The sequence below is a fragment of the Delphinapterus leucas genome, chromosome X (genome assembly GCF_059928025.1).
Source record: "Delphinapterus leucas isolate spDelLeu-1000000601 "Yukka" chromosome X, BTC_Dleu_Yukka2, whole genome shotgun sequence".
Taxonomy (NCBI): domain Eukaryota; kingdom Metazoa; phylum Chordata; class Mammalia; order Artiodactyla; family Monodontidae; genus Delphinapterus; species Delphinapterus leucas.
This window is the reverse complement of record NC_143150.1, coordinates 122,695,046-122,767,134: the sequence shown is the minus strand read 5'-3', so window position 1 is coordinate 122,767,134 and position 72,089 is coordinate 122,695,046.

The following is a 72,089-nucleotide window of genomic DNA, read 5'->3' as shown; positions in this document are numbered from 1 at the left end:
ACATGCAAATCCAACCACCAAGAGCTATCAACTCACACCAGTCAGAATAACCATCAGCAAAGAAACTACAAAGGATCAACGCTGAAGAGGTTGTGGAGAAATGCATACCCTCCGTTTCAAGTGGGACGTAACCTGGTAAGAGCCACTCATGGGAACAGAATGGAGGTGCCTTTAAAAGGTAAACATTCAGCTACTCTATGATCCAGCAGGCCCACTCCGCGGCCTATAGCCTAAGAAGACAGAACTGGAAAGACACAGGCAGCAACTCTGCACTGCAGCAGCATTACAATAGCCAAGGCGTGGAAGCAACCCAAAGTCCATCAACAGAGCAGTGGACAAAGAAGAACTGCTACGTGTAGAGGTGGAATATTAGCTTGGGAAAAAAATAAAATCAATGCCACTTGGAGCACCACAGATGAGTCTAGAGGTGATCACGCAACTTGCAGTAAGCGAGAAAGCAAAAGACACCTAACGTATGATATCACTTATAGGGGTTACTTAACAATTGATACCAGTGAAGATATTTCCACAGAGACATCCAACCACAGATTCATTAAGCAAACTTACGGTTCACCAAATGGAAAGGTGTGAGGACTGGATTCATTAGGACACTGGGGTTAACAGAGATATACAAACACATGTGAAATATAAAATCGCCACAGACCTACGGCATACCAAGAGGAGACTACTCAACATTGTGTCATAAGCTACATTGGAGAAGGACCCGAAGAAGAACAGATATATGTATGTGTGTAAAACAACCACATCTTGCACACCTAGAACAAGCAAAACATTGTAATCAAATTTGCTCTGATACAAAACAAAAGTTAAATTTAAAAAACGAACAGCAAGTAATGAGACATAAACTCAAGGGGCTTATCCCTGGAGCACTACATTCTAATTTACAATTTACAACACAACTTCCATTATGGCTCTGTTGCCCTAGTAAACAGATTTGGTAAGGAGAAGTGCTGCCGCCTTCTGGCCGTTTCACACAACAGCGCTAATGGTCACTTAATATTCAAAATAATTGCAGGCCTGTAAATGACACCTGCGATCAAAAAAAAAAAAAAAATAATCCTGGGGTCGAAAATCGACCAGAAGATTCAAAAGACGTCAACATTTCAAGAAGACAATCTCAAGAGGCATGTTTTACGCCCATTTTGTCTTCCTTTTTTCCTTTAAAATAAAAGGGAATTTAAAAACGCTCAACATCAGCAATTAATAAAGCCATGCAAATCCAATCCAGAGAAATGTTCACCTCACAGCCGTCAGAATGATCTTCAGCAAAAAGTCTACAATGGATAAATGCTGAAGGGGTTTCAGAAATCTGTGTACCCACTAGCTGCTGGGGGGAGGTAAACTGGTAACAGCCAGCAGGGAGAACATAATGGAGGTGCGTTTAAGGGTGAAAATTGAGCTACCATGGGATCTGGTCGGTCCGTTGATGCGCCTATCACCTGAGCAGAGCAGAATGGAAAAGACACAGGCTGGCAATCCTGCACGGCAGAAACATTTAATATAGCCAAGACTTGGAAGAAACCAAAATGTCCAGCAACAGAAAAATGCACAAAGAGGAAGTGGGCCATGTCAACAATGGAATATTAGCCGTGGAAAACAATGAAACAGCGCCGTTTGCACCACCATACAAGGACCTAGAGATAACCACGCAACTTGAAGTAAGAAAGAAACTGAAAGACAGACAGCCTATGACATCCCTTATAGGCGTTACCTAAAAATTGATACTCATGAACTTATTTCCAAGAGAAGGAAAAGCATGGATTAAGAAAACAAAATTACGTTTCACCACATGGAAAGGTGAAAGGAATGTATGAATTATGATATGGGGCTTAACAGACATGTACTAATACGTATGAAATATAGAATCACAAAATACCTGTGGAATGCCAAGAGGTCTACTCAAGACTCTATAATAACCTACACGGGAAAGGATTCAAAGAGGCATAGACAGATACGTTGATATGATGAACCGGATTCTGTACACTTAGGAGAAACTGCATTTTCTTTTATCAAATTTGCTCTGATACCTAAACAAAATTTAATTTAAAACACAAGAAGTAGGAGATATAAGCTCTTGGGGGTTTGCCCTGGCACATTCCCCTCTAATCTGCAGGCTACTAACACCATTTCCAGGAAAGCTCTGTCGCCCAAGAACCCAGAGCTGCAAACGTAGAAATGCTGCCGCCTTGTGGCCGTTTCCCGCAAGAGCGGCTTTAAGCCCGCAGCCAATGGTCACTTAATAGTCACAAGGACTCAGGGCCAAAAAGGACACCTGCCCTGACATATTGTGCTGAGGTAGGGAATGGACAAAAAAATTCAAAACAGGGGCTCCCCTGGTGGCGCAGCGGTTGAGAGTCCGCCTGCCGACGCAGGGGACACGGGTTCGTGCCCCGGTCCGGGAAGATCCCACATGCCGTGGAGTGGCTGGGCCCGTGAGCCATGGCCGCTGAGCCTGCGCGTCCAGAGCCTGTGCTCCGCAACGGGAGAGGCCACAACAGTGAGAGGCCCGCGTACCGCAAAAATAAATAAATACATACATAAATAAATACATACATAAATAAATTAAATGGAAAGTGGATAAAAGCTCAACCTCAGGAATTATTAGACTCATGCAAATCTAATCTACAAAAAGTGGGCAACTCACACCTGTCGACTGACGATCAGCAAAAATTCTACAAACAATCGATACTGAAGGGGTTTTAGAGAAGTGTGTACCCTCTAGCTGCTGGTGAGATGTAAAGTGGTAACAGCCAATAAGAACAGAAAGGAGCTGCCTTTAGAAGTAAAAATTGAGGTACCATTCAATCCAGCAGTCACGCCGCCGGGCCTCTCACCTGAGAAGACCAGAAGCGAGAAGACCCGGGCTGCAACAGCTGCACTGCGGCCTTATTCACAATAGCCGAGACGGTGAAGCTACCAAAATGTCCATCGACAGACGAATGGATTAAGAAGAGGTGGTCCGTGTACACAATGGAATATTAACCACGGAAAACAACGAAACACTGCTCTTTGAGGCACCATAGACGAGCTGGGAGATGATCACAGAACATGGGGTAAGTCGGAAAGCAAAAGACCTATATCCTATGATATCACTTAGAGGCGTTATCTAATAACTGACACAAATGAATGAACATATTTCCACAGAGAAAGACACTCACGGACTTAGAAAACAACTATGCTTATCTAAAAGGAAAGGTGGGCGGAATGGATAAATTAAGATTAGCGTAACCATACGTATACAAATACATATTATATACACATATCAAAAAGACCGACCACGGAGCAAGGGAGGTGTACGGAACACTCTGTAATATTTTACATGGGAAGAGGATCTGGACGTGAATACACGTATATAATGTACAAATGAACCAGATTGTGTACACCCAGGACAAACAATATTCTAATCATTACCCCGATTAAAATAATTTAAAAAACCAACCGGAAGTAATGCGACATAAACTTACGGGCGTTTCTCCTGGCACATTCCATTCTAATTTACAACCTAGGAACAGGACTCCCAGAAATGCTCTGCTGCCCTAGTCCCCAGATTTGGGAATGGGGAAATGCTGCCTCCTTGTGGCCGTCTCCCAAAACAGCAGCTTTAAACCCAGTGCTAATGGTCATGAAGTAGTCACCAAACTTGCAGGCCTGTAAATAACACCTGCCCTCCAAAAAATCCTGGGGTCAAACATCGACCAAAAATTCAAAAGAGGGCAGCATTCCAAGAAAACGATTTCAAGAGGTATACTGTACCCCCACGTTTTTCTTTTCTTTTCTTTTTTGTAAAAGAAAAGAAACAGGCGTGGAGCAATGATGAATTTTAGGAACTTTTAAAGACATGCAAACCCAAATTACACAAACCTATCAGCTCACAGCACTCGGAATGGCCATTAGCAAAAATGCTGCAAACAATAAATGCTGAAGGGATTGTGGAGAAATGCGTACCCTCGGTTCTAAGGGGGACGTGGTAAGAGCCGCTAATGAAAACACAGTGGCGGTGCTTTCAAAAGGGAAACACTGAGCTACTAGTCAATCAGTCACACCCACTGCTGGGCCCATCACCTGAGAAAATGAGAATCAAAAGGCACAGGCTGGCAATCCTGCACTCCAGCAATACTTACCATAGCCAACACCTGGAAGCGACGAAAATGTCCATCAACAGAGGAGTGCACCAAGAAGAAGTGGTCCATGTACACAATGGAATATTACTCCACTAGAAAATATGAATTAAAAAAACAAACATGAGTAAGGAGACATAAGCTTTTGGGGGTTTATCAGGGCACATGGCAGTCTAATTGATAGCTGAGGAACACCACTGGCAGGAAGGTCTGTTTCCCTGGGTACCAGAGTGGGCAACGTAGAAACGCTGCCGGCCTCTGGCCGATACCTGCAACAGCAGCTTGGAAATCTGTGCGAATGGTCACTTCATATGCACAAGTACTGCAGGGCTGCAAAGGAAACCTGCCCTCAAAACGTCCCGACGCAGGTAAAGGCCAAAATAGTTCAAAATGTGGCACATATTTCAAGAAAACCATTTGAAAACGTAAGCTGTCACAACAGCTTGAAAAATAAAAGGACATGCCTCAAAGCTCAATTTCAAGGGATTATGAGACACATGCAAATCCAACCACCAAGAGCTATCAACTCACACCAGTCAGAATAACCATCAGCAAAGAAACTACAAACGATCAACGCTGAAGAGGTTGTGGAGAAATGCATACCCTCCGTTTCAAGTGGGACGTAACCTGGTAAGAGCCACTCATGGGAACAGAATGGAGGTGCCTTTAAAAGGTAAACATTCAGCTACTCTATGATCCAGCAGGCCCACTCCGCGGCCTATAGCCTAAGAAGACAGAACTGGAAAGACACAGGCAGCAACTCTGCACTGCAGCAGCATTACAATAGCCAAGGCGTGGAAGCAACCCAAAGTCCATCAACAGAGCAGTGGACAAAGAAGAACTGCTACGTGTAGAGGTGGAATATTAGCTTGGGAAAAAAATAAAATCAATGCCACTTGGAGCACCACAGATGAGTCTAGAGGTGATCACGCAACTTGCAGTAAGCGAGAAAGCAAAAGACACCTAACGTATGATATCACTTATAGGGGTTACTTAACAATTGATACCAGTGAAGATATTTCCACAGAGACATCCAACCACAGATTCATTAAGCAAACTTACGGTTCACCAAATGGAAAGGTGTGAGGACTGGATTCATTAGGACACTGGGGTTAACAGAGATATACAAACACATGTGAAATATAAAATCGCCACAGACCTACGGCATAACAAGAGGAGACTACTCAACATTGTGTCATAAGCTACATTGGAGAAGGACCCGAAGAAGAACAGATATATGTATGTGTGTAAAACAACCACATCTTGCACACCTAGAACAAGCAAAACATTGTAATCAAATTTGCTCTGATACAAAACAAAAGTTAAATTTAAAAAACGAACAGCAAGTAATGAGACATAAACTCAAGGGGCTTATCCCTGGAGCACTACATTCTAATTTACAATTTACAACACAACTTCCATTATGGCTCTGTTGCCCTAGTAAACAGATTTGGTAAGGAGAAGTGCTGCCGCCTTCTGGCCGTTTCACAAAACAGCGCTAATGGTCACTTAATATTCAAAATAATTGCAGGCCTGTAAATGACACCTGCGATCAAAAAAAAAAAAAAAATAATCCTGGGGTCGAAAATCGACCAGAAGATTCAAAAGACGTCAACATTTCAAGAAGACAATCTCAAGAGGCATGTTTTACGCCCATTTTGTCTTCCTTTTTTCCTTTAAAATAAAAGGGAATTTAAAAACGCTCAACATCAGCAATTAATAAAGCCATGCAAATCCAATCCACAGAAATGTTCACCTCACAGCCGTCAGAATGATCTTCAGCAAAAAGTCTACAATGGATAAATGCTGAAGGGGTTTCAGAAATCTGTGTACCCACTAGCTGCTGGGGGGAGGTAAACTGGTAACAGCCAGCAGGGAGAACATAATGGAGGTGCGTTTAAGGGTGAAAATTGAGCTACCATGGGATCTGGTCGGTCCGTTGATGCGCCTATCACCTGAGCAGAGCAGAATGGAAAAGACACAGGCTGGCAATCCTGCACGGCAGAAACATTTAATATAGCCAAGACTTGGAAGAAACCAAAATGTCCAGCAACAGAAAAATGCACAAAGAGGAAGTGGGCCATGTCAACAATGGAATATTAGCCGTGGAAAACAATGAAACAGCGCCGTTTGCACCACCATACAAGGACCTAGAGATAACCACGCAACTTGAAGTAAGAAAGAAACTGAAAGACAGACAGCCTATGACATCCCTTATAGGCGTTACCTAAAAATTGATACTCATGAACTTATTTCCAAGAGAAGGAAAAGCATGGATTAAGAAAACAAAATTACGTTTCACCACATGGAAAGGTGAAAGGAATGTATGAATTATGATATGGGGCTTAACAGACATGTACTAATACGTATGAAATATAGAATCACAAAATACCTGTGGAATGCCAAGAGGTCTACTCAAGACTCTATAATAACCTACACGGGAAAGGATTCAAAGAGGCATAGACAGATACGTTGATATGATGAACCGGATTCTGTACACTTAGGAGAAACTGCATTTTCTTTTATCACATTTGCTCTGATACCTAAACAAAATTTAATTTAAAACACAAGAAGTAGGAGATATAAGCTCTTGGGGGTTTGCCCTGGCACATTCCCCTCTAATCTGCAGGCTACTAACACCATTTCCAGGAAAGCTCTGTCGCCCAAGAACCCAGAGCTGCAAACGTAGAAATGCTGCCGCCTTGTGGCCGTTTCCCGCAAGAGCGGCTTTAAGCCCGCAGCCAATGGTCACTTAATAGTCACAAGGACTCAGGGCCAAAAAGGACACCTGCCCTGACATATTGTGCTGAGGTAGGGAATGGACAAAAAAATTCAAAACAGGGGCTCCCCTGGTGGCGCAGCGGTTGAGAGTCCGCCTGCCGACGCAGGGGACACGGGTTCGTGCCCCGGTCCGGGAAGATCCCACATGCCGTGGAGTGGCTGGGCCCGTGAGCCATGGCCGCTGAGCCTGCGCGTCCAGAGCCTGTGCTCCGCAACGGGAGAGGCCACAACAGTGAGAGGCCCGCGTACCGCAAAAATAAATAAATACATACATAAATAAATACATACATAAATAATTTAAATGGAAAGTGGATAAAAGCTCAACCTCAGGAATTATTAGACTCATGCAAATCTAATCTACAAAAAGTGGGCAACTCACACCTGTCGACTGACGATCAGCAAAAATTCTACAAACAATCGATACTGAAGGGGTTTTAGAGAAGTGTGTACCCTCTAGCTGCTGGTGAGATGTAAAGTGGTAACAGCCAATAAGAACAGAAAGGAGCTGCCTTTAGAAGTAAAAATTGAGGTACCATTCAATCCAGCAGTCACGCCGCCGGGCCTCTCACCTGAGAAGACCAGAAGCGAGAAGACCCGGGCTGCAACAGCTGCACTGCGGCCTTATTCACAATAGCCGAGACGGTGAAGCTACCAAAATGTCCATCGACAGACGAATGGATTAAGAAGAGGTGGTCCGTGTACACAATGGAATATTAACCACGGAAAACAACGAAACACTGCTCTTTGAGGCACCATAGACGAGCTGGGAGATGATCACAGAACATGGGGTAAGTCGGAAAGCAAAAGACCTATATCCTATGATATCACTTAGAGGCGTTATCTAATAACTGACACAAATGAATGAACATATTTCCACAGAGAAAGACACTCACGGACTTAGAAAACAACTATGCTTATCTAAAAGGAAAGGTGGGCGGAATGGATAAATTAAGATTAGCGTAACCATACGTATACAAATACATATTATATACACATATCAAAAAGACCGACCACGGAGCAAGGGAGGTGTACGGAACACTCTGTAATATTTTACATGGGAAGAGGATCTGGACGTGAATACACGTATATAATGTACAAATGAACCAGATTGTGTACACCCAGGACAAACAATATTCTAATCATTACCCCGATTAAAATAATTTAAAAAACCAACCGGAAGTAATGCGACATAAACTTACGGGCGTTTCTCCTGGCACATTCCATTCTAATTTACAACCTAGGAACAGGACTCCCAGAAATGCTCTGCTGCCCTAGTCCCCAGATTTGGGAATGGGGAAATGCTGCCTCCTTGTGGCCGTCTCCCAAAACAGCAGCTTTAAACCCAGTGCTAATGGTCATGAAGTAGTCACCAAACTTGCAGGCCTGTAAATAACACCTGCCCTCCAAAAAATCCTGGGGTCAAACATCGACCAAAAATTCAAAAGAGGGCAGCATTCCAAGAAAACGATTTCAAGAGGTATACTGTACCCCCACGTTTTTCTTTTCTTTTCTTTTTTGTAAAAGAAAAGAAACAGGCGTGGAGCAATGATGAATTTTAGGAACTTTTAAAGACATGCAAACCCAAATTACACAAACCTATCAGCTCACAGCACTCGGAATGGCCATTAGCAAAAATGCTGCAAACAATAAATGCTGAAGGGATTGTGGAGAAATGCGTACCCTCGGTTCTAAGGGGGACGTGGTAAGAGCCGCTAATGAAAACACAGTGGCGGTGCTTTCAAAAGGGAAACACTGAGCTACTAGTCAATCAGTCACACCCACTGCTGGGCCCATCACCTGAGAAAATGAGAATCAAAAGGCACAGGCTGGCAATCCTGCACTCCAGCAATACTTACCATAGCCAACACCTGGAAGCGACGAAAATGTCCATCAACAGAGGAGTGCACCAAGAAGAAGTGGTCCATGTACACAATGGAATATTACTCCACTAGAAAATATGAATTAAAAAAACAAACATGAGTAAGGAGACATAAGCTTTTGGGGGTTTATCAGGGCACATGGCAGTCTAATTGATAGCTGAGGAACACCACTGGCAGGAAGGTCTGTTTCCCTGGGTACCAGAGTGGGCAACGTAGAAACGCTGCCGGCCTCTGGCCGATACCTGCAACAGCAGCTTGGAAATCTGTGCGAATGGTCACTTCATATGCACAAGTACTGCAGGGCTGCAAAGGAAACCTGCCCTCAAAACGTCCCGACGCAGGTAAAGGCCAAAATAGTTCAAAATGTGGCACATATTTCAAGAAAACCATTTGAAAACGTAAGCTGTCACAACAGCTTGAAAAATAAAAGGACATGCCTCAAAGCTCAATTTCAAGGGATTATGAGACACATGCAAATCCAACCACCAAGAGCTATCAACTCACACCAGTCAGAATAACCATCAGCAAAGAAACTACAAACGATCAACGCTGAAGAGGTTGTGGAGAAATGCATACCCTCCGTTTCAAGTGGGACGTAACCTGGTAAGAGCCACTCATGGGAACAGAATGGAGGTGCCTTTAAAAGGTAAACATTCAGCTACTCTATGATCCAGCAGGCCCACTCCGCGGCCTATAGCCTAAGAAGACAGAACTGGAAAGACACAGGCAGCAACTCTGCACTGCAGCAGCATTACAATAGCCAAGGCGTGGAAGCAACCCAAAGTCCATCAACAGAGCAGTGGACAAAGAAGAACTGCTACGTGTAGAGGTGGAATATTAGCTTGGGAAAAAAATAAAATCAATGCCACTTGGAGCACCACAGATGAGTCTAGAGGTGATCACGCAACTTGCAGTAAGCGAGAAAGCAAAAGACACCTAACGTATGATATCACTTATAGGGGTTACTTAACAATTGATACCAGTGAAGATATTTCCACAGAGACATCCAACCACAGATTCATTAAGCAAACTTACGGTTCACCAAATGGAAAGGTGTGAGGACTGGATACATTAGGACACTGGGGTTAACAGAGATATACAAACACATGTGAAATATAAAATCGCCACAGACCTACGGCATACCAAGAGGAGACTACTCAACATTGTGTCATAAGCTACATTGGAGAAGGACCCGAAGAAGAACAGATATATGTATGTGTGTAAAACAACCACATCTTGCACACCTAGAACAAGCAAAACATTGTAATCAAATTTGCTCTGATACAAAACAAAAGTTAAATTTAAAAAACGAACAGCAAGTAATGAGACATAAACTCAAGGGGCTTATCCCTGGAGCACTACATTCTAATTTACAATTTACAACACAACTTCCATTATGGCTCTGTTGCCCTAGTAAACAGATTTGGTAAGGAGAAGTGCTGCCGCCTTCTGGCCGTTTCACACAACAGCGCTAATGGTCACTTAATATTCAAAATAATTGCAGGCCTGTAAATGACACCTGCGATCAAAAAAAAAAAAAAAATAATCCTGGGGTCGAAAATCGACCAGAAGATTCAAAAGACGTCAACATTTCAAGAAGACAATCTCAAGAGGCATGTTTTACGCCCATTTTGTCTTCCTTTTTTCCCTTAAAATAAAAGGGAATTTAAAAACGCTCAACATCAGCAATTAATAAAGCCATGCAAATCCAATCCAGAGAAATGTTCACCTCACAGCCGTCAGAATGATCTTCAGCAAAAAGTCTACAATGGATAAATGCTGAAGGGGTTTCAGAAATCTGTGTACCCACTAGCTGCTGGGGGGAGGTAAACTGGTAACAGCCAGCAGGGAGAACATAATGGAGGTGCGTTTAAGGGTGAAAATTGAGCTACCATGGGATCTGGTCGGTCCGTTGATGCGCCTATCACCTGAGCAGAGCAGAATGGAAAAGACACAGGCTGGCAATCCTGCACGGCAGAAACATTTAATATAGCCAAGACTTGGAAGAAACCAAAATGTCCAGCAACAGAAAAATGCACAAAGAGGAAGTGGGCCATGTCAACAATGGAATATTAGCCGTGGAAAACAATGAAACAGCGCCGTTTGCACCACCATACAAGGACCTAGAGATAACCACGCAACTTGAAGTAAGAAAGAAACTGAAAGACAGACAGCCTATGACATCCCTTATAGGCGTTACCTAAAAATTGATACTCATGAACTTATTTCCAAGAGAAGGAAAAGCATGGATTAAGAAAACAAAATTACGTTTCACCACATGGAAAGGTGAAAGGAATGTATGAATTATGATATGGGGCTTAACAGACATGTACTAATACGTATGAAATATAGAATCACAAAATACCTGTGGAATGCCAAGAGGTCTACTCAAGACTCTATAATAACCTACACGGGAAAGGATTCAAAGAGGCATAGACAGATACGTTGATATGATGAACCGGATTCTGTACACTTAGGAGAAACTGCATTTTCTTTTATCAAATTTGCTCTGATACCTAAACAAAATTTAATTTAAAACACAAGAAGTAGGAGATATAAGCTCTTGGGGGTTTGCCCTGGCACATTCCCCTCTAATCTGCAGGCTACTAACACCATTTCCAGGAAAGCTCTGTCGCCCAAGAACCCAGAGCTGCAAACGTAGAAATGCTGCCGCCTTGTGGCCGTTTCCCGCAAGAGCGGCTTTAAGCCCGCAGCCAATGGTCACTTAATAGTCACAAGGACTCAGGGCCAAAAAGGACACCTGCCCTGACATATTGTGCTGAGGTAGGGAATGGACAAAAAAATTCAAAACAGGGGCTCCCCTGGTGGCGCAGCGGTTGAGAGTCCGCCTGCCGACGCAGGGGACACGGGTTCGTGCCCCGGTCCGGGAAGATCCCACATGCCGTGGAGTGGCTGGGCCCGTGAGCCATGGCCGCTGAGCCTGCGCGTCCAGAGCCTGTGCTCCGCAACGGGAGAGGCCACAACAGTGAGAGGCCCGCGTACCGCAAAAATAAATAAATACATACATAAATAAATACATACATAAATAAATTAAATGGAAAGTGGATAAAAGCTCAACCTCAGGAATTATTAGACTCATGCAAATCTAATCTACAAAAAGTGGGCAACTCACACCTGTCGACTGACGATCAGCAAAAATTCTACAAACAATCGATACTGAAGGGGTTTTAGAGAAGTGTGTACCCTCTAGCTGCTGGTGAGATGTAAAGTGGTAACAGCCAATAAGAACAGAAAGGAGCTGCCTTTAGAAGTAAAAATTGAGGTACCATTCAATCCAGCAGTCACGCCGCCGGGCCTCTCACCTGAGAAGACCAGAAGCGAGAAGACCCGGGCTGCAACAGCTGCACTGCGGCCTTATTCACAATAGCCGAGACGGTGAAGCTACCAAAATGTCCATCGACAGACGAATGGATTAAGAAGAGGTGGTCCGTGTACACAATGGAATATTAACCACGGAAAACAACGAAACACTGCTCTTTGAGGCACCATAGACGAGCTGGGAGATGATCACAGAACATGGGGTAAGTCGGAAAGCAAAAGACCTATATCCTATGATATCACTTAGAGGCGTTATCTAATAACTGACACAAATGAATGAACATATTTCCACAGAGAAAGACACTCACGGACTTAGAAAACAACTATGCTTATCTAAAAGGAAAGGTGGGCGGAATGGATAAATTAAGATTAGCGTAACCATACGTATACAAATACATATTATATACACATATCAAAAAGACCGACCACGGAGCAAGGGAGGTGTACGGAACACTCTGTAATATTTTACATGGGAAGAGGATCTGGACGTGAATACACGTATATAATGTACAAATGAACCAGACTGTGTACACCCAGGACAAACAATATTCTAATCATTACCCCGATTAAAATAATTTAAAAAACCAACCAGAAGTAATGCGACATAAACTTACGGGCGTTTCTCCTGGCACATTCCATTCTAATTTACAACCTAGGAACAGGACTCCCAGAAATGCTCTGCTGCCCTAGTCCCCAGATTTGGGAATGGGGAAATGCTGCCTCCTTGTGGCCGTCTCCCAAAACAGCAGCTTTAAACCCAGTGCTAATGGTCATGAAGTAGTCGCCAAACTTGCAGGCCTGTAAATAACACCTGCCCTCCAAAAAATCCTGGGGTCAAACATCGACCAAAAATTCAAAAGAGGGCAGCATTCCAAGAAAACGATTTCAAGAGGTATACTGTACCCCCACGTTTTTCTTTTCTTTTCTTTTTTGTAAAAGAAAAGAAACAGGCGTGGAGCAATGATGAATTTTAGGAACTTTTAAAGACATGCAAACCCAAATTACACAAACCTATCAGCTCACAGCACTCGGAATGGCCATTAGCAAAAATGCTGCAAACAATAAATGCTGAAGGGATTGTGGAGAAATGCGTACCCTCGGTTCTAAGGGGGACGTGGTAAGAGCCGCTAATGAAAACACAGTGGCGGTGCTTTCAAAAGGGAAACACTGAGCTACTAGTCAATCAGTCACACCCACTGCTGGGCCCATCACCTGAGAAAATGAGAATCAAAAGGCACAGGCTGGCAATCCTGCACTCCAGCAATACTTACCATAGCCAACACCTGGAAGCGACGAAAATGTCCATCAACAGAGGAGTGCACCAAGAAGAAGTGGTCCATGTACACAATGGAATATTACTCCACTAGAAAATATGAATTAAAAAAACAAACATGAGTAAGGAGACATAAGCTTTTGGGGGTTTATCAGGGCACATGGCAGTCTAATTGATAGCTGAGGAACACCACTGGCAGGAAGGTCTGTTTCCCTGGGTACCAGAGTGGGCAACGTAGAAACGCTGCCGGCCTCTGGCCGATACCTGCAACAGCAGCTTGGAAATCTGTGCGAATGGTCACTTCATATGCACAAGTACTGCAGGGCTGCAAAGGAAACCTGCCCTCAAAACGTCCCGACGCAGGTAAAGGCCAAAATAGTTCAAAATGTGGCACATATTTCAAGAAAACCATTTGAAAACGTAAGCTGTCACAACAGCTTGAAAAATAAAAGGACATGCCTCAAAGCTCAATTTCAAGGGATTATGAGACACATGCAAATCCAACCACCAAGAGCTATCAACTCACACCAGTCAGAATAACCATCAGCAAAGAAACTACAAACGATCAACGCTGAAGAGGTTGTGGAGAAATGCATACCCTCCGTTTCAAGTGGGACGTAACCTGGTAAGAGCCACTCATGGGAACAGAATGGAGGTGCCTTTAAAAGGTAAACATTCAGCTACTCTATGATCCAGCAGGCCCACTCCGCGGCCTATAGCCTAAGAAGACAGAACTGGAAAGACACAGGCAGCAACTCTGCACTGCAGCAGCATTACAATAGCCAAGGCGTGGAAGCAACCCAAAGTCCATCAACAGAGCAGTGGACAAAGAAGAACTGCTACGTGTAGAGGTGGAATATTAGCTTGGGAAAAAAATAAAATCAATGCCACTTGGAGCACCACAGATGAGTCTAGAGGTGATCACGCAACTTGCAGTAAGCGAGAAAGCAAAAGACACCTAACGTATGATATCACTTATAGGGGTTACTTAACAATTGATACCAGTGAAGATATTTCCACAGAGACATCCAACCACAGATTCATTAAGCAAACTTACGGTTCACCAAATGGAAAGGTGTGAGGACTGGATTCATTAGGACACTGGGGTTAACAGAGATATACAAACACATGTGAAATATAAAATCGCCACAGACCTACGGCATAACAAGAGGAGACTACTCAACATTGTGTCATAAGCTACATTGGAGAAGGACCCGAAGAAGAACAGATATATGTATGTGTGTAAAACAACCACATCTTGCACACCTAGAACAAGCAAAACATTGTAATCAAATTTGCTCTGATACAAAACAAAAGTTAAATTTAAAAAACGAACAGCAAGTAATGAGACATAAACTCAAGGGGCTTATCCCTGGAGCACTACATTCTAATTTACAATTTACAACACAACTTCCATTATGGCTCTGTTGCCCTAGTAAACAGATTTGGTAAGGAGAAGTGCTGCCGCCTTCTGGCCGTTTCACAAAACAGCGCTAATGGTCACTTAATATTCAAAATAATTGCAGGCCTGTAAATGACACCTGCGATCAAAAAAAAAAAAAAATAATCCTGGGGTCGAAAATCGACCAGAAGATTCAAAAGACGTCAACATTTCAAGAAGACAATCTCAAGAGGCATGTTTTACGCCCATTTTGTCTTCCTTTTTTCCTTTAAAATAAAAGGGAATTTAAAAACGCTCAACATCAGCAATTAATAAAGCCATGCAAATCCAATCCACAGAAATGTTCACCTCACAGCCGTCAGAATGATCTTCAGCAAAAAGTCTACAATGGATAAATGCTGAAGGGGTTTCAGAAATCTGTGTACCCACTAGCTGCTGGGGGGAGGTAAACTGGTAACAGCCAGCAGGGAGAACATAATGGAGGTGCGTTTAAGGGTGAAAATTGAGCTACCATGGGATCTGGTCGGTCCGTTGATGCGCCTATCACCTGAGCAGAGCAGAATGGAAAAGACACAGGCTGGCAATCCTGCACGGCAGAAACATTTAATATAGCCAAGACTTGGAAGAAACCAAAATGTCCAGCAACAGAAAAATGCACAAAGAGGAAGTGGGCCATGTCAACAATGGAATATTAGCCGTGGAAAACAATGAAACAGCGCCGTTTGCACCACCATACAAGGACCTAGAGATAACCACGCAACTTGAAGTAAGAAAGAAACTGAAAGACAGACAGCCTATGACATCCCTTATAGGCGTTACCTAAAAATTGATACTCATGAACTTATTTCCAAGAGAAGGAAAAGCATGGATTAAGAAAACAAAATTACGTTTCACCACATGGAAAGGTGAAAGGAATGTATGAATTATGATATGGGGCTTAACAGACATGTACTAATACGTATGAAATATAGAATCACAAAATACCTGTGGAATGCCAAGAGGTCTACTCAAGACTCTATAATAACCTACACGGGAAAGGATTCAAAGAGGCATAGACAGATACGTTGATATGATGAACCGGATTCTGTACACTTAGGAGAAACTGCATTTTCTTTTATCACATTTGCTCTGATACCTAAACAAAATTTAATTTAAAACACAAGAAGTAGGAGATATAAGCTCTTGGGGGTTTGCCCTGGCACATTCCCCTCTAATCTGCAGGCTACTAACACCATTTCCAGGAAAGCTCTGTCGCCCAAGAACCCAGAGCTGCAAACGTAGAAATGCTGCCGCCTTGTGGCCGTTTCCCGCAAGAGCGGCTTTAAGCCCGCAGCCAATGGTCACTTAATAGTCACAAGGACTCAGGGCCAAAAAGGACACCTGCCCTGACATATTGTGCTGAGGTAGGGAATGGACAAAAAAATTCAAAACAGGGGCTCCCCTGGTGGCGCAGCGGTTGAGAGTCCGCCTGCCGACGCAGGGGACACGGGTTCGTGCCCCGGTCCGGGAAGATCCCACATGCCGTGGAGTGGCTGGGCCCGTGAGCCATGGCCGCTGAGCCTGCGCGTCCAGAGCCTGTGCTCCGCAACGGGAGAGGCCACAACAGTGAGAGGCCCGCGTACCGCAAAAATAAATAAATACATACATAAATAAATACATACATAAATAAATTAAATGGAAAGTGGATAAAAGCTCAACCTCAGGAATTATTAGACTCATGCAAATCTAATCTACAAAAAGTGGGCAACTCACACCTGTCGACTGACGATCAGCAAAAATTCTACAAACAATCGATACTGAAGGGGTTTTAGAGAAGTGTGTACCCTCTAGCTGCTGGTGAGATGTAAAGTGGTAACAGCCAATAAGAACAGAAAGGAGCTGCCTTTAGAAGTAAAAATTGAGGTACCATTCAATCCAGCAGTCACGCCGCCGGGCCTCTCACCTGAGAAGACCAGAAGCGAGAAGACCCGGGCTGCAACAGCTGCACTGCGGCCTTATTCACAATAGCCGAGACGGTGAAGCTACCAAAATGTCCATCGACAGACGAATGGATTAAGAAGAGGTGGTCCGTGTACACAATGGAATATTAACCACGGAAAACAACGAAACACTGCTCTTTGAGGCACCATAGACGAGCTGGGAGATGATCACAGAACATGGGGTAAGTCGGAAAGCAAAAGACCTATATCCTATGATATCACTTAGAGGCGTTATCTAATAACTGACACAAATGAATGAACATATTTCCACAGAGAAAGACACTCACGGACTTAGAAAACAACTATGCTTATCTAAAAGGAAAGGTGGGCGGAATGGATAAATTAAGATTAGCGTAACCATACGTATACAAATACATATTATATACACATATCAAAAAGACCGACCACGGAGCAAGGGAGGTGTACGGAACACTCTGTAATATTTTACATGGGAAGAGGATCTGGACGTGAATACACGTATATAATGTACAAATGAACCAGATTGTGTACACCCAGGACAAACAATATTCTAATCATTACCCCGATTAAAATAATTTAAAAAACCAACCGGAAGTAATGCGACATAAACTTACGGGCGTTTCTCCTGGCACATTCCATTCTAATTTACAACCTAGGAACAGGACTCCCAGAAATGCTCTGCTGCCCTAGTCCCCAGATTTGGGAATGGGGAAATGCTGCCTCCTTGTGGCCGTCTCCCAAAACAGCAGCTTTAAACCCAGTGCTAATGGTCATGAAGTAGTCACCAAACTTGCAGGCCTGTAAATAACACCTGCCCTCCAAAAAATCCTGGGGTCAAACATCGACCAAAAATTCAAAAGAGGGCAGCATTCCAAGAAAACGATTTCAAGAGGTATACTGTACCCCCACGTTTTTCTTTTCTTTTCTTTTTTGTAAAAGAAAAGAAACAGGCGTGGAGCAATGATGAATTTTAGGAACTTTTAAAGACATGCAAACCCAAATTACACAAACCTATCAGCTCACAGCACTCGGAATGGCCATTAGCAAAAATGCTGCAAACAATAAATGCTGAAGGGATTGTGGAGAAATGCGTACCCTCGGTTCTAAGGGGGACGTGGTAAGAGCCGCTAATGAAAACACAGTGGCGGTGCTTTCAAAAGGGAAACACTGAGCTACTAGTCAATCAGTCACACCCACTGCTGGGCCCATCACCTGAGAAAATGAGAATCAAAAGGCACAGGCTGGCAATCCTGCACTCCAGCAATACTTACCATAGCCAACACCTGGAAGCGACGAAAATGTCCATCAACAGAGGAGTGCACCAAGAAGAAGTGGTCCATGTACACAATGGAATATTACTCCACTAGAAAATATGAATTAAAAAAACAAACATGAGTAAGGAGACATAAGCTTTTGGGGGTTTATCAGGGCACATGGCAGTCTAATTGATAGCTGAGGAACACCACTGGCAGGAAGGTCTGTTTCCCTGGGTACCAGAGTGGGCAACGTAGAAACGCTGCCGGCCTCTGGCCGATACCTGCAACAGCAGCTTGGAAATCTGTGCGAATGGTCACTTCATATGCACAAGTACTGCAGGGCTGCAAAGGAAACCTGCCCTCAAAACGTCCCGACGCAGGTAAAGGCCAAAATAGTTCAAAATGTGGCACATATTTCAAGAAAACCATTTGAAAACGTAAGCTGTCACAACAGCTTGAAAAATAAAAGGACATGCCTCAAAGCTCAATTTCAAGGGATTATGAGACACATGCAAATCCAACCACCAAGAGCTATCAACTCACACCAGTCAGAATAACCATCAGCAAAGAAACTACAAACGATCAACGCTGAAGAGGTTGTGGAGAAATGCATACCCTCCGTTTCAAGTGGGACGTAACCTGGTAAGAGCCACTCATGGGAACAGAATGGAGGTGCCTTTAAAAGGTAAACATTCAGCTACTCTATGATCCAGCAGGCCCACTCCGCGGCCTATAGCCTAAGAAGACAGAACTGGAAAGACACAGGCAGCAACTCTGCACTGCAGCAGCATTACAATAGCCAAGGCGTGGAAGCAACCCAAAGTCCATCAACAGAGCAGTGGACAAAGAAGAACTGCTACGTGTAGAGGTGGAATATTAGCTTGGGAAAAAAATAAAATCAATGCCACTTGGAGCACCACAGATGAGTCTAGAGGTGATCACGCAACTTGCAGTAAGCGAGAAAGCAAAAGACACCTAACGTATGATATCACTTATAGGGGTTACTTAACAATTGATACCAGTGAAGATATTTCCACAGAGACATCCAACCACAGATTCATTAAGCAAACTTACGGTTCACCAAATGGAAAGGTGTGAGGACTGGATACATTAGGACACTGGGGTTAACAGAGATATACAAACACATGTGAAATATAAAATCGCCACAGACCTACGGCATACCAAGAGGAGACTACTCAACATTGTGTCATAAGCTACATTGGAGAAGGACCCGAAGAAGAACAGATATATGTATGTGTGTAAAACAACCACATCTTGCACACCTAGAACAAGCAAAACATTGTAATCAAATTTGCTCTGATACAAAACAAAAGTTAAATTTAAAAAACGAACAGCAAGTAATGAGACATAAACTCAAGGGGCTTATCCCTGGAGCACTACATTCTAATTTACAATTTACAACACAACTTCCATTATGGCTCTGTTGCCCTAGTAAACAGATTTGGTAAGGAGAAGTGCTGCCGCCTTCTGGCCGTTTCACACAACAGCGCTAATGGTCACTTAATATTCAAAATAATTGCAGGCCTGTAAATGACACCTGCGATCAAAAAAAAAAAAAAAATAATCCTGGGGTCGAAAATCGACCAGAAGATTCAAAAGACGTCAACATTTCAAGAAGACAATCTCAAGAGGCATGTTTTACGCCCATTTTGTCTTCCTTTTTTCCCTTAAAATAAAAGGGAATTTAAAAACGCTCAACATCAGCAATTAATAAAGCCATGCAAATCCAATCCAGAGAAATGTTCACCTCACAGCCGTCAGAATGATCTTCAGCAAAAAGTCTACAATGGATAAATGCTGAAGGGGTTTCAGAAATCTGTGTACCCACTAGCTGCTGGGGGGAGGTAAACTGGTAACAGCCAGCAGGGAGAACATAATGGAGGTGCGTTTAAGGGTGAAAATTGAGCTACCATGGGATCTGGTCGGTCCGTTGATGCGCCTATCACCTGAGCAGAGCAGAATGGAAAAGACACAGGCTGGCAATCCTGCACGGCAGAAACATTTAATATAGCCAAGACTTGGAAGAAACCAAAATGTCCAGCAACAGAAAAATGCACAAAGAGGAAGTGGGCCATGTCAACAATGGAATATTAGCCGTGGAAAACAATGAAACAGCGCCGTTTGCACCACCATACAAGGACCTAGAGATAACCACGCAACTTGAAGTAAGAAAGAAACTGAAAGACAGACAGCCTATGACATCCCTTATAGGCGTTACCTAAAAATTGATACTCATGAACTTATTTCCAAGAGAAGGAAAAGCATGGATTAAGAAAACAAAATTACGTTTCACCACATGGAAAGGTGAAAGGAATGTATGAATTATGATATGGGGCTTAACAGACATGTACTAATACGTATGAAATATAGAATCACAAAATACCTGTGGAATGCCAAGAGGTCTACTCAAGACTCTATAATAACCTACACGGGAAAGGATTCAAAGAGGCATAGACAGATACGTTGATATGATGAACCGGATTCTGTACACTTAGGAGAAACTGCATTTTCTTTTATCACATTTGCTCTGATACCTAAACAAAATTTAATTTAAAACACAAGAAGTAGGAGATATAAGCTCTTGGGGGTTTGCCCTGGCACATTCCCCTCTAATCTGCAGGCTACTAACACCATTTCCAGGAAAGCTCTGTCGCCCAACAACCCAGAGCTGCAAACGTAGAAATGCTGCCGCCTTGTGGCCGTTTCCCGCAAGAGCGGCTTTAAGCCCGCAGCCAATGGTCACTTAATAGTCACAAGGACTCAGGGCCAAAAAGGACACCTGCCCTGACATATTGTGCTGAGGTAGGGAATGGACAAAAAAATTCAAAACAGGGGCTCCCCTGGTGGCGCAGCGGTTGAGAGTCCGCCTGCCGACGCAGGGGACACGGGTTCGTGCCCCGGTCCGGGAAGATCCCACATGCCGTGGAGTGGCTGGGCCCGTGAGCCATGGCCGCTGAGCCTGCGCGTCCAGAGCCTGTGCTCCGCAACGGGAGAGGCCACAACAGTGAGAGGCCCGCGTACCGCAAAAATAAATAAATACATACATAAATAAATACATACATAAATAAATTAAATGGAAAGTGGATAAAAGCTCAACCTCAGGAATTATTAGACTCATGCAAATCTAATCTACAAAAAGTGGGCAACTCACACCTGTCGACTGACGATCAGCAAAAATTCTACAAACAATCGATACTGAAGGGGTTTTAGAGAAGTGTGTACCCTCTAGCTGCTGGTGAGATGTAAAGTGGTAACAGCCAATAAGAACAGAAAGGAGCTGCCTTTAGAAGTAAAAATTGAGGTACCATTCAATCCAGCAGTCACGCCGCCGGGCCTCTCACCTGAGAAGACCAGAAGCGAGAAGACCCGGGCTGCAACAGCTGCACTGCGGCCTTATTCACAATAGCCGAGACGGTGAAGCTACCAAAATGTCCATCGACAGACGAATGGATTAAGAAGAGGTGGTCCGTGTACACAATGGAATATTAACCACGGAAAACAACGAAACACTGCTCTTTGAGGCACCATAGACGAGCTGGGAGATGATCACAGAACATGGGGTAAGTCGGAAAGCAAAAGACCTATATCCTATGATATCACTTAGAGGCGTTATCTAATAACTGACACAAATGAATGAACATATTTCCACAGAGAAAGACACTCACGGACTTAGAAAACAACTATGCTTATCTAAAAGGAAAGGTGGGCGGAATGGATAAATTAAGATTAGCGTAACCATACGTATACAAATACATATTATATACACATATCAAAAAGACCGACCACGGAGCAAGGGAGGTGTACGGAACACTCTGTAATATTTTACATGGGAAGAGGATCTGGACGTGAATACACGTATATAATGTACAAATGAACCAGACTGTGTACACCCAGGACAAACAATATTCTAATCATTACCCCGATTAAAATAATTTAAAAAACCAACCAGAAGTAATGCGACATAAACTTACGGGCGTTTCTCCTGGCACATTCCATTCTAATTTACAACCTAGGAACAGGACTCCCAGAAATGCTCTGCTGCCCTAGTCCCCAGATTTGGGAATGGGGAAATGCTGCCTCCTTGTGGCCGTCTCCCAAAACAGCAGCTTTAAACCCAGTGCTAATGGTCATGAAGTAGTCACCAAACTTGCAGGCCTGTAAATAACACCTGCCCTCCAAAAAATCCTGGGGTCAAACATCGACCAAAAATTCAAAAGAGGGCAGCATTCCAAGAAAACGATTTCAAGAGGTATACTGTACCCCCACGTTTTTCTTTTCTTTTCTTTTTTGTAAAAGAAAAGAAACAGGCGTGGAGCAATGATGAATTTTAGGAACTTTTAAAGACATGCAAACCCAAATTACACAAACCTATCAGCTCACAGCACTCGGAATGGCCATTAGCAAAAATGCTGCAAACAATAAATGCTGAAGGGATTGTGGAGAAATGCGTACCCTCGGTTCTAAGGGGGACGTGGTAAGAGCCGCTAATGAAAACACAGTGGCGGTGCTTTCAAAAGGGAAACACTGAGCTACTAGTCAATCAGTCACACCCACTGCTGGGCCCATCACCTGAGAAAATGAGAATCAAAAGGCACAGGCTGGCAATCCTGCACTCCAGCAATACTTACCATAGCCAACACCTGGAAGCGACGAAAATGTCCATCAACAGAGGAGTGCACCAAGAAGAAGTGGTCCATGTACACAATGGAATATTACTCCACTAGAAAATATGAATTAAAAAAACAAACATGAGTAAGGAGACATAAGCTTTTGGGGGTTTATCAGGGCACATGGCAGTCTAATTGATAGCTGAGGAACACCACTGGCAGGAAGGTCTGTTTCCCTGGGTACCAGAGTGGGCAACGTAGAAACGCTGCCGGCCTCTGGCCGATACCTGCAACAGCAGCTTGGAAATCTGTGCGAATGGTCACTTCATATGCACAAGTACTGCAGGGCTGCAAAGGAAACCTGCCCTCAAAACGTCCCGACGCAGGTAAAGGCCAAAATAGTTCAAAATGTGGCACATATTTCAAGAAAACCATTTGAAAACGTAAGCTGTCACAACAGCTTGAAAAATAAAAGGACATGCCTCAAAGCTCAATTTCAAGGGATTATGAGACACATGCAAATCCAACCACCAAGAGCTATCAACTCACACCAGTCAGAATAACCATCAGCAAAGAAACTACAAACGATCAACGCTGAAGAGGTTGTGGAGAAATGCATACCCTCCGTTTCAAGTGGGACGTAACCTGGTAAGAGCCACTCATGGGAACAGAATGGAGGTGCCTTTAAAAGGTAAACATTCAGCTACTCTATGATCCAGCAGGCCCACTCCGCGGCCTATAGCCTAAGAAGACAGAACTGGAAAGACACAGGCAGCAACTCTGCACTGCAGCAGCATTACAATAGCCAAGGCGTGGAAGCAACCCAAAGTCCATCAACAGAGCAGTGGACAAAGAAGAACTGCTACGTGTAGAGGTGGAATATTAGCTTGGGAAAAAAATAAAATCAATGCCACTTGGAGCACCACAGATGAGTCTAGAGGTGATCACGCAACTTGCAGTAAGCGAGAAAGCAAAAGACACCTAACGTATGATATCACTTATAGGGGTTACTTAACAATTGATACCAGTGAAGATATTTCCACAGAGACATCCAACCACAGATTCATTAAGCAAACTTACGGTTCACCAAATGGAAAGGTGTGAGGACTGGATACATTAGGACACTGGGGTTAACAGAGATATACAAACACATGTGAAATATAAAATCGCCACAGACCTACGGCATACCAAGAGGAGACTACTCAACATTGTGTCATAAGCTACATTGGAGAAGGACCCGAAGAAGAACAGATATATGTATGTGTGTAAAACAACCACATCTTGCACACCTAGAACAAGCAAAACATTGTAATCAAATTTGCTCTGATACAAAACAAAAGTTAAATTTAAAAAACGAACAGCAAGTAATGAGACATAAACTCAAGGGGCTTATCCCTGGAGCACTACATTCTAATTTACAATTTACAACACAACTTCCATTATGGCTCTGTTGCCCTAGTAAACAGATTTGGTAAGGAGAAGTGCTGCCGCCTTCTGGCCGTTTCACACAACAGCGCTAATGGTCACTTAATATTCAAAATAATTGCAGGCCTGTAAATGACACCTGCGATCAAAAAAAAAAAAAAAATCCTGGGGTCGAAAATCGACCAGAAGATTCAAAAGACGTCAACATTTCAAGAAGACAATCTCAAGAGGCATGTTTTACGCCCATTTTGTCTTCCTTTTTTCCTTTAAAATAAAAGGGAATTTAAAAACGCTCAACATCAGCAATTAATAAAGCCATGCAAATCCAATCCAGAGAAATGTTCACCTCACAGCCGTCAGAATGATCTTCAGCAAAAAGTCTACAATGGATAAATGCTGAAGGGGTTTCAGAAATCTGTGTACCCACTAGCTGCTGGGGGGAGGTAAACTGGTAACAGCCAGCAGGGAGAACATAATGGAGGTGCGTTTAAGGGTGAAAATTGAGCTACCATGGGATCTCGTCGGTCCGTTGATGCGCCTATCACCTGAGCAGAGCAGAATGGAAAAGACACAGGCTGGCAATCCTGCACGGCAGAAACATTTAATATAGCCAAGACTTGGAAGAAACCAAAATGTCCAGCAACAGAAAAATGCACAAAGAGGAAGTGGGCCATGTCAACAATGGAATATTAGCCGTGGAAAACAATGAAATAGCGCCGTTTGCACCACCATACAAGGACCTAGAGATAACCACGCAACTTGAAGTAAGAAAGAAACTGAAAGACAGACAGCCTATGACATCCCTTATAGGCGTTACCTAAAAATTGATACTCATGAACTTATTTCCAAGAGAAGGAAAAGCATGGATTAAGAAAACAAAATTACGTTTCACCACATGGAAAGGTGAAAGGAATGTATGAATTATGATATGGGGCTTAACAGACATGTACTAATACGTATGAAATATAGAATCACAAAATACCTGTGGAATGCCAAGAGGTCTACTCAAGACTCTATAATAACCTACACGGGAAAGGATTCAAAGAGGCATAGACAGATACGTTGATATGATGAACCGGATTCTGTACACTTAGGAGAAACTGCATTTTCTTTTATCAAATTTGCTCTGATACCTAAACAAAATTTAATTTAAAACACAAGAAGTAGGAGATATAAGCTCTTGGGGGTTTGCCCTGGCACATTCCCCTCTAATCTGCAGGCTACTAACACCATTTCCAGGAAAGCTCTGTCGCCCAAGAACCCAGAGCTGCAAACGTAGAAATGCTGCCGCCTTGTGGCCGTTTCCCGCAAGAGCGGCTTTAAGCCCGCAGCCAATGGTCACTTAATAGTCACAAGGACTCAGGGCCAAAAAGGACACCTGCCCTGACATATTGTGCTGAGGTAGGGAATGGACAAAAAAATTCAAAACAGGGGCTCCCCTGGTGGCGCAGCGGTTGAGAGTCCGCCTGCCGACGCAGGGGACACGGGTTCGTGCCCCGGTCCGGGAAGGTCCCACATGCCGTGGAGTGGCTGGGCCCGTGAGCCATGGCCGCTGAGCCTGCGCGTCCAGAGCCTGTGCTCCGCAACGGGAGAGGCCACAACAGTGAGAGGCCCGCGTACCGCAAAAATAAATAAATACATACATAAATAAATACATACATAAATAATTTAAATGGAAAGTGGATAAAAGCTCAACCTCAGGAATTATTAGACTCATGCAAATCTAATCTACAAAAAGTGGGCAACTCACACCTGTCGACTGACGATCAGCAAAAATTCTACAAACAATCGATACTGAAGGGGTTTTAGAGAAGTGTGTACCCTCTAGCTGCTGGTGAGATGTAAAGTGGTAACAGCCAATAAGAACAGAAAGGAGCTGCCTTTAGATGTAAAAATTGAGGTGCCATTCAATCCAGCAGTCACGCCGCCGGGCCTCTCACCTGAGAAGACCAGAAGCGAGAAGACCCGGGCTGCAACAGCTGCACTGCGGCCTTATTCACAATAGCCGAGACGGTGAAGCTACCAAAATGTCCATCGACAGACGAATGGATTAAGAAGAGGTGGTCCGTGTACACAATGGAATATTAACCACGGAAAACAACGAAACACTGCTCTTTGAGGCACCATAGACGAGCTGGGAGTTGATCACAGAACATGGGGTAAGTCGGAAAGCAAAAGACCTATATCCTATGATATCACTTAGAGGCGTTATCTAATAACTGACACAAATGAATGAACATATTTCCACAGAGAAAGACACTCACGGACTTAGAAAACAACTATGCTTATCTAAAAGGAAAGGTGGGCGGAATGGATAAATTAAGATTAGCGTAACCATACGTATACAAATACATATTATATACACATATCAAAAAGACCGACCACGGAGCAAGGGAGGTGTACGGAACACTCTGTAATATTTTACATGGGAAGAGGATCTGGACGTGAATACACGTATATAATGTACAAATGAACCAGACTGTGTACACCCAGGACAAACAATATTCTAATCATTACCCCGATTAAAATAATTTAAAAAACCAACCGGAAGTAATGCGACATAAACTTACGGGCGTTTCTCCTGGCACATTCCATTCTAATTTACAACCTAGGAACAGGACTCCCAGAAATGCTCTGCTGCCCTAGTCCCCAGATTTGGGAATGGGGAAATGCTGCCTCCTTGTGGCCGTCTCCCAAAACAGCAGCTTTAAACCCAGTGCTAATGGTCATGAAGTAGTCACCAAACTTGCAGGCCTGTAAATAACACCTGCCCTCCAAAAAATCCTGGGGTCAAACATCGACCAAAAATTCAAAAGAGGGCAGCATTCCAAGAAAACGATTTCAAGAGGTATACTGTACCCCCACGTTTTTCTTTTCTTTTCTTTTTTGTAAAAGAAAAGAAACAGGCGTGGAGCAATGATGAATTTTAGGAACTTTTAAAGACATGCAAACCCAAATTACACAAACCTATCAGCTCACAGCACTCGGAATGGCCATTAGCAAAAATGCTGCAAACAATAAATGCTGAAGGGATTGTGGAGAAATGCGTACCCTCGGTTCTAAGGGGGACGTGGTAAGAGCCGCTAATGAAAACACAGTGGCGGTGCTTTCAAAAGGGAAACACTGAGCTACTAGTCAATCAGTCACACCCACTGCTGGGCCCATCACCTGAGAAAATGAGAATCAAAAGGCACAGGCTGGCAATCCTGCACTCCAGCAATACTTACCATAGCCAACACCTGGAAGCGACGAAAATGTCCATCAACAGAGGAGTGCACCAAGAAGAAGTGGTCCATGTACACAATGGAATATTACTCCACTAGAAAATATGAATTAAAAAAACAAACATGAGTAAGGAGACATAAGCTTTTGGGGGTTTATCAGGGCACATGGCAGTCTAATTGATAGCTGAGGAACACCACTGGCAGGAAGGTCTGTTTCCCTGGGTACCAGAGTGGGCAACGTAGAAACGCTGCCGGCCTCTGGCCGATACCTGCAACAGCAGCTTGGAAATCTGTGCGAATGGTCACTTCATATGCACAAGTACTGCAGGGCTGCAAAGGAAACCTGCCCTCAAAACGTCCCGACGCAGGTAAAGGCCAAAATAGTTCAAAATGTGGCACATATTTCAAGAAAACCATTTGAAAACGTAAGCTGTCACAACAGCTTGAAAAATAAAAGGACATGCCTCAAAGCTCAATTTCAAGGGATTATGAGACACATGCAAATCCAACCACCAAGAGCTATCAACTCACACCAGTCAGAATAACCATCAGCAAAGAAACTACAAACGATCAACGCTGAAGAGGTTGTGGAGAAATGCATACCCTCCGTTTCAAGTGGGACGTAACCTGGTAAGAGCCACTCATGGGAACAGAATGGAGGTGCCTTTAAAAGGTAAACATTCAGCTACTCTATGATCCAGCAGGCCCACTCCGCGGCCTATAGCCTAAGAAGACAGAACTGGAAAGACACAGGCAGCAACTCTGCACTGCAGCAGCATTACAATAGCCAAGGCGTGGAAGCAACCCAAAGTCCATCAACAGAGCAGTGGACAAAGAAGAACTGCTACGTGTAGGGGTGGAATATTAGCTTGGGAAAAAAATAAAATCAATGCCACTTGGAGCACCACAGATGAGTCTAGAGGTGATCACGCAACTTGCAGTAAGCGAGAAAGCAAAAGACACCTAACGTATGATATCACTTATAGGGGTTACTTAACAATTGATACCAGTGAAGATATTTCCACAGAGACATCCAACCACAGATTCATTAAGCAAACTTACGGTTCACCAAATGGAAAGGTGTGAGGACTGGATACATTAGGACACTGGGGTTAACAGAGATATACAAACACATGTGAAATATAAAATCGCCACAGACCTACGGCATACCAAGAGGAGACTACTCAACATTGTGTCATAAGCTACATTGGAGAAGGACCCGAAGAAGAACAGATATATGTATGTGTGTAAAACAACCACATCTTGCACACCTAGAACAAGCAAAACATTGTAATCAAATTTGCTCTGATACAAAACAAAAGTTAAATTTAAAAAACGAACAGCAAGTAATGAGACATAAACTCAAGGGGCTTATCCCTGGAGCACTACATTCTAATTTACAATTTACAACACAACTTCCATTATGGCTCTGTTGCCCTAGTAAACAGATTTGGTAAGGAGAAGTGCTGCCGCCTTCTGGCCGTTTCACACAACAGCGCTAATGGTCACTTAATATTCAAAATAATTGCAGGCCTGTAAATGACACCTGCGATCAAAAAAAAAAAAAAATAATCCTGGGGTCGAAAATCGACCAGAAGATTCAAAAGACGTCAACATTTCAAGAAGACAATCTCAAGAGGCATGTTTTACGCCCATTTTGTCTTCCTTTTTTCCTTTAAAATAAAAGGGAATTTAAAAACGCTCAACATCAGCAATTAATAAAGCCATGCAAATCCAATCCAGAGAAATGTTCACCTCACAGCCGTCAGAATGATCTTCAGCAAAAAGTCTACAATGGATAAATGCTGAAGGGGTTTCAGAAATCTGTGTACCCACTAGCTGCTGGGGGGAGGTAAACTGGTAACAGCCAGCAGGGAGAACATAATGGAGGTGCGTTTAAGGGTGAAAATTGAGCTACCATGGGATCTGGTCGGTCCGTTGATGCGCCTATCACCTGAGCAGAGCAGAATGGAAAAGACACAGGCTGGCAATCCTGCACGGCAGAAACATTTAATATAGCCAAGACTTGGAAGAAACCAAAATGTCCAGCAACAGAAAAATGCACAAAGAGGAAGTGGGCCATGTCAACAATGGAATATTAGCCGTGGAAAACAATGAAACAGCGCCGTTTGCACCACCATACAAGGACCTAGAGATAACCACGCAACTTGAAGTAAGAAAGAAACTGAAAGACAGACAGCCTATGACATCCCTTATAGGCGTTACCTAAAAATTGATACTCATGAACTTATTTCCAAGAGAAGGAAAAGCATGGATTAAGAAAACAAAATTACGTTTCACCACATGGAAAGGTGAAAGGAATGTATGAATTATGATATGGGGCTTAACAGACATGTACTAATACGTATGAAATATAGAATCACAAAATACCTGTGGAATGCCAAGAGGTCTACTCAAGACTCTATAATAACCTACACGGGAAAGGATTCAAAGAGGCATAGACAGATACGTTGATATGATGAACCGGATTCTGTACACTTAGGAGAAACTGCATTTTCTTTTATCAAATTTGCTCTGATACCTAAACAAAATTTAATTTAAAACACAAGAAGTAGGAGATATAAGCTCTTGGGGGTTTGCCCTGGCACATTCCCCTCTAATCTGCAGGCTACTAACACCATTTCCAGGAAAGCTCTGTCGCCCAAGAACCCAGAGCTGCAAACGTAGAAATGCTGCCGCCTTGTGGCCGTTTCCCGCAAGAGCGGCTTTAAGCCCGCAGCCAATGGTCACTTAATAGTCACAAGGACTCAGGGCCAAAAAGGACACCTGCCCTGACATATTGTGCTGAGGTAGGGAATGGACAAAAAAATTCAAAACAGGGGCTCCCCTGGTGGCGCAGCGGTTGAGAGTCCGCCTGCCGACGCAGGGGACACGGGTTCGTGCCCCGGTCCGGGAAGGTCCCACATGCCGTGGAGTGGCTGGGCCCGTGAGCCATGGCCGCTGAGCCTGCGCGTCCAGAGCCTGTGCTCCGCAACGGGAGAGGCCACAACAGTGAGAGGCCCGCGTACCGCAAAAATAAATAAATACATACATAAATAAATACATACATAAATAATTTAAATGGAAAGTGGATAAAAGCTCAACCTCAGGAATTATTAGACTCATGCAAATCTAATCTACAAAAAGTGGGCAACTCACACCTGTCGACTGACGATCAGCAAAAATTCTACAAACAATCGATACTGAAGGGGTTTTAGAGAAGTGTGTACCCTCTAGCTGCTGGTGAGATGTAAAGTGGTAACAGCCAATAAGAACAGAAAGGAGCTGCCTTTAGAAGTAAAAATTGAGGTGCCATTCAATCCAGCAGTCACGCCGCCGGGCCTCTCACCTGAGAAGACCAGAAGCGAGAAGACCCGGGCTGCAACAGCTGCACTGCGGCCTTATTCACAATAGCCGAGACGGTGAAGCTACCAAAATGTCCATCGACAGACGAATGGATTAAGAAGAGGTGGTCCGTGTACACAATGGAATATTAACCACGGAAAACAACGAAACACTGCTCTTTGAGGCACCATAGACGAGCTGGGAGTTGATCACAGAACATGGGGTAAGTCGGAAAGCAAAAGACCTATATCCTATGATATCACTTAGAGGCGTTATCTAATAACTGACACAAATGAATGAACATATTTCCACAGAGAAAGACACTCACGGACTTAGAAAACAACTATGCTTATCTAAAAGGAAAGGTGGGCGGAATGGATAAATTAAGATTAGCGTAACCATACGTATACAAATACATATTATATACACATATCAAAAAGACCGACCACGGAGCAAGGGAGGTGTACGGAACACTCTGTAATATTTTACATGGGAAGAGGATCTGGACGTGAATACACGTATATAATGTACAAATGAACCAGACTGTGTACACCCAGGACAAACAATATTCTAATCATTACCCCGATTAAAATAATTTAAAAAACCAACCAGAAGTAATGCGACATAAACTTACGGGCGTTTCTCCTGGCACATTCCATTCTAATTTACAACCTAGGAACAGGACTCCCAGAAATGCTCTGCTGCCCTAGTCCCCAGATTTGGGAATGGGGAAATGCTGCCTCCTTGTGGCCGTCTCCCAAAACAGCAGCTTTAAACCCAGTGCTAATGGTCATGAAGTAGTCACCAAACTTGCAGGCCTGTAAATAACACCTGCCCTCCAAAAAATCCTGGGGTCAAACATCGACCAAAAATTCAAAAGAGGGCAGCATTCCAAGAAAACGATTTCAAGAGGTATACTGTACCCCCACGTTTTTCTTTTCTTTTCTTTTTTGTAAAAGAAAAGAAACAGGCGTGGAGCAATGATGAATTTTAGGAACTTTTAAAGACATGCAAACCCAAATTACACAAACCTATCAGCTCACAGCACTCGGAATGGCCATTAGCAAAAATGCTGCAAACAATAAATGCTGAAGGGATTGTGGAGAAATGCGTACCCTCGGTTCTAAGGGGGACGTGGTAAGAGCCGCTAATGAAAACACAGTGGCGGTGCTTTCAAAAGGGAAACACTGAGCTACTAGTCAATCAGTCACACCCACTGCTGGGCCCATCACCTGAGAAAATGAGAATCAAAAGGCACAGGCTGGCAATCCTGCACTCCAGCAATACTTACCATAGCCAACACCTGGAAGCGACGAAAATGTCCATCAACAGAGGAGTGCACCAAGAAGAAGTGGTCCATGTACACAATGGAATATTACTCCACTAGAAAATATGAATTAAAAAAACAAACATGAGTAAGGAGACATAAGCTTTTGGGGGTTTATCAGGGCACATGGCAGTCTAATTGATAGCTGAGGAACACCACTGGCAGGAAGGTCTGTTTCCCTGGGTACCAGAGTGGGCAACGTAGAAACGCTGCCGGCCTCTGGCCGATACCTGCAACAGCAGCTTGGAAATCTGTGCGAATGGTCACTTCATATGCACAAGTACTGCAGGGCTGCAAAGGAAACCTGCCCTCAAAACGTCCCGACGCAGGTAAAGGCCAAAATAGTTCAAAATGTGGCACATATTTCAAGAAAACCATTTGAAAACGTAAGCTGTCACAACAGCTTGAAAAATAAAAGGACATGCCTCAAAGCTCAATTTCAAGGGATTATGAGACACATGCAAATCCAACCACCAAGAGCTATCAACTCACACCAGTCAGAATAACCATCAGCAAAGAAACTACAAACGATCAACGCTGAAGAGGTTGTGGAGAAATGCATACCCTCCGTTTCAAGTGGGACGTAACCTGGTAAGAGCCACTCATGGGAACAGAATGGAGGTGCCTTTAAAAGGTAAACATTCAGCTACTCTATGATCCAGCAGGCCCACTCCGCGGCCTATAGCCTAAGAAGACAGAACTGGAAAGACACAGGCAGCAACTCTGCACTGCAGCAGCATTACAATAGCCAAGGCGTGGAAGCAACCCAAAGTCCATCAACAGAGCAGTGGACAAAGAAGAACTGCTACGTGTAGAGGTGGAATATTAGCTTGGAAAAAAATAAAATCAATGCCACTTGGAGCACCACAGATGAGTCTAGAGGTGATCACGCAACTTGCAGTAAGCGAGAAAGCAAAAGACACCTAACGTATGATATCACTTATAGGGGTTACTTAACAATTGATACCAGTGGAGATATTTCCACAGAGACATCCAACCACAGATTCATTAAGCAAACTTACGGTTCACCAAATGGAAAGGTGTGAGGACTGGATACATTAGGACACTGGGGTTAACAGAGATATACAAACACATGTGAAATATAAAATCGCCACAGACCTACGGCATACCAAGAGGAGACTACTCAACATTGTGTCATAAGCTACATTGGAGAAGGACCCGAAGAAGAACAGATATATGTATGTGTGTAAAACAACCACATCTTGCACACCTAGAACAAGCAAAACATTGTAATCAAATTTGCTCTGATACAAAACAAAAGTTAAATTTAAAAAACGAACAGCAAGTAATGAGACATAAACTCAAGGGGCTTATCCCTGGAGCACTACATTCTAATTTACAATTTACAACACAACTTCCATTATGGCTCTGTTGCCCTAGTAAACAGATTTGGTAAGGAGAAGTGCTGCCGCCTTCTGGCCGTTTCACACAACAGCGCTAATGGTCACTTAATATTCAAAATAATTGCAGGCCTGTAAATGACACCTGCGATCAAAAAAAAAAAAAATAATCCTGGGGTCGAAAATCGACCAGAAGATTCAAAAGACGTCAACATTTCAAGAAGACAATCTCAAGAGGCATGTTTTACGCCCATTTTGTCTTCCTTTTTTCCTTTAAAATAAAAGGGAATTTAAAAACGCTCAACATCAGCAATTAATAAAGCCATGCAAATCCAATCCAGAGAAATGTTCACCTCACAGCCGTCAGAATGATCTTCAGCAAAAAGTCTACAATGGATAAATGCTGAAGGGGTTTCAGAAATCTGTGTACCCACTAGCTGCTGGGGGGAGGTAAACTGGTAACAGCCAGCAGGGAGAACATAATGGAGGTGCGTTTAAGGGTGAAAATTGAGCTACCATGGGATCTGGTCGGTCCGTTGATGCGCCTATCACCTGAGCAGAGCAGAATGGAAAAGACACAGGCTGGCAATCCTGCACGGCAGAAACATTTAATATAGCCAAGACTTGGAAGAAACCAAAATGTCCAGCAACAGAAAAATGCACAAAGAGGAAGTGGGCCATGTCAACAATGGAATATTAGCCGTGGAAAACAATGAAACAGCGCCGTTTGCACCACCATACAAGGACCTAGAGATAACCACGCAACTTGAAGTAAGAAAGAAACTGAAAGACAGACAGCCTATGACATCCCTTATAGGCGTTACCTAAAAATTGATACTCATGAACTTATTTCCAAGAGAAGGAAAAGCATGGATTAAGAAAACAAAATTACGTTTCACCACATGGAAAGGTGAAAGGAATGTATGAATTATGATATGGGGCTTAACAGACATGTACTAATACGTATGAAATATAGAATCACAAAATACCTGTGGAATGCCAAGAGGTCTACTCAAGACTCTATAATAACCTACACGGGAAAGGATTCAAAGAGGCATAGACAGATACGTTGATATGATGAACCGGATTCTGTACACTTAGGAGAAACTGCATTTTCTTTTATCACATTTGCTCTGATACCTAAACAAAATTTAATTTAAAACACAAGAAGTAGGAGATATAAGCTCTTGGGGGTTTGCCCTGGCACATTCCCCTCTAATCTGCAGGCTACTAACACCATTTCCAGGAAAGCTCTGTCGCCCAAGAACCCAGAGCTGCAAACGTAGAAATGCTGCCGCCTTGTGGCCGTTTCCCGCAAGAGCGGCTTTAAGCCCGCAGCCAATGGTCACTTAATAGTCACAAGGACTCAGGGCCAAAAAGGACACCTGCCCTGACATATTGTGCTGAGGTAGGGAATGGACAAAAAAATTCAAAACAGGGGCTCCCCTGGTGGCGCAGCGGTTGAGAGTCCGCCTGCCGACGCAGGGGACACGGGTTCGTGCCCCGGTCCGGGAAGATCCCACATGCCGTGGAGTGGCTGGGCCCGTGAGCCATGGCCGCTGAGCCTGCGCGTTCAGAGCCTGTGCTCCGCAACGGGAGAGGCCACAACAGTGAGAGGCCCGCGTACCGCAAAAATAAATAAATACATACATAAATAAATACATACATAAATAAATTAAATGGAAAGTGGATAAAAGCTCAACCTCAGGAATTATTAGACTCATGCAAATCTAATCTACAAAAAGTGGGCAACTCACACCTGTCGACTGACGATCAGCAAAAATTCTACAAACAATCGATACTGAAGGGGTTTTAGAGAAGTGTGTACCCTCTAGCTGCTGGTGAGATGTAAAGTGGTAACAGCCAATAAGAACAGAAAGGAGCTGCCTTTAGAAGTAAAAATTGAGGTACCATTCAATCCAGCAGTCACGCCGCCGGGCCTCTCACCTGAGAAGACCAGAAGCGAGAAGACCCGGGCTGCAACAGCTGCACTGCGGCCTTATTCACAATAGCCGAGACGGTGAAGCTACCGAAATGTCCATCGACAGACGAATGGATTAAGAAGAGGTGGTCCGTGTACACAATGGAATATTAACCACGGAAAACAACGAAACACTGCTCTTTGAGGCACCATAGACGAGCTGGGAGATGATCACAGAACATGGGGTAAGTCGGAAAGCAAAAGACCTATATCCTATGATATCACTTAGAGGCGTTATCTAATAACTGACACAAATGAATGAACATATTTCCACAGAGAAAGACACTCACGGACTTAGAAAACAACTATGCTTATCTAAAAGGAAAGGTGGGCGGAATGGATAAATTAAGATTAGCGTAACCATTCGTATACAAATACATATTATATACACATATCAAAAAGACCGACCACGGAGCAAGGGAGGTGTACGGAACACTCTGTAATATTTTACATGGGAAGAGGATCTGGACGTGAATACACGTATATAATGTACAAATGAACCAGACTGTGTACACCCAGGACAAACAATATTCTAATCATTACCCCGATTAAAATAATTTAAAAAACCAACCAGAAGTAATGCGACATAAACTTACGGGCGTTTCTCCTGGCACATTCCATTCTAATTTACAACCTAGGAACAGGACTCCCAGAAATGCTCTGCTGCCCTAGTCCCCAGATTTGGGAATGGGGAAATGCTGCCTCCTTGTGGCCGTCTCCCAAAACAGCAGCTTTAAACCCAGTGCTAATGGTCATGAAGTAGTCACCAAACTTGCAGGCCTGTAAATAACACCTGCCCTCCAAAAAATCCTGGGGTCAAACATCGACCAAAAATTCAAAAGAGGGCAGCATTCCAAGAAAACGATTTCAAGAGGTATACTGTACCCCCACGTTTTTCTTTTCTTTTCTTTTTTGTAAAAGAAAAGAAACAGGCGTGGAGCAATGATGAATTTTAGGAACTTTTAAAGACATGCAAACCCAAATTACACAAACCTATCAGCTCACAGCACTCGGAATGGCCATTAGCAAAAATGCTGCAAACAATAAATGCTGAAGGGATTGTGGAGAAATGCGTACCCTCGGTTCTAAGGGGGACGTGGTAAGAGCCGCTAATGAAAACACAGTGGCGGTGCTTTCAAAAGGGAAACACTGAGCTACTAGTCAATCAGTCACACCCACTGCTGGGCCCATCACCTGAGAAAATGAGAATCAAAAGGCACAGGCTGGCAATCCTGCACTCCAGCAATACTTACCATAGCCAACACCTGGAAGCGACGAAAATGTCCATCAACAGAGGAGTGCACCAAGAAGAAGTGGTCCATGTACACAATGGAATATTACTCCACTAGAAAATATGAATTAAAAAAACAAACATGAGTAAGGAGACATAAGCTTTTGGGGGTTTATCAGGGCACATGGCAGTCTAATTGATAGCTGAGGAACACCACTGGCAGGAAGGTCTGTTTCCCTGGGTACCAGAGTGGGCAACGTAGAAATGCTGCCGGCCTCTGGCCGATACCTGCAACAGCAGCTTGGAAATCTGTGCGAATGGTCACTTCATATGCACAAGTACTGCAGGGCTGCAAAGGAAACCTGCCCTCAAAACGTCCCGACGCAGGTAAAGGCCAAAATAGTTCAAAATGTGGCACATATTTCAAGAAAACCATTTGAAAACGTAAGCTGTCACAACAGCTTGAAAAATAAAAGGACATGCCTCAAAGCTCAATTTCAAGGGATTATGAGACACATGCAAATCCAACCACCAAGAGCTATCAACTCACACCAGTCAGAATAACCATCAGCAAAGAAACTACAAACGATCAACGCTGAAGAGGTTGTGGAGAAATGCATACCCTCCGTTTCAAGTGGGACGTAACCTGGTAAGAGCCACTCATGGGAACAGAATGGAGGTGCCTTTAAAAGGTAAACATTCAGCTACTCTATGATCCAGCAGGCCCACTCCGCGGCCTATAGCCTAAGAAGACAGAACTGGAAAGACACAGGCAGCAACTCTGCACTGCAGCAGCATTACAATAGCCAAGGCGTGGAAGCAACCCAAAGTCCATCAACAGAGCAGTGGACAAAGAAGAACTGCTACGTGTAGAGGTGGAATATTAGCTTGGGAAAAAAATAAAATCAATGCCACTTGGAGCACCACAGATGAGTCTAGAGGTGATCACGCAACTTGCAGTAAGCGAGAAAGCAAAAGACACCTAACGTATGATATCACTTATAGGGGTTACTTAACAATTGATACCAGTGAAGATATTTCCACAGAGACATCCAACCACAGATTCATTAAGCAAACTTACGGTTCACCAAATGGAAAGGTGTGAGGACTGGATACATTAGGACACTGGGGTTAACAGAGATATACAAACACATGTGAAATATAAAATCGCCACAGACCTACGGCATACCAAGAGGAGACTACTCAACATTGTGTCATAAGCTACATTGGAGAAGGACCCGAAGAAGAACAGATATATGTATGTGTGTAAAACAACCACATCTTGCACACCTAGAACAAGCAAAACATTGTAATCAAATTTGCTCTGATACAAAACAAAAGTTAAATTTAAAAAACGAACAGCAAGTAATGAGACATAAACTCAAGGGGCTTATCCCTGGAGCACTACATTCTAATTTACAATTTACAACACAACTTCCATTATGGCTCTGTTGCCGTAGTAAACAGATTTGGTAAGGAGAAGTGCTGCCGCCTTCTGGCCGTTTCACACAACAGCGCTAATGGTCACTTAATATTCAAAATAATTGCAGGCCTGTAAATGACACCTGCGATCAAAAAAAAAAAATAATAATCCTGGGGTCGAAAATCGACCAGAAGATTCAAAAGACGTCAACATTCCAAGAAGACAATCTCAAGAGGCATGTTTTACGCCCATTTTGTCTTCCTTTTTTCCTTTAAAATAAAAGGGAATTTAAAAACGCTCAACATCAGCAATTAATAAAGCCATGCAAATCCAATCCAGAGAAATGTTCACCTCACAGCCGTCAGAATGATCTTCAGCAAAAAGTCTACAATGGATAAATGCTGAAGGGGTTTCAGAAATCTGTGTACCCACTAGCTGCTGGGGGGGAGGTAAACTGGTAACAGCCAGCAGGGAGAACATAATGGAGGTGCGTTTAAGGGTGAAAATTGAGCTACCATGGGATCTGGTCGGTCCGTTGATGCGCCTATCACCTGAGCAGAGCAGAATGGAAAAGACACAGGCTGGCAATCCTGCACGGCAGAAACATTTAATATAGCCAAGACTTGGAAGAAACCAAAATGTCCAGCAACAGAAAAATGCACAAAGAGGAAGTGGGCCATGTCAACAATGGAATATTAGCCGTGGAAAACAATGAAACAGCGCCGTTTGCACCACCATACAAGGACCTAGAGATAACCACGCAACTTGAAGTAAGAAAGAAACTGAAAGACAGACAGCCTATGACATCCCTTATAGGCGTTACCTAAAAATTGATACTCATGAACTTATTTCCAAGAGAAGGAAAAGCATGGATTAAGAAAACAAAATTACGTTTCACCACATGGAAAGGTGAAAGGAATGTATGAATTATGATATGGGGCTTAACAGACATGTACTAATACGTATGAAATATAGAATCACAAAATACCTGTGGAATGCCAAGAGGTCTACTCAAGACTCTATAATAACCTACACGGGAAAGGATTCAAAGAGGCATAGACAGATACGTTGATATGATGAACCGGATTCTGTACACTTAGGAGAAACTGCATTTTCTTTTATCAAATTTGCTCTGATACCTAAACAAAATTTAATTTAAAACACAAGAAGTAGGAGATATAAGCTCTTGGGGGTTTGCCCTGGCACATTCCCCTCTAATCTGCAGGCTACTAACACCATTTCCAGGAAAGCTCTGTCGCCCAAGAACCCAGAGCTGCAAACGTAGAAATGCTGCCGCCTTGTGGCCGTTTCCCGCAAGAGCGGCTTTAAGCCCGCAGCCAATGGTCACTTAATAGTCACAAGGACTCAGGGCCAAAAAGGACACCTGCCCTGACATATTGTGCTGAGGTAGGGAATGGACAAAAAAATTCAAAACAGGGGCTCCCCTGGTGGCGCAGCGGTTGAGAGTCCGCCTGCCGACGCAGGGGACACGGGTTCGTGCCCCGGTCCGGGAAGATCCCACATGCCGTGGAGTGGCTGGGCCCGTGAGCCATGGCCGCTGAGCCTGCGCGTCCAGAGCCTGTGCTCCGCAACGGGAGAGGCCACAACAGTGAGAGGCCCGCGTACCGCAAAAATAAATAAATACATACATAAATAAATACATACATAAATAAATTAAATGGAAAGTGGATAAAAGCTCAACCTCAGGAATTATTAGACTCATGCAAATCTAATCTACAAAAGGTGGGCAACTCACACCTGTCGACTGACGATCAGCAAAAATTCTACAAACAATCAATACTGAAGGGGTTTTAGAGAAGTGTGTACCCTCTAGCTGCTGGTGAGATGTAAAGTGGTAACAGCCAATAAGAACAGAAAGGAGCTGCCTTTAGAAGTAAAAATTGAGGTGCCATTCAATCCAGCAGTCACGCCGCCGGGCCTCTCACCTGAGAAGACCAGAAGCGAGAAGACCCGGGCTGCAACAGCTGCACTGCGGCCTTATTCACAATAGCCGAGACGGTGAAGCTACCAAAATGTCCATCGACAGACGAATGGATTAAGAAGAGGTGGTCCGTGTACACAATGGAATATTAACCACGGAAAACAACGAAACACTGCTCTTTGAGGCACCATAGACGAGCTGGGAGATGATCACAGAACATGGGGTAAGTCGGAAAGCAAAAGACCTATATCCTATGATATCACTTAGAGGCGTTATCTAATAACTGACACAAATGAATGAACATATTTCCACAGAGAAAGACACTCACGGACTTAGAAAACAACTATGCTTATCTAAAAGGAAAGGTGGGCGGAATGGATAAATTAAGATTAGCGTAACCATACGTATACAAATACATATTATATACACATATCAAAAAGACCGACCACGGAGCAAGGGAGGTGTACGGAACACTCTGTAATATTTTACATGGGAAGAGGATCTGGACGTGAATACACGTATATAATGTACAAATGAACCAGATTGTGTACACCCAGGACAAATCATTACCCCGATTAAAATAATTTAAAAAACCAACCAGAAGTAATGCGACATAAACTTACGGGCGTTTCTCCTGGCACATTCCATTCTAATTTACAACCTAGGAACAGGACTCCCAGAAATGCTCTGCTGCCCTAGTCCCCAGATTTGGGAATGGGGAAATGCTGCCTCCTTGTGGCCGTCTCCCAAAACAGCAGCTTTAAACCCAGTGCTAATGGTCATGAAGTAGTCACCAAACTTGCAGGCCTGTAAATAACACCTGCCCTCCAAAAAATCCTGGGGTCAAACATCGACCAAAAATTCAAAAGAGGGCAGCATTCCAAGAAAACGATTTCAAGAGGTATACTGTACCCCCACGTTTTTCTTTTCTTTTCTTTTTTGTAAAAGAAAAGAAACAGGCGTGGAGCAATGATGAATTTTAGGAACTTTTAAAGACATGCAAACCCAAATTACACAAACCTATCAGCTCACAGCACTCGGAATGGCCATTAGCAAAAATGCTGCAAACAATAAATGCTGAAGGGATTGTGGAGAAATGCGTACCCTCGGTTCTAAGGGGGACGTGGTAAGAGCCGCTAATGAAAACACAGTGGCGGTGCTTTCAAAAGGGAAACACTGAGCTACTAGTCAATCAGTCACACCCACTGCTGGGCCCATCACCTGAGAAAATGAGAATCAAAAGGCACAGGCTGGCAATCCTGCACTCCAGCAATACTTACCATAGCCAACACCTGGAAGCGACGAAAATGTCCATCAACAGAGGAGTGCACCAAGAAGAAGTGGTCCATGTACACAATGGAATATTACTCCACTAGAAAATATGAATTAAAAAAACAAACATGAGTAAGGAGACATAAGCTTTTGGGGGTTTATCAGGGCACATGGCAGTCTAATTGATAGCTGAGGAACACCACTGGCAGGAAGGTCTGTTTCCCTGGGTACCAGAGTGGGCAACGTAGAAACGCTGCCGGCCTCTGGCCGATACCTGCAACAGCAGCTTGGAAATCTGTGCGAATGGTCACTTCATATGCACAAGTACTGCAGGGCTGCAAAGGAAACCTGCCCTCAAAACGTCCCGACGCAGGTAAAGGCCAAAATAGTTCAAAATGTGGCACATATTTCAAGAAAACCATTTGAAAACGTAAGCTGTCACAACAGCTTGAAAAATAAAAGGACATGCCTCAAAGCTCAATTTCAAGGGATTATGAGACACATGCAAATCCAACCACCAAGAGCTATCAACTCACACCAGTCAGAATAACCATCAGCAAAGAAACTACAAACGATCAACGCTGAAGAGGTTGTGGAGAAATGCATACCCTCCGTTTCAAGTGGGACGTAACCTGGTAAGAGCCACTCATGGGAACAGAATGGAGGTGCCTTTAAAAGGTAAACATTCAGCTACTCTATGATCCAGCAGGCCCACTCCGCGGCCTATAGCCTAAGAAGACAGAACTGGAAAGACACAGGCAGCAACTCTGCACTGCAGCAGCATTACAATAGCCAAGGCGTGGAAGCAACCCAAAGTCCATCAACAGAGCAGTGGACAAAGAAGAACTGCTACGTGTAGAGGTGGAATATTAGCTTGGGAAAAAAATAAAATCAATGCCACTTGGAGCACCACAGATGAGTCTAGAGGTGATCACGCAACTTGCAGTAAGCGAGAAAGCAAAAGACACCTAACGTATGATATCACTTATAGGGGTTACTTAACAATTGATACCAGTGAAGATATTTCCACAGAGACATCCAACCACAGATTCATTAAGCAAACTTACGGTTCACCAAATGGAAAGGTGTGAGGACTGGATACATTAGGACACTGGGGTTAACAGAGATATACAAACACATGTGAAATATAAAATCGCCACAGACCTACGGCATACCAAGAGGAGACTACTCAACATTGTGTCATAAGCTACATTGGAGAAGGACCCGAAGAAGAACAGATATATGTATGTGTGTAAAACAACCACATCTTGCACACCTAGAACAAGCAAAACATTGTAATCAAATTTGCTCTGATACAAAACAAAAGTTAAATTTAAAAAACGAACAGCAAGTAATGAGACATAAACTCAAGGGGCTTATCCCTGGAGCACTACATTCTAATTTACAATTTACAACACAACTTCCATTATGGCTCTGTTGCCCTAGTAAACAGATTTGGTAAGGAGAAGTGCTGCCGCCTTCTGGCCGTTTCACACAACAGCGCTAATGGTCACTTAATATTCAAAATAATTGCAGGCCTGTAAATGACACCTGCGATCAAAAAAAAAAAAAAATAATCCTGGGGTCGAAAATCGACCAGAAGATTCAAAAGACGTCAACATTTCAAGAAGACAATCTCAAGAGGCATGTTTTACGCCCATTTTGTCTTCCTTTTTTCCCTTAAAATAAAAGGGAATTTAAAAACGCTCAACATCAGCAATTAATAAAGCCATGCAAATCCAATCCAGAGAAATGTTCACCTCACAGCCGTCAGAATGATCTTCAGCAAAAAGTCTACAATGGATAAATGCTGAAGGGGTTTCAGAAATCTGTGTACCCACTAGCTGCTGGGGGGAGGTAAACTGGTAACAGCCAGCAGGGAGAACATAATGGAGGTGCGTTTAAGGGTGAAAATTGAGCTACCATGGGATCTGGTCGGTCCGTTGATGCGCCTATCACCTGAGCAGAGCAGAATGGAAAAGACACAGGCTGGCAATCCTGCACGGCAGAAACATTTAATATAGCCAAGACTTGGAAGAAACCAAAATGTCCAGCAACAGAAAAATGCACAAAGAGGAAGTGGGCCATGTCAACAATGGAATATTAGCCGTGGAAAACAATGAAACAGCGCCGTTTGCACCACCATACAAGGACCTAGAGATAACCACGCAACTTGAAGTAAGAAAGAAACTGAAAGACAGACAGCCTATGACATCCCTTATAGGCGTTACCTAAAAATTGATACTCATGAACTTATTTCCAAGAGAAGGAAAAGCATGGATTAAGAAAACAAAATTACGTTTCACCACATGGAAAGGTGAAAGGAATGTATGAATTATGATATGGGGCTTAACAGACATGTACTAATACGTATGAAATATAGAATCACAAAATACCTGTGGAATGCCAAGAGGTCTACTCAAGACTCTATAATAACCTACACGGGAAAGGATTCAAAGAGGCATAGACAGATACGTTGATATGATGAACCGGATTCTGTACACTTAGGAGAAACTGCATTTTCTTTTATCAAATTTGCTCTGATACCTAAACAAAATTTAATTTAAAACACAAGAAGTAGGAGATATAAGCTCTTGGGGGTTTGCCCTGGCACATTCCCCTCTAATCTGCAGGCTACTAACACCATTTCCAGGAAAGCTCTGTCGCCCAAGAACCCAGAGCTGCAAACGTAGAAATGCTGCCGCCTTGTGGCCGTTTCCCGCAAGAGCGGCTTTAAGCCCGCAGCCAATGGTCACTTAATAGTCACAAGGACTCAGGGCCAAAAAGGACACCTGCCCTAACATATTGTGCTGAGGCAGGGAATGGACAAAAAAATTCAAAACAGGGGCTCCCCTGGTGGCGCAGCGGTTGAGAGTCCGCCTGCCGACGCAGGGGACACGGGTTCGTGCCCCGGTCCGGGAAGATCCCACATGCCGTGGAGCGGCTGGGCCCGTGAGCCATGGCCGCTGAGCCTGCGCGTCCAGAGCCTGTGCTCCGCAGCGGGAGAGGCCACAACAGTGAGAGGCCCGCGTACCGCAAAAATAAATAAATACATACATAAATAAATACATACATAAATAAATTAAATGGAAAGTGGATAAAAGCTCAACCTCAGGAATTATTAGACTCATGCAAATCTAATCTACAAAAAGTGGGCAACTCACACCTGTCGACTGACGATCAGCAAAAATTCTACAAACAATCAATACTGAAGGGGTTTTAGAGAAGTGTGTACCCTCTAGCTGCTGGTGAGATGTAAAGTGGTAACAGCCAATAAGAACAGAAAGGAGCTGCCTTTAGAAGTAAAAATTGAGGTGCCATTCAATCCAGCAGTCACGCCGCCGGGCCTCTCACCTGAGAAGACCAGAAGCGAGAAGACCCGGGCTGCAACAGCTGCACTGCGGCCTTATTCACAATAGCCGAGACGGTGAAGCTACCAAAATGTCCATCGACAGACGAATGGATTAAGAAGAAGTGGTCCATGTACACAATGGAATATTAACCACGGAAAACAACGAAACACTGCTCTTTGAGGCACCATAGACGAGCTGGGAGATGATCACAGAACATGGGGTAAGTCGGAAAGCAAAAGACCTATATCCTATGATATCACTTAGAGGCGTTATCTAATAACTGACACAAATGAATGAACATATTTCCACAGAGAAAGACACTCACGGACTTAGAAAACAACTATGCTTATCTAAAAGGAAAGGTGGGCGGAATGGATAAATTAAGATTAGCGTAACCATACGTATACAAATACATATTATATACACATATCAAAAAGACCGACCACGGAGCAAGGGAGGTGTACGGAACACTCTGTAATATTTTACATGGGAAGAGGATCTGGACGTGAATACACGTATATAATGTACAAATGAACCAGATTGTGTACACCCAGGACAAACTAATCATTACCCCGATTAAAATAATTTAAAAAACCAACCAGAAGTAATGCGACATAAACTTACGGGCGTTTCTCCTGGCACATTCCATTCTAATTTACAACCTAGGAACAGGACTCCCAGAAATGCTCTGCTGCCCTAGTCCCCAGATTTGGGAATGGGGAAATGCTGCCTCCTTGTGGCCGTCTCCCAAAACAGCAGCTTTAAACCCAGTGCTAATGGTCATGAAGTAGTCACCAAACTTGCAGGCCTGTAAATAACACCTGCCCTCCAAAAAATCCTGGGGTCAAACATCGACCAAAAATTCAAAAGAGGGCAGCATTCCAAGAAAACGATTTCAAGAGGTATACTGTACCCCCACGTTTTTCTTTTCTTTTCTTTTTTGTAAAAGAAAAGAAACAGGCGTGGAGCAATGATGAATTTTAGGAACTTTTAAAGACATGCAAACCCAAATTACACAAACCTATCAGCTCACAGCACTCGGAATGGCCATTAGCAAAAATGCTGCAAACAATAAATGCTGAAGGGATTGTGGAGAAATGCGTACCCTCGGTTCTAAGGGGGACGTGGTAAGAGCCGCTAATGAAAACACAGTGGCGGTGCTTTCAAAAGGGAAACACTGAGCTACTAGTCAATCAGTCACACCCACTGCTGGGCCCATCACCTGAGAAAATGAGAATCAAAAGGCACAGGCTGGCAATCCTGCACTCCAGCAATACTTACCATAGCCAACACCTGGAAGCGACGAAAATGTCCATCAACAGAGGAGTGCACCAAGAAGAAGTGGTCCATGTACACAATGGAATATTACTCCACTAGAAAATATGAATTAAAAAAACAAACATGAGTAAGGAGACATAAGCTTTTGGGGGTTTATCAGGGCACATGGCAGTCTAATTGATAGCTGAGGAACACCACTGGCAGGAAGGTCTGTTTCCCTGGGTACCAGAGTGGGCAACGTAGAAACGCTGCCGGCCTCTGGCCGATACCTGCAACAGCAGCTTGGAAATCTGTGCGAATGGTCACTTCATATGCACAAGTACTGCAGGGCTGCAAAGGAAACCTGCCCTCAAAACGTCCCGACGCAGGTAAAGGCCAAAATAGTTCAAAATGTGGCACATATTTCAAGAAAACCATTTGAAAACGTAAGCTGTCACAACAGCTTGAAAAATAAAAGGACATGCCTCAAAGCTCAATTTCAAGGGATTATGAGACACATGCAAATCCAACCACCAAGAGCTATCAACTCACACCAGTCAGAATAACCATCAGCAAAGAAACTACAAACGATCAACGCTGAAGAGGTTGTGGAGAAATGCATACCCTCCGTTTCAAGTGGGACGTAACCTGGTAAGAGCCACTCATGGGAACAGAATGGAGGTGCCTTTAAAAGGTAAACATTCAGCTACTCTATGATCCAGCAGGCCCACTCCGCGGCCTATAGCCTAAGAAGACAGAACTGGAAAGACACAGGCAGCAACTCTGCACTGCAGCAGCATTACAATAGCCAAGGCGTGGAAGCAACCCAAAGTCCATCAACAGAGCAGTGGACAAAGAAGAACTGCTACGTGTAGAGGTGGAATATTAGCTTGGGAAAAAAATAAAATCAATGCCACTTGGAGCACCACAGATGAGTCTAGAGGTGATCACGCAACTTGCAGTAAGCGAGAAAGCAAAAGACACCTAACGTATGATATCACTTATAGGGGTTACTTAACAATTGATACCAGTGAAGATATTTCCACAGAGACATCCAACCACAGATTCATTAAGCAAACTTACGGTTCACCAAATGGAAAGGTGTGAGGACTGGATACATTAGGACACTGGGGTTAACAGAGATATACAAACACATGTGAAATATAAAATCGCCACAGACCTACGGCATACCAAGAGGAGACTACTCAACATTGTGTCATAAGCTACATTGGAGAAGGACCCGAAGAAGAACAGATATATGTATGTGTGTAAAACAACCACATCTTGCACACCTAGAACAAGCAAAACATTGTAATCAAATTTGCTCTGATACAAAACAAAAGTTAAATTTAAAAAACGAACAGCAAGTAATGAGACATAAACTCAAGGGGCTTATCCCTGGAGCACTACATTCTAATTTACAATTTACAACACAACTTCCATTATGGCTCTGTTGCCCTAGTAAACAGATTTGGTAAGGAGAAGTGCTGCCGCCTTCTGGCCGTTTCACACAACAGCGCTAATGGTCACTTAATATTCAAAATAATTGCAGGCCTGTAAATGACACCTGCGATCAAAAAAAAAAAAAAATAATCCTGGGGTCGAAAATCGACCAGAAGATTCAAAAGACGTCAACATTTCAAGAAGACAATCTCAAGAGGCATGTTTTACGCCCATTTTGTCTTCCTTTTTTCCTTTAAAATAAAAGGGAATTTAAAAACGCTCAACATCAGCAATTAATAAAGCCATGCAAATCCAATCCAGAGAAATGTTCACCTCACAGCCGTCAGAATGATCTTCAGCAAAAAGTCTACAATGGATAAATGCTGAAGGGGTTTCAGAAATCTGTGTACCCACTAGCTGCTGGGGGGAGGTAAACTGGTAACAGCCAGCAGGGAGAACATAATGGAGGTGCGTTTAAGGGTGAAAATTGAGCTACCATGGGATCTGGTCGGTCCGTTGATGCGCCTATCACCTGAGCAGAGCAGAATGGAAAAGACACAGGCTGGCAATCCTGCACGGCAGAAACATTTAATATAGCCAAGACTTGGAAGAAACCAAAATGTCCAGCAACAGAAAAATGCACAAAGAGGAAGTGGGCCATGTCAACAATGGAATATTAGCCGTGGAAAACAATGAAACAGCGCCGTTTGCACCACCATACAAGGACCTAGAGATAACCACGCAACTTGAAGTAAGAAAGAAACTGAAAGACAGACAGCCTATGACATCCCTTATAGGCGTTACCTAAAAATTGATACTCATGAACTTATTTCCAAGAGAAGGAAAAGCATGGATTAAGAAAACAAAATTACGTTTCACCACATGGAAAGGTGAAAGGAATGTATGAATTATGATATGGGGCTTAACAGACATGTACTAATACGTATGAAATATAGAATCACAAAATACCTGTGGAATGCCAAGAGGTCTACTCAAGACTCTATAATAACCTACACGGGAAAGGATTCAAAGAGGCATAGACAGATACATTGATATGATGAACCGGATTCTGTACACTTAGGAGAAACTGCATTTTCTTTTATCAAATTTGCTCTGATACCTAAACAAAATTTAATTTAAAACACAAGAAGTAGGAGATATAAGCTCTTGGGGGTTTGCCCTGGCACATTCCCCTCTAATCTGCAGGCTACTAACACCATTTCCAGGAAAGCTCTGTCGCCCAAGAACCCAGAGCTGCAAACGTAGAAATGCTGCCGCCTTGTGGCCGTTTCCCGCAAGAGCGGCTTTAAGCCCGCAGCCAATGGTCACTTAATAGTCACAAGGACTCAGGGCCAAAAAGGACACCTGCCCTGACATATTGTGCTGAGGTAGGGAATGGACAAAAAAATTCAAAACAGGGGCTCCCCTGGTGGCGCAGCGGTTGAGAGTCCGCCTGCCGACGCAGGGGACACGGGTTCGTGCCCCGGTCCGGGAAGGTCCCACATGCCGTGGAGTGGCTGGGCCCGTGAGCCATGGCCGCTGAGCCTGCGCGTCCAGAGCCTGTGCTCCGCAACGGGAGAGGCCACAACAGTGAGAGGCCCGCGTACCGCAAAAATAAATAAATACATACATAAATAAATACATACATAAATAAATTAAATGGAAAGTGGATAAAAGCTCAACCTCAGGAATTATTAGACTCATGCAAATCTAATCTACAAAAAGTGGGCAACTCACACCTGTCGACTGACGATCAGCAAAAATTCTACAAACAATCAATACTGAAGGGGTTTTAGAGAAGTGTGTACCCTCTAGCTGCTGGTGAGATGTAAAGTGGTAACAGCCAATAAGAACAGAAAGGAGCTGCCTTTAGAAGTAAAAATTGAGGTGCCATTCAATCCAGCAGTCACGCCGCCGGGCCTCTCACCTGAGAAGACCAGAAGCGAGAAGACCCGGGCTGCAACAGCTGCACTGCGGCCTTATTCACAATAACCGAGACGGTGAAGCTACCAAAATGTCCATCGACAGACGAATGGATTAAGAAGAAGTGGTCCATGTACACAATGGAATATTAACCACAGAAAACAACGAAACACTGCTCTTTGAGGCACCATAGACGAGCTGGGAGATGATCACAGAACATGGGGTAAGTCGGAAAGCAAAAGACCTATATCCTATGATATCACTTAGAGGCGTTATCTAATAACTGACACAAATGAATGAACATATTTCCACAGAGAAAGACACTCACGGACTTAGAAAACAACTATGCTTATCTAAAAGGAAAGGTGGGCGGAATGGATAAATTAAGATTAGCGTAACCATACGTATACAAATACATATTATATACACATATCAAAAAGACCGACCACGGAGCAAGGGAGGTGTACGGAACACTCTGTAATATTTTACATGGGAAGAGGATCTGGACGTGAATACACGTATATAATGTACAAATGAACCAGATTGTGTACACCCAGGACAAACAATATTCTAATCATTACCCCGATTAAAATAATTTAAAAAACCAACCAGAAGTAATGCGACATAAACTTACGGGCGTTTCTCCTGGCACATTCCATTCTAATTTACAACCTAGGAACAGGACTCCCAGAAATGCTCTGCTGCCCTAGTCCCCAGATTTGGGAATGGGGAAATGCTGCCTCCTTGTGGCCGTCTCCCAAAACAGCAGCTTTAAACCCAGTGCTAATGGTCATGAAGTAGTCACCAAACTTGCAGGCCTGTAAATAACACCTGCCCTCCAAAAAATCCTGGGGTCAAACATCGACCAAAAATTCAAAAGAGGGCAGCATTCCAAGAAAACGATTTCAAGAGGTATACTGTACCCCCACGTTTTTCTTTTCTTTTCTTTTTTGTAAAAGAAAAGAAACAGGCGTGGAGCAATGATGAATTTTAGGAACTTTTAAAGACATGCAAACCCAAATTACACAAACCTATCAGCTCACAGCACTCGGAATGGCCATTAGCAAAAATGCTGCAAACAATAAATGCTGAAGGGATTCTGGAGAAATGCGTACCCTCGGTTCTAAGGGGGACGTGGTAAGAGCCGCTAATGAAAACACAGTGGCAGTGCTTTCAAAAGGGAAACACTGAGCTACTAGTCAATCAGTCACACCCACTGCTAGGCCCATCACCTGAGAAAATGAGAATCAAAAGGCACAGGCTGGCAATCCTGCACTCCAGCAATACTTACCATAGCCAACACCTGGAAGCGACGAAAATGTCCATCAACAGAGGAGTGCACCAAGAAGAAGTGGTCCATGTACACAATGGAATATTACTCCACTAGAAAATATGAATTAAAAAAACAAACATGAGTAAGGAGACATAAGCTTTTGGGGGTTTATCAGGGCACATGGCAGTCTAATTGATAGCTGAGGAACACCACTGGCAGGAAGGTCTGTTTCCCTGGGTACCAGAGTGGGCAACGTAGAAACGCTGCCGGCCTCTGGCCGATACCTGCAACAGCAGCTTGGAAATCTGTGCGAATGGTCACTTCATATGCACAAGTACTGCAGGGCTGCAAAGGAAACCTGCCCTCAAAACGTCCCGACGCAGGTAAAGGCCAAAATAATTCAAAATGTGGCACATATTTCAAGAAAACCATTTGAAAACGTAAGCTGTCACAACAGCTTGAAAAATAAAAGGACATGCCTCAAAGCTCAATTTCAAGGGATTATGAGACACATGCAAATCCAACCACCAAGAGCTATCAACTCACACCAGTCAGAATAACCATCAGCAAAGAAACTACAAACGATCAACGCTGAAGAGGTTGTGGAGAAATGCATACCCTCCGTTTCAAGTGGGACGTAACCTGGTAAGAGCCACTCATGGGAACAGAATGGAGGTGCCTTTAAAAGGTAAACATTCAGCTACTCTATGATCCAGCAGGCCCACTCCGCGGCCTATAGCCTAAGAAGACAGAACTGGAAAGACACAGGCAGCAACTCTGCACTGCAGCAGCATTACAATAGCCAAGGCGTGGAAGCAACCCAAAGTCCATCAACAGAGCAGTGGACAAAGAAGAACTGCTACGTGTAGAGGTGGAATATTAGCTTGGGAAAAAAATAAAATCAATGCCACTTGGAGCACCACAGATGAGTCTAGAGGTGATCACGCAACTTGCAGTAAGCGAGAAAGCAAAAGACACCTAACGTATGATATCACTTATAGGGGTTACTTAACAATTGATACCAGTGAAGATATTTCCACAGAGACATCCAACCACAGATTCATTAAGCAAACTTACGGTTCACCAAATGGAAAGGTGTGAGGACTGGATACATTAGGACACTGGGGTTAACAGAGATATACAAACACATGTGAAATATAAAATCGCCACAGACCTACGGCATACCAAGAGGAGACTACTCAACATTGTGTCATAAGCTACATTGGAGAAGGACCCGAAGAAGAACAGATATATGTATGTGTGTAAAACAACCACATCTTGCACACCTAGAACAAGCAAAACATTGTTATCAAATTTGCTCTGATACAAAACAAAAGTTAAATTTAAAAAACGAACAGCAAGTAATGAGACATAAACTCAAGGGGCTTATCCCTGGAGCACTACATTCTAATTTACAATTTACAACACAACTTCCATTATGGCTCTGTTGCCCTAGTAAACAGATTTGGTAAGGAGAAGTGCTGCCGCCTTCTGGCCGTTTCACACAACAGCGCTAATGGTCACTTAATATTCAAAATAATTGCAGGCCTGTAAATGACACCTGCGATCAAAAAAAAAAAAAAATCCTGGGGTCGAAAATCGACCAGAAGATTCAAAAGACGTCAACATTTCAAGAAGACAATCTCAAGAGGCATGTTTTACGCCCATTTTGTCTTCCTTTTTTCCTTTAAAATAAAAGGGAATTTAAAAACGCTCAACATCAGCAATTAATAAAGCCATGCAAATCCAATCCAGAGAAATGTTCACCTCACAGCCGTCAGAATGATCTTCAGCAAAAAGTCTACAATGGATAAATGCTGAAGGGGTTTCAGAAATCTGTGTACCCACTAGCTGCTGGGGGGAGGTAAACTGGTAACAGCCAGCAGGGAGAACATAATGGAGGTGCGTTTAAGGGTGAAAATTGAGCTACCATGGGATCTGGTCGGTCCGTTGATGCGCCTATCACCTGAGCAGAGCAGAATGGAAAAGACACAGGCTGGCAATCCTGCACGGCAGAAACATTTAATATAGCCAAGACTTGGAAGAAACCAAAATGTCCAGCAACAGAAAAATGCACAAAGAGGAAGTGGGCCATGTCAACAATGGAATATTAGCCGTGGAAAACAATGAAACAGCGCCGTTTGCACCACCATACAAGGACCTAGAGATAACCACGCAACTTGAAGTAAGAAAGAAACTGAAAGACAGACAGCCTATGACATCCCTTATAGGCGTTACCTAAAAATTGATACTCATGAACTTATTTCCAAGAGAAGGAAAAGCATGGATTAAGAAAACAAAATTACGTTTCACCACATGGAAAGGTGAAAGGAATGTATGAATTATGATATGGGGCTTAACAGACATGTACTAATACGTATGAAATATAGAATCACAAAATACCTGTGGAATGCCAAGAGGTCTACTCAAGACTCTATAATAACCTACACGGGAAAGGATTCAAAGAGGCATAGACAGATACGTTGATATGATGAACCGGATTCTGTACACTTAGGAGAAACTGCATTTTCTTTTATCAAATTTGCTCTGATACCTAAACAAAATTTAATTTAAAACACAAGAAGTAGGAGATATAAGCTCTTGGGGGTTTGCCCTGGCACATTCCCCTCTAATCTGCAGGCTACTAACACCATTTCCAGGAAAGCTCTGTCGCCCAAGAACCCAGAGCTGCAAACGTAGAAATGCTGCCGCCTTGTGGCCGTTTCCCGCAAGAGCGGCTTTAAGCCCGCAGCCAATGGTCACTTAATAGTCACAAGGACTCAGGGCCAAAAAGGACACCTGCCCTGACATATTGTGCTGAGGTAGGGAATGGACAAAAAAATTCAAAACAGGGGCTCCCCTGGTGGCGCAGCGGTTGAGAGTCCGCCTGCCGACGCAGGGGACACGGGTTCGTGCCCCGGTCCGGGAAGGTCCCACATGCCGTGGAGTGGCTGGGCCCGTGAGCCATGGCCGCTGAGCCTGCGCGTCCAGAGCCTGTGCTCCGCAACGGGAGAGGCCACAACAGTGAGAGGCCCGCGTACCGCAAAAATAAATAAATACATACATAAATAAATACATACATAAATAAATTAAATGGAAAGTGGATAAAAGCTCAACCTCAGGAATTATTAGACTCATGCAAATCTAATCTACAAAAAGTGGGCAACTCACACCTGTCGACTGACGATCAGCAAAAATTCTACAAACAATCAATACTGAAGGGGTTTTAGAGAAGTGTGTACCCTCTAGCTGCTGGTGAGATGTAAAGTGGTAACAGCCAATAAGAACAGAAAGGAGCTGCCTTTAGAAGTAAAAATTGAGGTGCCATTCAATCCAGCAGTCACGCCGCCGGGCCTCTCACCTGAGAAGACCAGAAGCGAGAAGACCCGGGCTGCAACAGCTGCACTGCGGCCTTATTCACAATAGCCGAGACGGTGAAGCTACCAAAATGTCCATCGACAGACGAATGGATTAAGAAGAAGTGGTCCGTGTACACAATGGAATATTAACCACGGAAAACAACGAAACACTGCTCTTTGAGGCACCATAGACGAGCTGGGAGATGATCACAGAACATGGGGTAAGTCGGAAAGCAAAAGACCTATATCCTATGATATCACTTAGAGGCGTTATCTAATAACTGACACAAATGAATGAACATATTTCCACAGAGAAAGACACTCACGGACTTAGAAAACAACTATGCTTATCTAAAAGGAAAGGTGGGCGGAATGGATAAATTAAGATTAGCGTAACCATACGTATACAAATACATATTATATACACATATCAAAAAGACCGACCACGGAGCAAGGGAGGTGTACGGAACACTCTGTAATATTTTACATGGGAAGAGGATCTGGACGTGAATACACGTATATAATGTACAAATGAACCAGATTGTGTACACCCAGGACAAACAATATTCTAATCATTACCCCGATTAAAATAATTTAAAAAACCAACCAGAAGTAATGCGACATAAACTTACGGGCGTTTCTCCTGGCACATTCCATTCTAATTTACAACCTAGGAACAGGACTCCCAGAAATGCTCTGCTGCCCTAGTCCCCAGATTTGGGAATGGGGAAATGCTGCCTCCTTGTGGCCGTCTCCCAAAACAGCAGCTTTAAACCCAGTGCTAATGGTCATGAAGTAGTCACCAAACTTGCAGGCCTGTAAATAACACCTGCCCTCCAAAAAATCCTGGGGTCAAACATCGACCAAAAATTCAAAAGAGGGCAGCATTCCAAGAAAACGATTTCAAGAGGTATACTGTACCCCCACGTTTTTCTTTTCTTTTCTTTTTTGTAAAAGAAAAGAAACAGGCGTGGAGCAATGATGAATTTTAGGAACTTTTAAAGACATGCAAACCCAAATTACACAAACCTATCAGCTCACAGCACTCGGAATGGCCATTAGCAAAAATGCTGCAAACAATAAATGCTGAAGGGATTGTGGAGAAATGCGTACCCTCGGTTCTAAGGGGGACGTGGTAAGAGCCGCTAATGAAAACACAGTGGCGGTGCTTTCAAAAGGGAAACACTGAGCTACTAGTCAATCAGTCACACCCACTGCTGGGCCCATCACCTGAGAAAATGAGAATCAAAAGGCACAGGCTGGCAATCCTGCACTCCAGCAATACTTACCATAGCCAACACCTGGAAGCGACGAAAATGTCCATCAACAGAGGAGTGCACCAAGAAGAAGTGGTCCATGTACACAATGGAATATTACTCCACTAGAAAATATGAATTAAAAAAACAAACATGAGTAAGGAGACATAAGCTTTTGGGGGTTTATCAGGGCACATGGCAGTCTAATTGATAGCTGAGGAACACCACTGGCAGGAAGGTCTGTTTCCCTGGGTACCAGAGTGGGCAACGTAGAAACGCTGCCGGCCTCTGGCCGATACCTGCAACAGCAGCTTGGAAATCTGTGCGAATGGTCACTTCATATGCACAAGTACTGCAGGGCTGCAAAGGAAACCTGCCCTCAAAACGTCCCGACGCAGGTAAAGGCCAAAATAGTTCAAAATGTGGCACATATTTCAAGAAAACCATTTGAAAACGTAAGCTGTCACAACAGCTTGAAAAATAAAAGGACATGCCTCAAAGCTCAATTTCAAGGGATTATGAGACACATGCAAATCCAACCACCAAGAGCTATCAACTCACACCAGTCAGAATAACCATCAGCAAAGAAACTACAAACGATCAACGCTGAAGAGGTTGTGGAGAAATGCATACCCTCCGTTTCAAGTGGGACGTAACCTGGTAAGAGCCACTCATGGGAACAGAATGGAGGTGCCTTTAAAAGGTAAACATTCAGCTACTCTATGATCCAGCAGGCCCACTCCGCGGCCTATAGCCTAAGAAGACAGAACTGGAAAGACACAGGCAGCAACTCTGCACTGCAGCAGCATTACAATAGCCAAGGCGTGGAAGCAACCCAAAGTCCATCAACAGAGCAGTGGACAAAGAAGAACTGCTACGTGTAGAGGTGGAATATTAGCTTGGGAAAAAAATAAAATCAATGCCACTTGTAGCACCACAGATGAGTCTAGAGGTGATCACGCAACTTGCAGTAAGCGAGAAAGCAAAAGACACCTAACGTATGATATCACTTATAGGGGTTACTTAACAATTGATACCAGTGAAGATATTTCCACAGAGACATCCAACCACAGATTCATTAAGCAAACTTACGGTTCACCAAATGGAAAGGTGTGAGGACTGGATACATTAGGACACTGGGGTTAACAGAGATATACAAACACATGTGAAATATAAAATCGCCACAGACCTACGGCATACCAAGAGGAGACTACTCAACATTGTGTCATAAGCTACATTGGAGAAGGACCCGAAGAAGAACAGATATATGTATGTGTGTAAAACAACCACATCTTGCACACCTAGAACAAGCAAAACATTGTTATCAAATTTGCTCTGATACAAAACAAAAGTTAAATTTAAAAAACGAACAGCAAGTAATGAGACATAAACTCAAGGGGCTTATCCCTGGAGCACTACATTCTAATTTACAATTTACAACACAACTTCCATTATGGCTCTGTTGCCCTAGTAAACAGATTTGGTAAGGAGAAGTGCTGCCGCCTTCTGGCCGTTTCACACAACAGCGCTAATGGTCACTTAATATTCAAAATAATTGCAGGCCTGTAAATGACACCTGCGATCAAAAAAAAAAAAAAAAAATCCTGGGGTCGAAAATCGACCAGAAGATTCAAAAGACGTCAACATTTCAAGAAGACAATCTCAAGAGGCATGTTTTACGCCCATTTTGTCTTCCTTTTTTCCTTTAAAATAAAAGGGAATTTAAAAACGCTCAACATCAGCAATTAATAAAGCCATGCAAATCCAATCCAGAGAAATGTTCACCTCACAGCCGTCAGAATGATCTTCAGCAAAAAGTCTACAATGGATAAATGCTGAAGGGGTTTCAGAAATCTGTGTACCCACTAGCTGCTGGGGGGAGGTAAACTGGTAACAGCCAGCAGGGAGAACATAATGGAGGTGCGTTTAAGGGCGAAAATTGAGCTACCATGGGATCTGGTCGGTCCGTTGATGCGCCTATCACCTGAGCAGAGCAGAATGGAAAAGACACAGGCTGGCAATCCTGCACGGCAGAAACATTTAATATAGCCAAGACTTGGAAGAAACCAAAATGTCCAGCAACAGAAAAATGCACAAAGAGGAAGTGGGCCATGTCAACAATGGAATATTAGCCGTGGAAAACAATGAAACAGCGCCGTTTGCACCACCATACAAGGACCTAGAGATAACCACGCAACTTGAAGTAAGAAAGAAACTGAAAGACAGACAGCCTATGACATCCCTTATAGGCGTTACCTAAAAATTGATACTCATGAACTTATTTCCAAGAGAAGGAAAAGCATGGATTAAGAAAACAAAATTACGTTTCACCACATGGAAAGGTGAAAGGAATGTATGAATTATGATATGGGGCTTAACAGACATGTACTAATACGTATGAAATATAGAATCACAAAATACCTGTGGAATGCCAAGAGGTCTACTCAAGACTCTATAATAACCTACACGGGAAAGGATTCAAAGAGGCATAGACAGATACGTTGATAAGATGAACCGGATTCTGTACACTTAGGAGAAACTGCATTTTCTTTTATCACATTTGCTCTGATACCTAAACAAAATTTAATTTAAAACACAAGAAGTAGGAGATATAAGCTCTTGGGGGTTTGCCCTGGCACATTCCCCTCTAATCTGCAGGCTACTAACACCATTTCCAGGAAAGCTCTGTCGCCCAAGAACCCAGAGCTGCAAACGTAGAAATGCTGCCGCCTTGTGGCCGTTTCCCGCAAGAGCGGCTTTAAGCCCGCAGCCAATGGTCACTTAATAGTCACAAGGACTCAGGGCCAAAAAGGACACCTGCCCTGACATATTGTGCTGAGGTAGGGAATGGACAAAAAAATTCAAAACAGGGGCTCCCCTGGTGGCGCAGCGGTTGAGAGTCCGCCTGCCGACGCAGGGGACACGGGTTCGTGCCCCGGTCCGGGAAGATCCCACATGCCGTGGAGTGGCTGGGCCCGTGAGCCATGGCCGCTGAGCCTGCGCGTCCAGAGCCTGTGCTCCGCAACGGGAGAGGCCACAACAGTGAGAGGCCCGCGTACCGCAAAAATAAATAAATACATACATAAATAAATACATACATAAATAAATTAAATGGAAAGTGGATAAAAGCTCAACCTCAGGAATTATTAGACTCATGCAAATCTAATCTACAAAAAGTGGGCAACTCACACCTGTCGACTGACGATCAGCAAAAATTCTACAAACAATCGATACTGAAGGGGTTTTAGAGAAGTGTGTACCCTCTAGCTGCTGGTGAGATGTAAAGTGGTAACAGCCAATAAGAACAGAAAGGAGCTGCCTTTAGAAGTAAAAATTGAGGTGCCATTCAATCCAGCAGTCACGCCGCCGGGCCTCTCACCTGAGAAGACCAGAAGCGAGAAGACCCGGGCTGCAACAGCTGCACTGCGGCCTTATTCACAATAGCCGAGACGGTGAAGCTACCAAAATGTCCATCGACAGACGAATGGATTAAGAAGAGGTGGTCCGTGTACACAATGGAATATTAACCACGGAAAACAACGAAACACTGCTCTTTGAGGCACCATAGACGAGCTGGGAGTTGATCACAGAACATGGGGTAAGTCGGAAAGCAAAAGACCTATATCCTATGATATCACTTAGAGGCGTTATCTAATAGCTGACACAAATGAATGAACATATTTCCACAGAGAAAGACACTCACGGACTTAGAAAACAACTATGCTTATCTAAAAGGAAAGGTGGGCGGAATGGATAAATTAAGATTAGCGTAACCATACGTATACAAATACATATTATATACACATATCAAAAAGACCGACCACGGAGCAAGGGAGGTGTACGGAACACTCTGTAATATTTTACATGGGAAGAGGATCTGGACGTGAATACACGTATATAATGTACAAATGAACCAGACTGTGTACACCCAGGACAAACAATATTCTAATCATTACCCCGATTAAAATAATTTAAAAAACCAACCAGAAGTAATGCGACATAAACTTACGGGCGTTTCTCCTGGCACATTCCATTCTAATTTACAACCTAGGAACAGGACTCCCAGAAATGCTCTGCTGCCCTAGTCCCCAGATTTGGGAATGGGGAAATGCTGCCTCCTTGTGGCCGTCTCCCAAAACAGCAGCTTTAAACCCAGTGCTAATGGTCATGAAGTAGTCACCAAACTTGCAGGCCTGTAAATAACACCTGCCCTCCAAAAAATCCTGGGGTCAAACATCGACCAAAAATTCAAAAGAGGGCAGCATTCCAAGAAAACGATTTCAAGAGGTATACTGTACCCCCACGTTTTTCTTTTCTTTTCTTTTTTGTAAAAGAAAAGAAACAGGCGTGGAGCAATGATGAATTTTAGGAACTTTTAAAGACATCTAAACCCAAATTACACAAACCTATCAGCTCACAGCACTCGGAATGGCCATTAGCAAAAATGCTGCAAACAATAAATGCTGAAGGGATTGTGGAGAAATGCGTACCCTCGGTTCTAAGGGGGACGTGGTAAGAGCCGCTAATGAAAACACAGTGGCGGTGCTTTCAAAAGGGAAACACTGAGCTACTAGTCAATCAGTCACACCCACTGCTGGGCCCATCACCTGAGAAAATGAGAATCAAAAGGCACAGGCTGGCAATCCTGCACTCCAGCAATACTTACCATAGCCAACACCTGGAAGCGACGAAAATGTCCATCAACAGAGGAGTGCACCAAGAAGAAGTGGTCCATGTACACAATGGAATATTACTCCACTAGAAAATATGAATTAAAAAAACAAACATGAGTAAGGAGACATAAGCTTTTGGGGGTTTATCAGGGCACATGGCAGTCTAATTGATAGCTGAGGAACACCACTGGCAGGAAGGTCTGTTTCCCTGGGTACCAGAGTGGGCAACGTAGAAACGCTGCCGGCCTCTGGCCGATACCTGCAACAGCCGCTTGGAAATCTGTGCGAATGGTCACTTCATATGCACAAGTACTGCAGGGCTGCAAAGGAAACCTGCCCTCAAAACGTCCCGACGCAGGTAAAGGCCAAAATAGTTCAAAATGTGGCACATATTTCAAGAAAACCATTTGAAAACGTAAGCTGTCACAACAGCTTGAAAAATAAAAGGACATGCCTCAAAGCTCAATTTCAAGGGATTATGAGACACATGCAAATCCAACCACCAAGAGCTATCAACTCACACCAGTCAGAATAACCATCAGCAAAGAAACTACAAACGATCAACGCTGAAGAGGTTGTGGAGAAATGCATACCCTCCGTTTCAAGTGGGACGTAACCTGGTAAGAGCCACTCATGGGAACAGAATGGAGGTGCCTTTAAAAGGTAAACATTCAGCTACTCTATGATCCAGCAGGCCCACTCCGCGGCCTATAGCCTAAGAAGACAGAACTGGAAAGACACAGGCAGCAACTCTGCACTGCAGCAGCATTACAATAGCCAAGGCGTGGAAGCAACCCAAAGTCCATCAACAGAGCAGTGGACAAAGAAGAACTGCTACGTGTAGAGGTGGAATATTAGCTTGGGAAAAAAATAAAATCAATGCCACTTGGAGCACCACAGATGAGTCTAGAGGTGATCACGCAACTTGCAGTAAGCGAGAAAGCAAAAGACACCTAACGTATGATATCACTTATAGGGGTTACTTAACAATTGATACCAGTGAAGATATTTCCACAGAGACATCCAACCACAGATTCATTAAGCAAACTTACGGTTCACCAAATGGAAAGGTGTGAGGACTGGATACATTAGGACACTGGGGTTAACAGAGATATACAAACACATGTGAAATATAAAATCGCCACAGACCTACGGCATACCAAGAGGAGACTACTCAACATTGTGTCATAAGCTACATTGGAGAAGGACCCGAAGAAGAACAGATATATGTATGTGTGTAAAACAACCACATCTTGCACACCTAGAACAAGCAAAACATTGTAATCAAATTTGCTCTGATACAAAACAAAAGTTAAATTTAAAAAACGAACAGCAAGTAATGAGACATAAACTCAAGGGGCTTATCCCTGGAGCACTACATTCTAATTTACAATTTACAACACAACTTCCATTATGGCTCTGTTGCCCTAGTAAACAGATTTGGTAAGGAGAAGTGCTGCCGCCTTCTGGCCGTTTCACACAACAGCGCTAATGGTCACTTAATATTCAAAATAATTGCAGGCCTGTAAATGACACCTGCGATCAAAAAAAAAAAAAAATAATCCTGGGGTCGAAAATCGACCAGAAGATTCAAAAGACGTCAACATTTCAAGAAGACAATCTCAAGAGGCATGTTTTACGCCCATTTTGTCTTCCTTTTTTCCCTTAAAATAAAAGGGAATTTAAAAACGCTCAACATCAGCAATTAATAAAGCCATGCAAATCCAATCCAGAGAAATGTTCACCTCACAGCCGTCAGAATGATCTTCAGCAAAAAGTCTACAATGGATAAATGCTGAAGGGGTTTCAGAAATCTGTGTACCCACTAGCTGCTGGGGGGAGGTAAACTGGTAACAGCCAGCAGGGAGAACATAATGGAGGTGCGTTTAAGGGTGAAAATTGAGCTACCATGGGATCTGGTCGGTCCGTTGATGCGCCTATCACCTGAGCAGAGCAGAATGGAAAAGACACAGGCTGGCAATCCTGCACGGCAGAAACATTTAATATAGCCAAGACTTGGAAGAAACCAAAATGTCCAGCAACAGAAAAATGCACAAAGAGGAAGTGGGCCATGTCAACAATGGAATATTAGCCGTGGAAAACAATGAAACAGCGCCGTTTGCACCACCATACAAGGACCTAGAGATAACCACGCAACTTGAAGTAAGAAAGAAACTGAAAGACAGACAGCCTATGACATCCCTTATAGGCGTTACCTAAAAATTGATACTCATGAACTTATTTCCAAGAGAAGGAAAAGCATGGATTAAGAAAACAAAATTACGTTTCACCACATGGAAAGGTGAAAGGAATGTATGAATTATGATATGGGGCTTAACAGACATGTACTAATACGTATGAAATATAGAATCACAAAATACCTGTGGAATGCCAAGAGGTCTACTCAAGACTCTATAATAACCTACACGGGAAAGGATTCAAAGAGGCATAGACAGATACGTTGATATGATGAACCGGATTCTGTACACTTAGGAGAAACTGCATTTTCTTTTATCAAATTTGCTCTGATACCTAAACAAAATTTAATTTAAAACACAAGAAGTAGGAGATATAAGCTCTTGGGGGTTTGCCCTGGCACATTCCCCTCTAATCTGCAGGCTACTAACACCATTTCCAGGAAAGCTCTGTCGCCCAAGAACCCAGAGCTGCAAACGTAGAAATGCTGCCGCCTTGTGGCCGTTTCCCGCAAGAGCGGCTTTAAGCCCGCAGCCAATGGTCACTTAATAGTCACAAGGACTCAGGGCCAAAAAGGACACCTGCCCTAACATATTGTGCTGAGGTAGGGAATGGACAAAAAAATTCAAAACAGGGGCTCCCCTGGTGGCGCAGCGGTTGAGAGTCCGCCTGCCGATGCAGGGGACACGGGTTCGTGCCCCGGTCCGGGAAGATCCCACATGCCGTGGAGTGGCTGGGCCCGTGAGCCATGGCCGCTGAGCCTGCGCGTCCAGAGCCTGTGCTCCGCAACGGGAGAGGCCACAACAGTGAGAGGCCCGCGTACCGCAAAAATAAATAAATACATACATAAATAAATACATACATAAATAAATTAAATGGAAAGTGGATAAAAGCTCAACCTCAGGAATTATTAGACTCATGCAAATCTAATCTACAAAAAGTGGGCAACTCACACCTGTCGACTGACGATCAGCAAAAATTCTACAAACAATCGATACTGAAGGGGTTTTAGAGAAGTGTGTACCCTCTAGCTGCTGGTGAGATGTAAAGTGGTAACAGCCAATAAGAACAGAAAGGAGCTGCCTTTAGAAGTAAAAATTGAGGTACCATTCAATCCAGCAGTCACGCCGCCGGGCCTCTCACCTGAGAAGACCAGAAGCGAGAAGACCCGGGCTGCAACAGCTGCACTGCGGCCTTATTCACAATAGCCGAGACGGTGAAGCTACCAAAATGTCCATCGACAGACGAATGGATTAAGAAGAGGTGGTCCGTGTACACAATGGAATATTAACCACGGAAAACAACGAAACACTGCTCTTTGAGGCACCATAGACGAGCTGGGAGATGATCACAGAACATGGGGTAAGTCGGAAAGCAAAAGACCTATATCCTATGATATCACTTAGAGGCGTTATCTAATAACTGACACAAATGAATGAACATATTTCCACAGAGAAAGACACTCACGGACTTAGAAAACAACTATGCTTATCTAAAAGGAAAGGTGGGCGGAATGGATAAATTAAGATTAGCGTAACCATACGTATACAAATACATATTATATACACATATCAAAAAGACCGACCACGGAGCAAGGGAGGTGTACGGAACACTCTGTAATATTTTACATGGGAAGAGGATCTGGACGTGAATACACGTATATAATGTACAAATGAACCAGATTGTGTACACCCAGGACAAATCATTACCCCGATTAAAATAATTTAAAAAACCAACCAGAAGTAATGCGACATAAACTTACGGGCGTTTCTCCTGGCACATTCCATTCTAATTTACAACCTAGGAACAGGACTCCCAGAAATGCTCTGCTGCCCTAGTCCCCAGATTTGGGAATGGGGAAATGCTGCCTCCTTGTGGCCGTCTCCCAAAACAGCAGCTTTAAACCCAGTGCTAATGGTCATGAAGTAGTCACCAAACTTGCAGGCCTGTAAATAACACCTGCCCTCCAAAAAATCCTGGGGTCAAACATCGACCAAAAATTCAAAAGAGGGCAGCATTCCAAGAAAACGATTTCAAGAGGTATACTGTACCCCCACGTTTTTCTTTTCTTTTCTTTTTTGTAAAAGAAAAGAAACAGGCGTGGAGCAATGATGAATTTTAGGAACTTTTAAAGACATGCAAACCCAAATTACACAAACCTATCAGCTCACAGCACTCGGAATGGCCATTAGCAAAAATGCTGCAAACAATAAATGCTGAAGGGATTGTGGAGAAATGCGTACCCTCGGTTCTAAGGGGGACGTGGTAAGAGCCGCTAATGAAAACACAGTGGCGGTGCTTTCAAAAGGGAAACACTGAGCTACTAGTCAATCAGTCACACCCACTGCTGGGCCCATCACCTGAGAAAATGAGAATCAAAAGGCACAGGCTGGCAATCCTGCACTCCAGCAATACTTACCATAGCCAACACCTGGAAGCGACGAAAATGTCCATCAACAGAGGAGTGCACCAAGAAGAAGTGGTCCATGTACACAATGGAATATTACTCCACTAGAAAATATGAATTAAAAAAACAAACATGAGTAAGGAGACATAAGCTTTTGGGGGTTTATCAGGGCACATGGCAGTCTAATTGATAGCTGAGGAACACCACTGGCAGGAAGGTCTGTTTCCCTGGGTACCAGAGTGGGCAACGTAGAAACGCTGCCGGCCTCTGGCCGATACCTGCAACAGCCGCTTGGAAATCTGTGCGAATGGTCACTTCATATGCACAAGTACTGCAGGGCTGCAAAGGAAACCTGCCCTCAAAACGTCCCGACGCAGGTAAAGGCCAAAATAGTTCAAAATGTGGCACATATTTCAAGAAAACCATTTGAAAACGTAAGCTGTCACAACAGCTTGAAAAATAAAAGGACATGCCTCAAAGCTCAATTTCAAGGGATTATGAGACACATGCAAATCCAACCACCAAGAGCTATCAACTCACACCAGTCAGAATAACCATCAGCAAAGAAACTACAAACGATCAACGCTGAAGAGGTTGTGGAGAAATGCATACCCTCCGTTTCAAGTGGGACGTAACCTGGTAAGAGCCACTCATGGGAACAGAATGGAGGTGCCTTTAAAAGGTAAACATTCAGCTACTCTATGATCCAGCAGGCCCACTCCGCGGCCTATAGCCTAAGAAGACAGAACTGGAAAGACACAGGCAGCAACTCTGCACTGCAGCAGCATTACAATAGCCAAGGCGTGGAAGCAACCCAAAGTCCATCAACAGAGCAGTGGACAAAGAAGAACTGCTACGTGTAGAGGTGGAATATTAGCTTGGGAAAAAAATAAAATCAATGCCACTTGGAGCACCACAGATGAGTCTAGAGGTGATCACGCAACTTGCAGTAAGCGAGAAAGCAAAAGACACCTAACGTATGATATCACTTATAGGGGTTACTTAACAATTGATACCAGTGAAGATATTTCCACAGAGACATCCAACCACAGATTCATTAAGCAAACTTACGGTTCACCAAATGGAAAGGTGTGAGGACTGGATACATTAGGACACTGGGGTTAACAGAGATATACAAACACATGTGAAATATAAAATCGCCACAGACCTACGGCATACCAAGAGGAGACTACTCAACATTGTGTCATAAGCTACATTGGAGAAGGACCCGAAGAAGAACAGATATATGTATGTGTGTAAAACAACCACATCTTGCACACCTAGAACAAGCAAAACATTGTAATCAAATTTGCTCTGATACAAAACAAAAGTTAAATTTAAAAAACGAACAGCAAGTAATGAGACATAAACTCAAGGGGCTTATCCCTGGAGCACTACATTCTAATTTACAATTTACAACACAACTTCCATTATGGCTCTGTTGCCCTAGTAAACAGATTTGGTAAGGAGAAGTGCTGCCGCCTTCTGGCCGTTTCACACAACAGCGCTAATGGTCACTTAATATTCAAAATAATTGCAGGCCTGTAAATGACACCTGCGATCAAAAAAAAAAAAAAAAATCCTGGGGTCGAAAATCGACCAGAAGATTCAAAAGACGTCAACATTTCAAGAAGACAATCTCAAGAGGCATGTTTTACGCCCATTTTGTCTTCCTTTTTTCCCTTAAAATAAAAGGGAATTTAAAAACGCTCAACATCAGCAATTAATAAAGCCATGCAAATCCAATCCAGAGAAATGTTCACCTCACAGCCGTCAGAATGATCTTCAGCAAAAAGTCTACAATGGATAAATGCTGAAGGGGTTTCAGAAATCTGTGTACCCACTAGCTGCTGGGGGGAGGTAAACTGGTAACAGCCAGCAGGGAGAACATAATGGAGGTGCGTTTAAGGGTGAAAATTGAGCTACCATGGGATCTGGTCGGTCCGTTGATGCGCCTATCACCTGAGCAGAGCAGAATGGAAAAGACACAGGCTGGCAATCCTGCACGGCAGAAACATTTAATATAGCCAAGACTTGGAAGAAACCAAAATGTCCAGCAACAGAAAAATGCACAAAGAGGAAGTGGGCCATGTCAACAATGGAATATTAGCCGTGGAAAACAATGAAACAGCGCCGTTTGCACCACCATACAAGGACCTAGAGATAACCACGCAACTTGAAGTAAGAAAGAAACTGAAAGACAGACAGCCTATGACATCCCTTATAGGCGTTACCTAAAAATTGATACTCATGAACTTATTTCCAAGAGAAGGAAAAGCATGGATTAAGAAAACAAAATTACGTTTCACCACATGGAAAGGTGAAAGGAATGTATGAATTATGATATGGGGCTTAACAGACATGTACTAATACGTATGAAATATAGAATCACAAAATACCTGTGGAATGCCAAGAGGTCTACTCAAGACTCTATAATAACCTACACGGGAAAGGATTCAAAGAGGCATAGACAGATACGTTGATATGATGAACCGGATTCTGTACACTTAGGAGAAACTGCATTTTCTTTTATCACATTTGCTCTGATACCTAAACAAAATTTAATTTAAAACACAAGAAGTAGGAGATATAAGCTCTTGGGGGTTTGCCCTGGCACATTCCCCTCTAATCTGCAGGCTACTAACACCATTTCCAGGAAAGCTCTGTCGCCCAACAACCCAGAGCTGCAAACGTAGAAATGCTGCCGCCTTGTGGCCGTTTCCCGCAAGAGCGGCTTTAAGCCCGCAGCCAATGGTCACTTAATAGTCACAAGGACTCAGGGCCAAAAAGGACACCTGCCCTGACATATTGTGCTGAGGTAGGGAATGGACAAAAAAATTCAAAACAGGGGCTCCCCTGGTGGCGCAGCGGTTGAGAGTCCGCCTGCCGACGCAGGGGACACGGGTTCGTGCCCCGGTCCGGGAAGATCCCACATGCCGTGGAGTGGCTGGGCCCGTGAGCCATGGCCGCTGAGCCTGCGCGTCCAGAGCCTGTGCTCCGCAACGGGAGAGGCCACAACAGTGAGAGGCCCGCGTACCGCAAAAATAAATAAATACATACATAAATAAATACATACATAAATAAATTAAATGGAAAGTGGATAAAAGCTCAACCTCAGGAATTATTAGACTCATGCAAATCTAATCTACAAAAAGTGGGCAACTCACACCTGTCGACTGACGATCAGCAAAAATTCTACAAACAATCGATACTGAAGGGGTTTTAGAGAAGTGTGTACCCTCTAGCTGCTGGTGAGATGTAAAGTGGTAACAGCCAATAAGAACAGAAAGGAGCTGCCTTTAGAAGTAAAAATTGAGGTACCATTCAATCCAGCAGTCACGCCGCCGGGCCTCTCACCTGAGAAGACCAGAAGCGAGAAGACCCGGGCTGCAACAGCTGCACTGCGGCCTTATTCACAATAGCCGAGACGGTGAAGCTACCAAAATGTCCATCGACAGACGAATGGATTAAGAAGAGGTGGTCCGTGTACACAATGGAATATTAACCACGGAAAACAACGAAACACTGCTCTTTGAGGCACCATAGACGAGCTGGGAGATGATCACAGAACATGGGGTAAGTCGGAAAGCAAAAGACCTATATCCTATGATATCACTTAGAGGCGTTATCTAATAACTGACACAAATGAATGAACATATTTCCACAGAGAAAGACACTCACGGACTTAGAAAACAACTATGCTTATCTAAAAGGAAAGGTGGGCGGAATGGATAAATTAAGATTAGCGTAACCATACGTATACAAATACATATTATATACACATATCAAAAAGACCGACCACGGAGCAAGGGAGGTGTACGGAACACTCTGTAATATTTTACATGGGAAGAGGATCTGGACGTGAATACACGTATATAATGTACAAATGAACCAGACTGTGTACACCCAGGACAAACAATATTCTAATCATTACCCCGATTAAAATAATTTAAAAAACCAACCAGAAGTAATGCGACATAAACTTACGGGCGTTTCTCCTGGCACATTCCATTCTAATTTACAACCTAGGAACAGGACTCCCAGAAATGCTCTGCTGCCCTAGTCCCCAGATTTGGGAATGGGGAAATGCTGCCTCCTTGTGGCCGTCTCCCAAAACAGCAGCTTTAAACCCAGTGCTAATGGTCATGAAGTAGTCACCAAACTTGCAGGCCTGTAAATAACACCTGCCCTCCAAAAAATCCTGGGGTCAAACATCGACCAAAAATTCAAAAGAGGGCAGCATTCCAAGAAAACGATTTCAAGAGGTATACTGTACCCCCACGTTTTTCTTTTCTTTTCTTTTTTGTAAAAGAAAAGAAACAGGCGTGGAGCAATGATGAATTTTAGGAACTTTTAAAGACATGCAAACCCAAATTACACAAACCTATCAGCTCACAGCACTCGGAATGGCCATTAGCAAAAATGCTGCAAACAATAAATGCTGAAGGGATTGTGGAGAAATGCGTACCCTCGGTTCTAAGGGGGACGTGGTAAGAGCCGCTAATGAAAACACAGTGGCGGTGCTTTCAAAAGGGAAACACTGAGCTACTAGTCAATCAGTCACACCCACTGCTGGGCCCATCACCTGAGAAAATGAGAATCAAAAGGCACAGGCTGGCAATCCTGCACTCCAGCAATACTTACCATAGCCAACACCTGGAAGCGACGAAAATGTCCATCAACAGAGGAGTGCACCAAGAAGAAGTGGTCCATGTACACAATGGAATATTACTCCACTAGAAAATATGAATTAAAAAAACAAACATGAGTAAGGAGACATAAGCTTTTGGGGGTTTATCAGGGCACATGGCAGTCTAATTGATAGCTGAGGAACACCACTGGCAGGAAGGTCTGTTTCCCTGGGTACCAGAGTGGGCAACGTAGAAACGCTGCCGGCCTCTGGCCGATACCTGCAACAGCAGCTTGGAAATCTGTGCGAATGGTCACTTCATATGCACAAGTACTGCAGGGCTGCAAAGGAAACCTGCCCTCAAAACGTCCCGACGCAGGTAAAGGCCAAAATAGTTCAAAATGTGGCACATATTTCAAGAAAACCATTTGAAAACGTAAGCTGTCACAACAGCTTGAAAAATAAAAGGACATGCCTCAAAGCTCAATTTCAAGGGATTATGAGACACATGCAAATCCAACCACCAAGAGCTATCAACTCACACCAGTCAGAATAACCATCAGCAAAGAAACTACAAACGATCAACGCTGAAGAGGTTGTGGAGAAATGCATACCCTCCGTTTCAAGTGGGACGTAACCTGGTAAGAGCCACTCATGGGAACAGAATGGAGGTGCCTTTAAAAGGTAAACATTCAGCTACTCTATGATCCAGCAGGCCCACTCCGCGGCCTATAGCCTAAGAAGACAGAACTGGAAAGACACAGGCAGCAACTCTGCACTGCAGCAGCATTACAATAGCCAAGGCGTGGAAGCAACCCAAAGTCCATCAACAGAGCAGTGGACAAAGAAGAACTGCTACGTGTAGAGGTGGAATATTAGCTTGGGAAAAAAATAAAATCAATGCCACTTGGAGCACCACAGATGAGTCTAGAGGTGATCACGCAACTTGCAGTAAGCGAGAAAGCAAAAGACACCTAACGTATGATATCACTTATAGGGGTTACTTAACAATTGATACCAGTGAAGATATTTCCACAGAGACATCCAACCACAGATTCATTAAGCAAACTTACGGTTCACCAAATGGAAAGGTGTGAGGACTGGATACATTAGGACACTGGGGTTAACAGAGATATACAAACACATGTGAAATATAAAATCGCCACAGACCTACGGCATACCAAGAGGAGACTACTCAACATTGTGTCATAAGCTACATTGGAGAAGGACCCGAAGAAGAACAGATATATGTATGTGTGTAAAACAACCACATCTTGCACACCTAGAACAAGCAAAACATTGTAATCAAATTTGCTCTGATACAAAACAAAAGTTAAATTTAAAAAACGAACAGCAAGTAATGAGACATAAACTCAAGGGGCTTATCCCTGGAGCACTACATTCTAATTTACAATTTACAACACAACTTCCATTATGGCTCTGTTGCCCTAGTAAACAGATTTGGTAAGGAGAAGTGCTGCCGCCTTCTGGCCGTTTCACACAACAGCGCTAATGGTCACTTAATATTCAAAATAATTGCAGGCCTGTAAATGACACCTGCGATCAAAAAAAAAAAAATAATCCTGGGGTCGAAAATCGACCAGAAGATTCAAAAGACGTCAACATTTCAAGAAGACAATCTCAAGAGGCATGTTTTACGCCCATTTTGTCTTCCTTTTTTCCTTTAAAATAAAAGGGAATTTAAAAACGCTCAACATCAGCAATTAATAAAGCCATGCAAATCCAATCCAGAGAAATGTTCACCTCACAGCCGTCAGAATGATCTTCAGCAAAAAGTCTACAATGGATAAATGCTGAAGGGGTTTCAGAAATCTGTGTACCCACTAGCTGCTGGGGGGAGGTAAACTGGTAACAGCCAGCAGGGAGAACATAATGGAGGTGCGTTTAAGGGTGAAAATTGAGCTACCATGGGATCTGGTCGGTCCGTTGATGCGCCTATCACCTGAGCAGAGCAGAATGGAAAAGACACAGGCTGGCAATCCTGCACGGCAGAAACATTTAATATAGCCAAGACTTGGAAGAAACCAAAATGTCCAGCAACAGAAAAATGCACAAAGAGGAAGTGGGCCATGTCAACAATGGAATATTAGCCGTGGAAAACAATGAAACAGCGCCGTTTGCACCACCATACAAGGACCTAGAGATAACCACGCAACTTGAAGTAAGAAAGAAACTGAAAGACAGACAGCCTATGACATCCCTTATAGGCGTTACCTAAAAATTGATACTCATGAACTTATTTCCAAGAGAAGGAAAAGCATGGATTAAGAAAACAAAATTACGTTTCACCACATGGAAAGGTGAAAGGAATGTATGAATTATGATATGGGGCTTAACAGACATGTACTAATACGTATGAAATATAGAATCACAAAATACCTGTGGAATGCCAAGAGGTCTACTCAAGACTCTATAATAACCTACACGGGAAAGGATTCAAAGAGGCATAGACAGATACGTTGATATGATGAACCGGATTCTGTACACTTAGGAGAAACTGCATTTTCTTTTATCAAATTTGCTCTGATACCTAAACAAAATTTAATTTAAAACACAAGAAGTAGGAGATATAAGCTCTTGGGGGTTTGCCCTGGCACATTCCCCTCTAATCTGCAGGCTACTAACACCATTTCCAGGAAAGCTCTGTCGCCCAAGAACCCAGAGCTGCAAACGTAGAAATGCTGCCGCCTTGTGGCCGTTTCCCGCAAGAGCGGCTTTAAGCCCGCAGCCAATGGTCACTTAATAGTCACAAGGACTCAGGGCCAAAAAGGACACCTGCCCTGACATATTGTGCTGAGGTAGGGAATGGACAAAAAAATTCAAAACAGGGGCTCCCCTGGTGGCGCAGCGGTTGAGAGTCCGCCTGCCGACGCAGGGGACACGGGTTCGTGCCCCGGTCCGGGAAGGTCCCACATGCCGTGGAGTGGCTGGGCCCGTGAGCCATGGCCGCTGAGCCTGCGCGTCCAGAGCCTGTGCTCCGCAACGGGAGAGGCCACAACAGTGAGAGGCCCGCGTACCGCAAAAATAAATAAATACATACATAAATAAATACATACATAAATAAATACATACATAAATAAATTAAATGGAAAGTGGATAAAAGCTCAACCT